This window comes from Myxine glutinosa, chromosome 12 (assembly GCF_964187855.1).
Source record: "Myxine glutinosa chromosome 12, kmMyxGlut1.1, whole genome shotgun sequence".
NCBI classification, from domain to species: Eukaryota; Metazoa; Chordata; class Myxini; order Myxiniformes; family Myxinidae; genus Myxine; species Myxine glutinosa.
Window position 1 is genome coordinate 47,707,377 of NC_136272.1, and position 72,089 is coordinate 47,779,465.

The following is a 72,089-nucleotide window of genomic DNA, read 5'->3' on the forward strand; positions in this document are numbered from 1 at the left end:
AGGTTCAATGGCATGACAGGGGTTCGAACTCAGGACGCTAGGATTTCAAGCCAGCCACCTTACCTGTTAAGCCAACACCTGGCTCTAGGTCCTGTTTAATGGTGTATTTTTTAATATTATTTTTAAATTAAAATTTGATGATGATCAAGCTTCATGATCTCCTGGCATTCCATAATGGGAGTTTAAAATTCATCATTCCAAGAAACAGGAGAAAACTTCCCTGGAGAGGAAGCAAGGGATAATAGCTCCGCAGAGGTACACAGACCTGCCAGAGATAAAGAGGATAAACACCCAGTACCAGTAAATAGGGATAAAGTCAATCCACAGGAACATAGAGGATAATCGTTCAGCATGAGAAACAAAAGATAACCTCTTTGCATAAGTACACAAAGATTATAATCGTTCATACTGGTGATTAGAGATTATCATCTCATGCAAGTAAACAGAGTTAATACCATTGCAGTTAACCGAAAATAACCAAGGTGCCCATCAGATAGGAGTTTTGTTTGTCTGTCCGTGTTTGGGATTTTTTTTTTTTTTGTTCAGATAAACTGCCCAGGTGCAGCTCAAGGTGATACAAATCTAGAGATCCCTCAACCAGGAATGTCTCTGAAGTTTTGCCCAGGGCAAGGAATCCCTTCGGAGTTTATTTGGCTTATGCCTGGTTTTTCTGTTTGGGCTCAAACTGTCGATGCTTCAAACTCATGCTGGACTTAGAGAAAGCTCATTTCGATCTTACAGCTCAGCAAGAGATCATAATTGTGGATCACTTATGGGATGCATTCAAATATAATATTATAGTTAGATCTCGGTCTTTAAAGACATGACTAACCGCGGAAGCTACTGTTATTAGAGGCAAAGTGCTGGCTGTACATATGCATGGCGTGACGTTTCACATTATCTCACTTTCTAGTCGGTAGAGCCTCTTTTGGTATACGTATATATATATATTTACAGTGCCTTCAGAAAGTATTCACACCCCTTGACATTTTCACATTTTGTTGCGTTGCAGCCTGAATTAAAAATGGATTAAATTCAGGTGTTTTTCTCACTGTTCTACACATAATACCCCATATTGTCAAAGTGGAATTTTAAAAATAAGTTTCTTTTACAAAATAATTAGAAATGAAAAGCTGAAATGTCTTGAAACAGTTGACAGTGCATGCCAGAGCAGAAACTCCACCATGAAGTCCAAGGAGCTGTCCGTAGAATTGTGAGGAGGCATATATCTGGGGAATGGTATAAAACAATTTATAGTGTTGAAAATTCTCAAAAGCACAGTGAGCTCCATCGTTAGGAAATGGAAAGAATATGCAACTACCCAGACTCTTCCTAGAGCTGGCCGTCCGACCAAACTGAGCAATCGGGCAAGAAGGACCTTGGTCAGGGAGGTGACCAGGAACCCAGTGACCACTTTGACAGAACTACAGAGTTCCTTAGCTGAGATGGGAGAACCTGCAAGAACGACAACAGTCTTCGTTGTTATGGGAGAGTGGCCAGATGGAAGCCACTCCTGAGAAAAAGGCACATGACAACACGCCTCGGGTTTGCAAAAAGCACGAGAAAGCCTCTGAGAGCACGAGGGAAAATATTATGTGGTTTGTTGAGACGAACATTGAACTCTGGCCTGAATGTAAAGCGTTACGTCTGGCGGAAACCGAGCACAGCTCATCACCCATCTAACACCATCCCTACGGTGAAGCATGGTGGTGGCAGCATCATGCTATGGGGATTCTTTTCAGCGGCAGGGACTGGGAGACTTGTAAGGATAGAGGGAACAATGAATGGAGCCAAATATAGGCAAATTATTTAGGATAAGCTGCTTCAGAGTGCAAACGACCTTAGACTGCGGCAAAGATTTACGTTCCAACAGGAGAATGACCCCTAGCATACAGCCAAAGCAACACTGGAATGGCTTCAGAACAAGAACATGAAAGTCCTTGAGTGGCCCGGCCAAAGCCCAGACCTGAATCCCCTTGAGAATCTGTGGAAAGACTGGAAGATTGCTGTTCACCGACACTCCCCATCCAACTTGACATAGCTTGAGCAAATCTGCAAGGAATATTGGGAGAAACTCCCCAAATCCAGATGTGTGAAGCTGATACAAGAAGACTCGAAGCTGTAATCGCTGCCAAAGGTGCTTCCTCAACGTATTGACTCAGGGGGTTGAATACTTTTATGTGAATTAGATATTTCTGTATGGTATTTAATATTTAATTATTTTGTAGACGATTCCAAAAAAAATCATTCTACTGACATTATGGGATATTATGTGTCGATCAGTGACAAAAATATCTCAATTTAATTAATTTCAAATTCAAGCTGCAACACAATAAAATGTGAAAAAGTCATGGTGTGTGAATACTTTTTGAAGGCACTGTATATATTCATGTACTTATATACTGTACCTGGATATGTGACAAGAACAAGCCATTTCGATTTTGGTGTGTGACAAGGACGAATGGTCCGGATGCTGATCCGGCCTATTATTGGGATACAAAACATAAACGATTCAACCTGTCGGAGTTGTGCGCTCTACTGAGTGCTTGTTCTAGTTTATACATATATCCCTCCTAATTCAGTGACTCGATATCCAGAATTTCGATTTATGTGCAACATCTCAAGAATATATGTATTTCCATAAATCGACGGATGGGTATACCAAAAATTTAGGTTCACACTAAAAAGTGGGGTTGTGGCGCAACAATAAGCAAAGGGATCAACAAAACGTAGAGAGAGAGACAGAGCGAGACAGAGAGAGACAGAGAGAGACAGAGAGAGACAGAGAGAGACAGAGCGAGAGAGAGAGAGACACAGACACACAGACACAGAGACACAGAGACACAGAGACTTGCAAGAAATAGGGTTGAGTTAGGTTGAGTTAATGGGGGTGAAAAAGATTGTGGATATGGATGGGGAATGATATGAGATCGTGATGGATGTCTTTCTTGAAGCCTCGGAGGGAAGATTGGGATTGAACCATCTCCGCAAGGGAGTTCCACAAATGAGGGAAACGAGGAATAAAATAGTTTAAGTGTGCAGTTAGCCTGGATTTTGGAAGTTTAACCAGGAGGAGATTACTGGATGAATGGAGGAGCTGGGGAGGGTTGGAGGGCTGAGAGAACAGAGAGAGCTGGACCAGAGTCGAGACGCTGAAACAGAGAGACCACCGACCTGTATGGGATGAAGAACCACAGGCCTTGTGCTTGCACCTCATCACAGGAGATTCCTTTGTGGGATTTTCTTTTCCCGTGGGACAAACCTTTCCTTAACGTGAGAATGTTTGTTGTAATGTTTACTTGTACTTTCAGGTATTGTACAAACCCATTTGTTATTCCCATTTCATGGATGAAAGCTGCTAAAAATACAAAGCAATCCTCTCTGTCTGCCATTACTCCCTCCACCCTCCTCCATGCATTCGCACACAACTGAATCCTCCTCCCCACCTCTGCCTCTGACTTACCAACTCCGGTCACGGTTCCACCCAGATACTCAAACCTATTTCCTTGGCTGATCTCCTTCCCCTCTAACTGGATATTCAATTTTCTGTGCTGCCCAACCCACATCACCTCATTTTATTTTTAGCCCATGTTTCCCAAATTCCTCCTTCCACTTCCCCAGTATTTCCTGCATCTCCCGTCCACATATAATATCATCCACAAAGTACCATGACACAAAGTACCAGCTCCATCACCCCGACAACCACGAGTGGGCTGCTTCCCTGCCTCAAATCCTTATTGTGATCCGTTTTCTGCCTGGTCTCAAACCCAAGACCAAATAGGCCGGAGGCATCTGTGTTGTTGCTGTCATTCCACGACATAGCAATTGTGGTAGAAACATTAGGTATTTCGATTTACTTTGGACTTTGGAATTGAACTCACCTGTGGTGAGTTGCAGGTGCCTGCAATATAAAAATCACTCATTCAACCAGTTTGAATAGAGAAAAGGAGTCATTCTGCTGTTTTGTGTCACTGTTTGAACCAGGCTCATTGGACCATGAAAACATGGGTGTAGACACCAGATTTGTGATACTCCCATGTATAGTTGTCCAGATATTGAGGGAAATAGGATTTTCAGCAATGGTTTCCTCTTTGGGTGCTTTGGGGCGGGAAAGACACAACCCTGGCTAAGGAGAAATGCATTTTTATAATGATTGACCATGAAAACATGGGGGTAGACACCAGATTTGTGATACTGCCATGTATAGTTTTCCAGATATTGATGAAAATAGGATTTTTGGTAATGGCGTCCCTATTTTGGGCGATTTGGGCGGGAAGGCACCGGCCCTGACCCGGCAGCAATGCATTTTTGTGATGTGGGGGTTGAACCCTTTCAACCCACGTGGTCAGTTGCTTCGGCGCTTTTCACTTGAATAAACCTTCTGGGCTCCTGGTCTATGTAGCCAACCTCCCAGGACGTGGCGACAAGAGAAAACTTGATCGGAGATTGCAGCGAAGGATTGTTTGAATGGTGGAGAAAGCACCTCGATCGACTGCTAAACAGATTCAAGCTGAAATTCAGACACAAGGTGCGCCAGTTTCATCTCGCACCATCCATCACCAACTCAATGAAAGGGGGTTCTATGGTAGGAGACACAGGAGGACTCCACCACTAAGAAAGCCTGACTGGAGTTTGCCAAAACACACCTGAACAAGCCAAAACCCTTCTGGGAGAATGTCCTGTGGACAGATGAGACCAAATTAGAGCTTTTTGGTAAAGCACATCATCTCTGTGTTTACAGAAAACAAAATGAAGCCTTCAAAGAAAAGAACACCTTCCCTACAGTCAAACATGGAGGAGGTTCAGTGATGTTTTGGGGTTGCTGTGCTGCCTCTGGCACTTGAACGTGTGCATGGCATCATTAAATCAGGAGATTATCAAGACATTTTGGAGCGCAATGTTCAACCCAGTATCAGAAAGCTGGGTCTCCGTCGAAGGTCATGGGTATCGCAGCATGACAATGATCCCAAACACTTCAAAAAGCACCCAGGAATGGTTCAAGACAAAACGCTGGACTGTTCTGAAGTGGCCAGCAATGAGTCCAGATCTAAATCCCATTGAACACCTGCGAGGAGATCTGAAAACAGCAGTTGGGAGAAGGCACCTTTCAAATCTGGGAGAACTGGAGCAGGTTGCACAAGAAGAGTGGGCCAACCTGCCAGTAGAGAGGTGTAGGAAGCTCATTCATGGCTATAGGAAGCTTCGAGTATGGTGTTGACTGTTGGAGTATGGTGTTGACTGTTGGAGTATGGTGTTGACTGTTGGAGTATGGTGTTGACTGTTGGAGTATGGTGTTGACTGTTGGAGTATGGTGTTGACTGTTTGAGTATGGTGTTGACTGTTGGAGTATGGTGTTGACTGTTGGAGTATGGTGTTGACTGTTGGAGTATGGTGTTGACTGTTGGAGTATGGTGTTGACTGTTGGAGTATGGTGTTGACTGTTGGAGTATGGTGTTGACTGTTGGAGTATGGTGTTGACTGTTGGAGTATGGTGTTGACTGTTGGAGTATGGTGTTGACTGTTGGAGTATGGTGTTGACTGTTGGAGTATGGTGTTGACTGTTGGAGTATGGTGTTGACTGTTGGAGTATGGTGTTGACTGTTGGAGTATGGTGTTGACTGTTGGAGTATGGTGTTGACTGTTGGAGTATGGTGTTGACTGTTGGAGTATGGTGTTGACTGTTGGAGTATGGTGTTGACTGTTGGAGTATGGTGTTGACTGTTGGAGTATGGTGTTGACTGTTGGAGTATGGTGTTGACTGTTGGAGTATGGTGTTGACTGTTGGAGTATGGTGTTGACTGTTGGAGTATGGTGTTGACTGTTGGAGTATGGTGTTGACTGTTGGAGTATGGTGTTGACTGTTGGAGTATGGTGTTGACTGTTGGAGTATGGTGTTGACTGTTGGAGTATGGTGTTGACTGTTGGAGTATGGTGTTGACTGTTGGAGTATGGTGTTGACTGTTGGAGTATGGTGTTGACTGTTGGAGTATGGTGTTGACTGTTGGAGTATGGTGTTGACTGTTGGAGTATGGTGTTGACTGTTGGAGTATGGTGTTGACTGTTGGAGTATGGTGTTGACTGTTGGAGTATGGTGTTGACTGTTGGAGTATGGTGTTGACTGTTGGAGTATGGTGTTGACTATTGGAGTATGGTGTTGACTGTTGGAGTATGGTGTTGACTATTGGAGTATGGTGTTGACTTTAGTTATTTTGTCCAAAGGCCGTGTATGCTACCAAATATTAAGTCGAGGGTGTCAATAATTTTGTTAATGCCATTTGTTTATATTTTCTGATTTAAAAGGATATATTAAGTTCTGAATCAAAAACAAAGGTTCTGTAATATCAACAGTGAAATAAAGAATTGTTGGAGACAAAATACTTTTGTTAATTTCAAAAAAAAAATCGATACAATTGTGAGTTATTTGAAAAAAGTGCAAGGGTGACAATAGTTTTGGCCACGACTGTAATTGTTATGATTATGATAAACATCGTGAGTGTAGTTTTAATCGATTATGATGAACAGAATGAGTGTCGTTTTAATCGATTATTGACCCACCAAGGCAAGTGTTGAATTTATAAACATGCATGTCTTTGTCTATCTGAAACATGATGTAACAGAATGGAATTGTGAGATTGTCCCCGCGGTCCAGGTAAAGCGAACGAGCTCATGATCACCTGACTGAGTGTTGAGTGCGAGTATGGTGTTGAGTGTGAGTACGGTGTTGAGTGTGAGTATGGTGTTGAGTGTGAGTATGGTGTTGAGTGTGAGTATGGTGTTGAGTGTGAGTATGGTGTTGAGTGTGAGTATGGTGTTGAGTGTGAGTATGGTGTTGAGTGTGAGTATGGTGTTGAGTGTGAGTATGGTGTTGAGTGTGAGTATGGTGTTGACTGTGAGTATGGTGTTGAGTGTGAGTATGGTGTTGAGTGTGAGTATGGTGTTGAGTGTGAGTATGGTGTTGACTGTGAGTATGGTGTTGACTGTGAGTATGGTGTTGAGTGTGAGTATGGTGTTGAGTGTGAGTATGGTGTTGAGTGTGAGTATGGTGTTGAGTGTGAGTATGGTGTTGAGTGTGAGTATGGTGTTGAGTGTGAGTATGGTGTTGAGTGTGAATATGGTATTTAGTGCGAGTACGGTGTTGAGTGCGAGTATGGTGTTGAGTGTGAGTATGGTGTTGAGTGTGAGTACGGTGTTGAGTGTAAGTACGGTGTTGAGTGTGAGTATGGTGCATATCCGTGCTCACATTGGAATTCTCGCTTCCAAAGCACGTCCACCCCACCCCATTGTGGGCGTGGTGAACCCACCACATGGATCCTCCATGCGGACAGCCTGGTCGAACACGGGGAGGGTCGAACCCCATCGTGGGGATAATACGGTGACGCACCTGTAAGGATGTCGAAAATGTGGTACCGACAGGATGTATTGAAATCTTAGAGGATCTATCGCTAAAAGGTGAGTAGAGATGGAACCGCCCTCTCAGGTTGACCTTCTAGTTCTACCGATATACCGTTCAGAGTATGCGAAGCTGGAAAAGAATCGTGGGTCGTACGTACTATATCGATACTGAGACGAGAGGGTGTGGTACAAGCAAGGCACGTACGGCATCGCGTGCTGTTTTTATCCCCACCTGTCCCTAGGTAAACAACAGGTTATTTTGGAACATCATTGGCTGTAACGTATTGAGCTGCAGGTGCACAGAGCGTACTGTGACGTCCCTTGTCCCTTCCAGGAGATACGAAGGCAGCTTTCTCTCTCTTTTTGTTTTTGGGTTCATGTGTTGAACGTTGTCTGGATGTAGACCAACCCTTGCGCACTTCCACACTGTCTTTAGGGCAATCTGTATCGGAGTCTGTAGTTGGAATGCTGTGAATTTGCAGTTTGTAGAGTGGTGGAGGAGGGAAGGGATGGGGGAGGTGGGGAGGGATGGGAATGATGGGACAATGCGAGATGGGCTAACTGATGGGCTATAAATATCAACGTTATGATATACATTAAAGTGAGACAGTAATCGGACAATTTCAAATGAAATGCGTTGAGCATACTGAAAAAAGGACCAAAAGGTGTATATATATATATATATATATATATATATATATATATATATATATATATATATATATATATATATATATATATATAATTATATATATATGTATATATATATATATATATATATATATATATATATATATATATATATATATATATATATATATATATATAATATATTGTGCTTATACATTGTGTAAGCAATAACAAAACGTGCTTCGTACATAGGTGCATAATAAGTTGAACCTTTATGATTGTATGCAAGCACCAACGACCTGTTGCTAGATATTAATTTAGGTTTTACTGTTTTTTATTTTACGGACTCGTTTACAGTTTTCACGTAAATTTTTATTGAGCTTTTTATTTCACAGTTTGACATTATAGAAATTTAAATTTTTTAATGCTCGATATTGATTGAGTTTTTTTTTTTCGTACATAGGTGCATAATAAGTTGAACCTTTATGATTGTATGCAAGCACCAACGACCTGTTGCTAGATATTAATTTAGGTTTTACTGTTTTTTATTTTACGGACTCGTTTACAGTTTTCACGTAAATTTTTATTGAGCTTTTTATTTCACAGTTTGACATTATAGAAATTTAAATTTTTTAATGCTCGATATTGATTGAGTTTTTTTTTTTTTACATACAGAAGCGTTTATGGTTTTTACTTGAATTTGGATTGATATTTTTATTTCACAGTTTACTATTATGAAAATTACAATTTTCAAATGCTACGGATGCGTTTATGTTTTTTTAATGTAAATTTTCATTTACGGATGCGATTATTTTCATTTACAGACATTATGGACATGTTTATTTCACAGTTTACAATTATAGAAATTACAATTTTCAAATGTTAGATATCAATTGAAAATTTTTTTATAGACGTGTTCACGTTTTTTTAACGTAAATTTTAATTTACGGACGCTTTTTCTTTTGTAATTTACAGACATTATTGCGTGTTTATTTCACAGTTTACAGTTTTCAAAATTACAATTTTCAAATGCTCGATATTGATTGAGTTTTTTTTTTTTTACATTCAAAAGCGTTTATGGTTTTTACTTGAATTTGGATTGATATTTTTATTCCACTGTTTACTATTATGAAAATTACAATTTTCAAATGCTATGGATGCGTTTATGGATTTTTAATGTAAATTTTCATTTACGGACACTCTTATTTTCCATTACAGACATTATGGAAATGTTTATTTCACAGTTTACGGTTATAGAAATTACAATTTTCAAATGTTAGATATCAATTGAATTTTTTTTATATAGACGTGTTTACGTTTTTTAAATCTAAATTTTAATTTACGGACGCTTTTTCTTTTTTAATTTACAGACATTATTGCGTGTTTATTTCAGTTTACAGTTTTTGAAATTACAATTTTCAAATGCTCGATATTGATTGAGTTTTTTTTTTTTTACATTCAGAAGCGTTTATGGTTTTTACTTGAATTTGAATTGATATTCTTATTTCACAGTTTACTATTATGAAAATTACAATTTTCAAATGCTGCAGATGTGTCTATGGTTTTAAATGTAAATTTTCATTTACGGACGCTTTTTCTTTTTTCATTTACAGACATTATTGCGTGTTTATTTCACAGTTTACAGTTATAGAAATTACAATTTTCAAATGTTAGATATCAATTGAATTTTTTTTTTATAGACGTGTTTACGTTTTTTAAATCTAAATTTTAATTTACGGACGCTTTTTCTTTTTTAATTTACAGACATTATTGCGTGTTTATTTCAGTTTACAGTTTTTGAAATTACAATTTTCAAATGCTCGATATTGATTGAGTTTTTTTTTTTTTACATTCAGAAGCGTTTATGGTTTTTACTTGAATTTGAATTGATATTCTTATTTCACAGTTTACTATTATGAAAATTACAATTTTCCAATGCTGCAGATGTGTCTATGGTTTTAAATGTAAATTTTCATTTACAGACGCTTTTTTTTTTTTCATTTACAGACATTATTGCGTGTTTATTTCACAGTTTACAGTTATAGAAATTACAATTTTCAAATGCTACATATTGATTGAGGTTTTTTTAACGTACACGTTTACAGTTTTTTTTTATGTTGACTTTAATTTACGGACACTTTCTGACGGTTCTGTTCTTTTTTCCTGGTGTACCAGTTTCGATGTCCATCCGCAAATCAAATTTCAGTTTTCTACAACACCCGGAATGTACCGAACATTAATATCAGTCAAGCCAGTGAGTCAGTCATTCAGTGATTAGAAAGAACTTTATTTATTAGATGTAGGGTGGGGGCATCTTGCCCCACATTACTCTACCCATTCTCTCTTTCACAATATCACGAGGTTCCTCCTGGTCCAAACTCCTAACCCCATTAACTTTTACCCCCTTTCATGTCAATCAGAAAATTGCTGCTCGATGATATTTCTTGGTGGAATTATAAGAAATGATAAAATCCATCAGACTTTCCGAAAACAATCAAGTGTGATAATGAATGAATATATTATCAAAGTGTAAACATGGAATCGTGTAGAGGAGGACATGGGAAACCTAAACAGCCAATCATGGACCTGATGTGGCAGCACCCACCACAAATAAAGATGTATGTGACAAAAATCGATAATGATCACATATATTATTTCTTTCTAATAATTTTATACATTAAAAAGGAGGCAATTACGAGGATATATGATCGCAATGTGAAAATGAAGAGTAGAGATAGAATAAGTGCAGAAGAGTTTTTCAGCAGAATAGACAATGCTAGGACCAGGGGTCATAACCCGAGTACAAAGAAGAGGAGAGATAAGACAGTAGCAAGATCGGGGTCTTTCACTCAGAGAGTAGTTTATGCATGCAATGTTTCCCTGGAAAGGTAGTGGTAGCAGAAACAGTAGGTAAGTTTAAATTGGAATCAGATAGAGACGTATCGGGATATTGGCAGGATTTGCAGGTAACTTCAATATGAATGGGTAATTGTGTAGCTACCTCTCTGTTGAGTGATTTTTTTTTTTTTTTTTTGTATACAGAGTCGAGGCTCGTGAAAGAGCTAACATTTATCAAACAAACAAATCAAACAAACAAGTAAACAAAGTATATAAAAATGGGAGCGGTCCACAAGATGGGGAGAGAAGGGGAGGAAGCACACAAACACAACATTTGAGGGCAGGGACATCGGGAGATGTGTGGGAGGCAGAGGGCCTGGGGGGAGGCAGGATAGGTATAAAACGCAAGGACACCAAGGACTTCCAGGAAAGAAGTCGGCACCTCAAAAAAGTGGATTTGGGGTGAAATTAGCGGGGGTAGAAAAGATCAAGGTTTTGGATGGGGGAAGATAAGAGATGGTGGTGAACAGCTGTTTTAAAGACCTGGAGGGTGGAGTGGGATTGAAGAGAGTGAGGGAGTTTGTTCCAGAGGCGGGAGAAAAGAGGAATGAAGGAGTTGAAGGTGAGCAGAGAGTCTTGATTTTGGCAGTTTAACCATAAGAGGGTTGCAGGCAGATCTTGTGCGACCTGCAGGAATATTTGGGGGACAGAGCCCAGAGAGAGCTGGGGGAGCAAGGCCGGAGAGGAGTCGGTAGAAGACGGAAAGACCACCTACCTGCCTGCGGTGATTAAGTGAAAGGCCCTCGGAGATAGCGTCATCGCGGGAGATTCCAATGATTCTGAACGCTTTGGTTTCAACAGCGTGAAGACGAGGCAATATGGTGATGTCTGTGATATGCGACAGGGTCTTCAAGGAATTGTGTCAGTGTGATGGGTGTTGTACAATCCTCACCCGAAAACGGTCTCCGCCCCTCCCTCAATTTTCTTTTTTTTACATAAAAAACATTTAAAAAAACATTTTTTTTAAACACTCAGGGGTGTGTTCATTTACCAAGTTTCTTGAAGAGTGCTCACCAAGTGGCTTAAGCACTCAAGCAAGCACTTCATTCAAAACTGTTGATGAGGAATTGCTGGCTTGGCAAGCGCTAGCTAGCTGCTTTGTAACTGAACACACCCTGATATCTCTGAGCTTGCCACATTTTTATAATCTCTACTCCTTCTATCCCCCAATGAAATAAAGTTCTTAGCTTAACGGATTTATTTAATCTGGTGTAGGTGTAGAGCAGGCATGATGGGATTTCCTTGTTATTTCTTGTTAACTTGATCTCTGTTTCTCTTAAACATCAAATGACTTCTGCAATCTACAATATCAGCTTGTTTGTTGAGTTACATCCTGTGATTTACCATATCTGCAATATGTCCATATCACTTTATTTATATCCCCTCCATACAACAACACACAACAATATGCATTTTAAGGCCATTTTCCCTGCTAGAGCGGGGGGTTAGCCTTGCGGTCCCCATGACAATCTTCTCCATATTGCCCTATTTTCTGCATCTCTCCTTGTTAACCCCCTTGCCCGCATTTCTTCTTCCACCATCTTTAGCCAAGTCTTTCTCGGTCTTCCCTGAGGTCCTTCTACATTCATTTCCATCACTCTTCTCAACCAGCCACTTTCATCCATCCTGATGAAAGTTGCTCGATGCCAGAGACATGACCAAACCATCTCAACCTGTTCCTCTTCACAACATCAATCACAGGCTCTATTCCCATCATCTTTCGCAATTCATCATTTGTCTTCCTCTCTCTCAACGATACTCCGCACATCCACCGAACCATTCGCATTTCCACCCTTTCCAGCCTTCATTGCTGCTCTACATTCATGACCCATGTCTCGCTCCCATAAATCACAACACTTCTCACACATGTAGCATACACCTTTCCCTTCAGCTTCAACGACACTCTCCTCCTCATCAGCACGCCACTCAGTTCCCGAAACTTCTTCCATGCACATCTCACTTAAGCAACCGTTGCCGTGTCTGATCCTCCTTCTTCATTCAGCACGTCTCCGAGGTAGCAAAATGTTTTCACACTTTCCAGCTTCACGCCATCTCCAAGATCCAACTCAACATTTCCTCCATCTGCAGCTCCCTCTGTGCACACCTTACATTTGAATGTAGCTGCCACACTGGTTAATGACCCTCTCAGACCACTACATTTATGATGAACCCACTCGGCGCACATTGTACATTGAATGGAGTTCACTCCGACACCCTTCCTGCACACAGCACACGGCCACTTCCCAGTTCTTTCCACCTCACCACATGCTTTACCACTTGCCATCACCTTCGTCTTTCTGATATTCACCTTCAGACCTTTTGTCTCCATACATTCCTTCTACTTGTTCATCTTTTCCTTCAGTCCATCCATACTTCTCCGCAATTAACACCAGATCATCTGCATACAACAACTCCCACGATAAACCCTTCTTTACGTTCTGAGCCAGCACCTCCATCACAGCTACAAATAGTAGTGGACTTAGTACCGACCCCTGATGCACTCCCACCTTCACCTCAAACTCACCACTGTTCCCGTCCTTCGTCCTTACAGCTGTGCGCGCTCTTTTGTACATTGCCATCACTACTCTGATCAACCATTCCTCCACTCCTAACTTCTTCAATGCCCATGTCAATACTTCGCGTGGAACCCTATCGAATGCTGAACCCTATCGAATAATATTATATCCCCTCCATGTTGTTGATATAATCCTTTACAAACCTACATGATCATTGAACCTTTTTGAGTGGTAGATGGTTCATGGTGATGGTCTTTGGTGACCTTTCTCCATTATGAACCCACAATAAGGAAGGCTTCTTTAAAACATTGCACTTTGAAGGACTTTTGGCTGTCCCACTGATAAGATTCTAATTGGCTACAAATGAAAAGATTTGAACGTTATTTAAATTTGGAATGTAATTTTATTTTACATCTCCCTGGTGTTGGGCTAGTGGCTAGGGTGCCGGCTTAGGATTACCTAGGATCCTGGGTTCGAATCCCGGTCGATTGCTGAATTAACGCCAGGGGGGTTGACTCAGCCTGTCATTCCTTCCGAGGTCGGCTAATTGAATACCAGTTCACTGGTAAATCCCTGTTTGTCGTTAAAGGCGGCAAAAAGGGTTGGCGTCAGGAAGGGCATCCGGCCGTAAAACATTGCTTCAAAAAGGGGACCGAAAAACAACAACAACCACGGTTCCCGAAAAAGGCCAACCCCCGCTTTGCGGGGAAAAATGGCCTCTAAAGGTGGTTATTTTTTAAAATATTTATCTCCGATCGTTGTCTGGATTATTTTTTTCTTTTGTATGCAGAATAGGCCTGTGCGTAGCATCATTTATTGGGGGCACAGCTGGGTGGCTCGTGCAGTGGCTCCTGTAGGTTAGAGCAGGAATTTGTAAATCCGGTCAAGGTTCCCACGATAGCTCGCCTCCCTCCCTGTCTGGATTGATGCGTGCACACGCTCCACTGAATTCAATTCATACCGAATGGCGGGTCCACATTTTGAATGTTTTCCAGATTCTTTTCTTTCCTATGGCCACGTGACAAGTTCCCTGTTTGAGAAATGGACCTTTTGCCTCTCCATGTCAGGAAGTCTCGATCTGCCCACTGCACCCTGTGCATCGTGACGCCGCTTGGTGGAATGCTGCATATCTTTAGCAGTGTAAGTCATGATCTGCTTATCTCCATGGCTTTGCTGAAGTGCTACCTCCTTCAGGACGATCGAATCGTGACCCTTAAAACGTCAGATTTTATGTGATAGCAACTCATGTTTTGCTCCCCAACATCCAGAGCGTAGAAGCTTGACTTGCATTGCTATGAATAATGTTGCTTTTTTAAATAGTAGTTGCCAATTTTGACTCGGTGAGCTTTGAATAAGTGAACATGTCTGGACCTAATATATATTGCATTGTTATAACCGGAGACAACTTGAGAAAGCTGTGGAAGGTAAACTAGTGGACATGAACAAGGAGGTTGGCCTGGTTGACATTGCTATCGCATTTAGCTCCTAATGCTGTGACTCCTGGTTAAAATGCTGTCTGCTGTGTTGATTTGGACATTGGTGTCGCTCTGTTTTTTTGTTTGTTTTTTTTTGTATAAGAGATCGAGGCTCGTGAAAGAGCTAACATTAATCACACAAAAAGTCAAACCGACACATAAAACACAAAAAATAAGGGGAGCGGAAGACAAGATGGGGAGAGAGGGGGAGGACACAAACACAACATTTCAGAGCAGGGACATCGGGAGAAATGTGGGAGGGGGAGGGCTTGGGGGGGGGAGGTGGGAGAGGTATAAAACATATGGACACTGCAAGGACTTCCAGGAAAGAAGTTGGAATTAAAAAAAAAAGAAGTGTATCTGGGGTGAATTAGCGGGGGTTGTTTTTTTTTTTTTTGTATACTGAATCGAGGCTTGTGAAAGAGCTAACATTTACTTCACAAACAAATCAACCAGACAAACAAAATATATTAAAAGAGGGAGCGGACGACAAGATGGGGAGAGAAGGGGAAGCACACAAACACAACATTTGAGAGCAGGGAGAGGGGTAGAAAAGATCAAGGTTTTTGATGGGGGAAGATAAGAGATGGTGGTGAACAGCTGTTTTAAAGACCTGGAGGGAGGAGTGGGATTGAAGGGAGTGGGGGAGTTTGTTCCAGAGGCGGGAGAAAAGAGGAAAAATACTAATATAACTAATATAACTGATAAAACTGAGAACGTTCGTTGCAATGGCAACACCATGATTACCCATATGGCACATGTACATGAGGATTAGTCCTGTATGTGGTACCAACAGACATCATGCATGCTATTCACTAAGTTGCATCAGCAGATGAGATGTGGAAACGAGTTAAAGGTGACCGTCTTCAGATTTTCTCTTTGTGAACAATTTCAGAAGAGGTTACTTATCAACACCTGAGTGAGTCTGAATGAAGTAATGTTGTCAGTGAGGAAATGTTGCAGCCACAGCCGGAACAGATTTATGAAGGCCTTGTCGAAGTTGAAACACCAGTGGGTTCACGAAGGCACCAACATGGAGATGCACGTTAATCATGGAGTATGGCCTTACGGTATTACTCCATATGCAGGGATGGCACGGGAAAAAATGGCCGCCAGATAAAAAGTGTACAAAATGATACGCTGAAAATCAACTAATAACCATACTTCGTGCAAGTACAGCGCTGACACGTTGCTTTTGAAGCTCTCATTCTCGATGTTCAGGGCATCACATGGTCAGTCGGAGATACAAACAGGCACGGAACAATGTGCAGGCCACATCGTCACACGAGCCTTGCGACGGACCATGGGGTTTTGAGGAGAACAACTAATTTGAAAATCAAACGCTTTGTCGCCATCTGTCCTCAATGAATCTGACATCAACAACAACAACAACAACAACATGCATTTTAAGGCCATGTTCCCTGCTAGAGCAGGGGTTAGCCTTGCGGTCCCCATGACAATCTTCTCCATTTTGCCCTATTTTCTGCATCTCTCCTTGTTAACCCCCTTGCCCGCATTTCTTCTTCCACCATCTTTAGCCAAGTCTTTCTCGGTCTTCCCCGTCCTCTACTTCCTTCTACATTAACTTCCATCACTCTTCTCAACCAGTCACTTTCATCCTTCCTCAATACATGACCAAACCATCTCAACCTGTTCCTCTTCACAGCATCAATCACAGACAATATTCCCATCATCTTTCGCAATTCATCATTTGTCTTCCTCTCTCTCAACAATACTCCGCACATCCATCGAACCATTCGCATTTCCACCCTTTCCAGCCTTCGTTGCTGCTCTACATTCATTACCCATGTCTCGCTCCCATAAATCATAACACTTCTCACACATGCAGCATACACCTTTCCCTTCAGCTTCAGCGACACTCTCCTCCTCATCAGCACGCCACTCAGTTCCCGAAACTTCTTCCATGCACATCTCACTCGAGCAACCGTTGCCGAGTCTGATCCACCTTCTCCATTCAGCATGTCTCCGAGGTAGCAAAATGTTTTCACACCTTCCAGCTTCACGCCGTCTCCAAGATCCAACTCAACATTTCCTCCATCTGCAGCTCCCTCTGTGCACACCTTACATTTGAATGTAGCTGCCACACTGGTTAATGACCCTCTCAGACCACTACATTTTTGATGAACCCACTCAGCACACATTGTACATTGAATGGAGTTCACTCCGACACCCTTCCTGCACACAGCACACGGCCACTTCCCAGTTCTTTCCACTTCACCACATGCTTTACCACTTGCCATCACCTTTGTCTTTCCGATATTCACCTTCAGACCTTTTGTCTCCATACATTCCTTCCACTTGTTCATCTTTTCCTTCAGTCCATCCATACTTTCCGCAATCAACACCAGATCATCTGCATACAACAACTCCCACGGTAAACCCTCCTTTACGGTCTGAGCCAGCACCTCCATCACAGCTACAAATAGTAGTGGACTTAGTACCGACCCCTGATGCACTCCCACCTTCACCTCAAACTCACCACTGTTCCCGTCCTTCGTCCTTACAGCTGTGTGTGCTCTTTTGTACATTGCCATCACTACTCTGATCAACCATTCCTCCACTCCTAACTTCCTCAATGCCCATGTCAATACTTTGCGTGGAACCCTATCGAATGCTTTCTCCAGATCAACAAACCCAAAAAACAACTTCTTCCTCTTATCCATGTACTTCTCCTGCAACTGCCTCACAATGAAAAGCGCATCTGTCGTTCCTCTTCCTGGCATAAATCCAAACTGCATTTCGTCGATCTTCACTTTCTTCCTTATCCTCCTCTCCAACACCCTTTCCAATACCTTCATTCCATGCTCCAATAACTTTATCGCTCGGTACGAGCCACACTCCAGAGGGTCACCTTTCCCCTTGTATAGAGGGACGAGGGTACTCAGTTCCCAATCCACTGGAATGCGGCCTTCTTTCACCACCAGATTACAGATCTCTGTCATTCTCTTCACACCCCAACTTCCTGCTGCCTTCAACATATCTCCCACAACTCCCGTCGGCCCTCCCGCTTTTCCACTCTTCATTGCTTTTATCGCTTCGTCAACTTCCTTCTCAGTTATCTTCTCTGCCGGTCCTAAAACTGGGTTACTCTCTATGTTGCCATCCCATTCATTCTCTGTATTCAACAGCATTTCCATATATCTTTTCCATCTTCCTTTAATTCCATCTGGGTCGACAACGATTTGTCCCACTTCATCCTTCAAGCAACTCACCCCCATCACATCACACCTCTCTTTCGCTATGTGCTTTGCAATCCTGAATACTGCTTTCTGACCCTCTTCTGAATCCAAGCGTTCTCCGAACATTTTCCTACATGCCTCCTGCGCCTTTGCTACCTCTTTCTTTGCAGCCTTCCTGGCTGCCTTATAACTTTCATGCTCTGCTGTTTCTGCTCCCGTACCCTTCGCCTTCTGCCACACTTTGAACTTCTTCCTCTTCTCGTCAATCCTCTTTCCAACCTCAACATCCCACCACCATGTTTCCGATTGCCTCGGTGGTCCTTTTGTCCATCCACATACCTCACCAACGGCTCCCAACAGACTAGCTTTCATTGACATCCAACCACTTTCAAGCTCAACCACATCATCCTCTACCCCACTCAGCCTCTCTGTTAATGCCTCCCTTACTGTCACCTCTTTCAACCTCCACACCTTCATTCTCGGTTGGTACTTCACCCGCCGAGCTCTCCTCGCACCTTTCACCCTTATGTCGCAGACAACCAAGTGGTGCTGTGAAACAGCCTCCTCCCCCGGGATCACCTTTGTGTCCCGGAGGTGCCCCCTATCTCGCCGACGCACCATCAGGTAGTCAACGGTTGTCGTCGACCCACCTGACGTGTATGTAACAAGCTTATTGTCCTCTTTCTGGAACTGAGTATTACAAATCAACAAATCAGCTCCATCAGCAAACTCCAAAATCCTTTCACCTTCTCCATTTCTCACACCATATCCGTAACCCCCATGAACTCCCTCAAAACCATCCATACTCCTTCCCACATGTCCATTCAGGTCTCCTCCCACCACAACAACTTCCTCATCTTTCACGTTTTCCATCAGCTTCTCTATCGCACACCAGAACTTGTCCTTCTCTTCATCGCTTCGACCAACCTGCGGAGCATATCCCGAGATGACGTTCACCAAGAGCTTTCCAATCATCATTTTCACCATCATCAACCTATCACTCACTCTAGTCACACTCACCACACTGTCTACAAACTCCTCAGAAAACAGGACACCAACACCATTCACGCCCTCCGGGCACCCTTGCCACACAAACTTGTATTTCTGTCCCTGCCTACCCTTCACCATTCTCACACCACTTCCCTTCCATCTCGTCTCTTGCACACAACATATGTCCACTCTTCTTCTGACCAATACTTCCACCACTTCTCCTGATCTCCCTGTCATTGTCCCCACATTCCATGTCCCAAACCTCAGAAACCGATCTCCACTTCGGGCTGCACCCTGCCCATATGTACTTGTGATTGTCATGGTTCTCTTTTTGAGGCAATGTTTTTTTATGGCCGGATGCCCTTCCTGACGCCAACCCTTGGCCTGACGCCAAAAAAAATGAATCTGACATCAATGAATACAATTGAATTGTTGAAGATGAAATTGATCCCACAGTTGTCAGTTGTCACAGTTGTAAAGTAGAATAAGTATCTGGTGTATTTATGCTGTCTTGAGAGTAGTCCTCTAATGAAAGACCAACTTGGCTTGGGCTTCGAGCAAGGGTCTCTCAAGGCAGGATCCATTGTATTTGCCTCACTTTATCATGTCTTTGAAATGTCATTCTACTTGTAGATATTTTGGTCTCTCTCACCCTCTCTCACACACTCTCCCTCTCTCACCCTCTCACACACTCTCTCACACACTCTTCCCTCTCTCACACACTTTCCCTCTCTCACACACTCTCCCCTCTCACATTCCCCCTCTCTCTCACATTCTCCCCTCTCACACACTCTCCCCTCTCACATTCCCCCTCTCTCTCACATTCTCACTCTTCCCTCTCTCACATTCCCCCTCTCTCACACACTCTCCCCTCTCACATTCCCCCTCTCTCTCACATTCTCACTCTCCCTCTCTCACCCTCTCTCAGCCTCACTTTATCATGTCTTTGAAATGTCATTCTACCTGTAGATATTTTGGTCTCTCTCACCCTCTCTTATCCTCTCTCTCTCACCCTCTCTCACACACTCTCCCTCTCTCACCCTCTCTCATCCTCTCTCACACACTCTCCCCTCTCACACACTTTCCCTCTCTCACATACTCTCCCCTCTCTCACACACTCTTCCCTCTCTCACACACTTTCCCTCTCTCACACACTCTCCCCTCTCACATTCCCCCTCTCTCTCACATTCTCACTCTCCCTCTCTCACCCTCTCTCAGCCTCACTTCATCATGTCTTTGAAATGTCATTCTACCTGTAGATATTTTGGTCTCTCTCACCCTCTCTCATCCTCTCTCACACACTCTCCCCTCTCACACACTTTCCCTCTCTCACATACTCTCCCCTCTCTCACACACTTTCCCTCTCTCACACACTCTCCCCTCTCACATTCCCCCTCTCTCTCACATTCTCCCCTCTCACACACTCTCCCCTCTCACATTCCCCCTCTCTCTCACATTCTCACTCTTCCCTCTCTCACATTCCCCCTCTCTCACACACTCTCCCCTCTCACATTCCCCCTCTCTCTCACATTCTCACTCTCCCTCTCTCACCCTCTCTCAGCCTCACTTTATCATGTCTTTGAAATGTCATTCTACCTGTAGATATTTTGGTCTCTCTCACCCTCTCTCATCCTCTCTCTCTCACCCTCTCTCACACACTCTCCCTCTCTCACCCTCTCTCATCCTCTCTCACACACTCTCCCCTCTCACACACTTTCCCTCTCTCACATACTCTCCCCTCTCTCACACACTCTTCCCTCTCTCAAACACTTTCCCTCTCTCACACACTCTCCCCTCTCACATTCCCCCTCTCTCTCACATTCTCACTCTCCCTCTCTCACCCTCTCTCAGCCTCACTTCATCATGTCTTTGAAATGTCATTCTACCTGTAGATATTTTGGTCTCTCTCACCCTCTCTCATCCTCTCTCTCCCACCCTCTCTCACACACTCTCCCCTCTCACACACTTTCCCTCTCTCACATACTCTCCCCTCTCTCACACACTCTTCCCTCTCTCACACACTTTCCCTCTCTCACACACTCTACCCTCTCACATTCCCCCTCTCTCTCACATTCTCACTCTCCCTCTCTCACCCTCCCTCAGCCTCACGTTATCATGTCTTTGAAATGTCATTCTACCTGTAGATATTGTTGCGGATATGGGATTTGCATCCATCCATATCCGCTTGTAAATATTCCCCTATTTCCTCAATACTTCCCAACTATCCCCAATCCCCCATTCCCTAGTCCCATTTTCTGTAAACAACACTCTGTAGACCCGACCTCCCCCTATTTCCCCCATTAAATGTCGTGCCCAGGTTCACCGCATCTCATGTAAGACAACTATAGGACATCTTGCTAGTTATTCTTAGTCTATGTCAGTTAAGGACTCGTTTCCATTAATTCTGACCCTTCGTTGCACCAGAATGTGATTGTATGGCACCGTTAGGAAGTTTAGGACCTCCCGATACCTCCCCGCAGCTCTTCCTCACGGTTCAGCAACAACAACAACAACAACAGCAACGGCAGCAGCGGGCGCGGGAAGTGCGCGTCCTCACTCCGGCTTGGTTGGTAGGGGGTGTTGGGAGGGCACCAGGCCTTCCCAACGAGCCGCCATCGAACATGTGCTCGACGGGGTTACCAAAAAGGGGCTCCCTGTCAGCTCCTCGTCAAGGGCGGAGCCCGGTAACACCCGCACCCAATGGAAGCGGCGGACCGGGCCAGTGGGGCGGAGCCAACCAGCCGAGGGCGTGTCACTCCCCGCTGAGCATGCGCAAGTAGAGGGAGTGGTGACGTGAGATGCGCGCAGAGCTGAAGGAGAAAGGACGCACCCTCCGAGTGCCGAGAGACCTCTGCCATTAAGAAAGACCTCCCAAAGACTGAGCTGTATCCTGTCCCCGGGCCAAGGTGCACCTTGTGCCATCGGTCTACCTGCCATCAATCCCTGTGTGAGTCATCCTTGTCCGTTTGTCCGTGGTCTGTCTGGGACTAAGTAAGCCAGTTAGATAAGCTAATCTTTGCACTGTGTCACCTGCTGTAAATAACCTTGACTGCTCCTTTTCGTTTGTGTGGTATAAATAATAAATCCTGTTCCTCTTCTGTACGTCTTCGTCCTCTTCTTCCTCTTTCCATTCGATCGCTTTAGAGTTTTCCCCAATTGAATATCTGTGACGCGATTTGGCCAACGTTCGGGGTAATCGGGTTAAACTGTACGAACACGGCGGCCATTCCGCTCGGTCAAGCAACATCTTTAGCCGTGTCCATAACATTTGGTGTCAGGAAGTGGGATTGGACCCGAAGCGCGCTTCACGCGCTCGAAATTATTAACTGTGAAATTTGTTTTGTTTTAAAATAAAAACCCGAATTTTGAAATCGCGCCATGGCTGGTCAAGGCGATCGGATGCCGGTGGGTGAGCTAGAGGAGGGGTTAGGAGTAACCCAGGATCAAATGGAGGGGAGCAATGAGGAGGCGGTTGAGGGGTATCAGATGCACAAAATGGCGGCTTCGCGCACGAGGTTACGGCGCGCAAAATGGCGCCTCGCACATGGCCACGGCGCCCGCAACCGTAGCAGCGCCGCTGGTGGATTTGAACCTTTTTTTTATACAAATGAAGGCCCTTATGGCCCAGAATAGCGAGAAATTGAGGGAGGACATGGGGGCCAATAGCCAACGGTTAGAACAAAGGATGGGGTCCAATAGCGAGAAATTGAGGGAGGACATGGGGGCCAATAGCCAACGGTTAGAACAAAGGATGGGGTCCAACAGCGAGAAATTGAGGGAGGACATGGGGGCCCAGATCGGAGGGTTAGGGAGTAGAATAGAGGGATTAGGAAACAAATTTGAGGGATTAGACAATAATTTTAAGGGATTAGAAAAAAAAAATTGAGGGGTTAGACAATGGGATAAAAGAGGTAAAGAATGGGTTAACGGGGGTGGAAAATAGAATGGCTGCCCAGGAGAATCAGTTAGAGGGGGTGAAAAATGGGTTAATGGGGTTAGAAAATAGGATGGAAGACAAATTACGGGAAATAGGGGAGCAATCCGCCCGGGAAATCGAACAGATGGGGAACCAGATGGAGGAGATGAAGGAGGAGATACGACGAGGTGTAGGTGAGGAGGTCTCGGGGCTACGCGAGGAGGTAAAGCGAGGTGAGAAGCGTATGGAGAAAGAGGTGAGAATGGGACGGCAAAGTTACAAGGGGGAATAGAAGATCTGACGGAGGAGGTGGAACAGCTGACGGAGGGACAGATGGAGTTAGTGGAGCAGGTTCAAAGGAACACTGCAGTACTAGGAGGGTTAAAGGCGACACAAAAAGAAATTAAAAATGTCTTAATAGCGACACAGAGGCAATGTCAGATGGTACGTGAGGGACTGACAATGAGGTTGGATGAGGTGACAGAAGTAATGGAGACAAAGGACCGGCAGGTGAGGATGCACATAGAGACGGTCACGATAGCCTTAGAGGCACGAACTTGAGGGGACGCACCGGGGAATAAAAGAGGTGAAGCAAAAGTTAAAGGAAGTGGAAGAAGAGGTGAGTGAAATTAAGAAGGGACGGACAGAAACTAAGAGGGAGATAAAGGAGGAAGTAATGGAATATGTACAAGGTCGGTGCTCAACTCATGATGTGCTGCTCACTAACCAAATAAAGAGTTTGTAGGTGGCAGAAGAGGTGCGACGACGAGGTGCCAAGGTGAGTGGCGATATAATCGGAAATGTACATGATGTGAGGAAAGCTTCAGTCGGCTTGGGGGTTGATGTGGACCCGGGTGTTCGTGAGAGGCCGTTGGTGAAGTGTGCGACAGGTCTGGTGTGCGAAAAACGAGGTGTGCGAGAATGTCCGACCATGGGGTGTGTGAGGAAAAAGTGCACCCCAAGGAGTGAGTGTGCTGTCGAGAGTGAGTCGGTCGTAGCGCATGTGCGAGGGAGCACATGGAAGCGCGTAGTGAGGAGTGTTACAGAGGATGTAACGGGAGAGTGTGCCGTCAAGAGTGAGTTGGTCGAAGCGCGTGTGCGAGGGGGTACATGGAAGCGCGGTGTGGTAAGTGTTACGGAGGAAGTAACGAAAGAGTGTGCGCAAGAGGATGCGCGAGAAAGGTGTGTAACGGACAGGTGCATGAGGAAAGAGTGCGCCGTCAAGAGTAAGGGGGAATGCACGCCTGTGGTGAGTGTTACAGAGGGTGTAACGGAAGAGTGTGCGCGAGAAAGGTGTGTAACGGACAGGTGCATGAGGAAAGAGTGCGCTGTCGAGAGTAAGGGTGAGTGCGCGACCGAGAGTGGAGGTGAGAGTAGTGAGAGTGGCACGGAGCGTGAGTTAGTTGTGACAGGTGAGCGAGCATGTACACCTGGAATGGAAGGATGCACACCTGGAATGGTAGAGCGTGTGTGGGAATGCACACTTGAGTTGGTCGTGAGGCATGTGGTTGGGTGTGCGAGTGAGAGCACACCTGTGATAGTCACAGAGGAGGTGACCGAGAAGGGGGCGCGAAGAGGTGTGTTGGTGAGGTGTGCGAGCGACGAATGTGTGCCAAGGTGTTCGGTGGTCAGGTGTGTGACCAAGTCTGTGAGCGGAATGAGTGTACCGAGGTGTGTAAGGAAAGGTACGAGGAGCATGGGAACAGCTGGAGGTATGAGCAAGAAAGGGGTAGCGTATGCGTGTAAGCATGCAGGTGAGGCATCGACGGTAACCGGGTTAGCGGGTGGAGCGACTTTTAGCCGAATCGGGCCCTCGGTGCGTGCCGGGCTACGCGTGCCACGAGAACCAGCGGGGATCCGAGCCACGGCGGGTTCGAAAGGACCGCCATACGCGATCCACGCTGGGCCTCGCTTGGAACGGCCGCGTCCGTGCTCAACTAGGCGGAGCGGGCAGCTTGATAGGAAGGGTCGTCATGGCGACCACTTTTTGTTGAGACGTGCCGGCAGGTCGAGATCGGGACATTGGATGGCTCCACGCCGAGGTGGTGCGTGGGATCTCGGCCCGGGTAAGCCCCCGTCCCTGCCCCGAATGCGGGACGTATCCAGCCGCTGGCACAAAACAACCCGCATTCATTGCTTGGCTGTACGAAGCCGAGCTTTAGAAGGGAATTGGCGCACCGAGAGGATCTAATAAGTAGACGGGTGATGAGGTTAGTGTTTTGGACCCAAAATTAGAAAAAGGCAAAATTTGATGATTGGTACGGTGATTAGCAGTAAATGGCAAATTTTTGATTTGTTGGATTTGGACGAGCGAAATTGATAGTAGGGCCTCCCCGATGTGGTGGGATGGCAAATCCACCATCCCTCACAGGGGGGGGCAAAGGAGCACTAGCTTATGGGGTGTATGGCAGTGAAAACTAGCCCGGGTGGGTTAGGATATCGTGTGTAGGGATCTAGCGAAGATGACATTAGGTGACGTTAAGATTAGTTAGTGACAATGGTACCTGTAGTGGGGTCGTAGTAGCTTAGTGTTTGATAATGACGTGGGAGCGCTGAGTGTAAGGGAAGACGAAGGAGCGCGAGTTTTAGAAGGGAGTAGACAGAGCAGATGATGCAGTGTGAATGGAAGTGCTGGTGAGCAGCTTCAAATGAGGCATCGGTGAGGCAATGCTCCGAGGTGAGTAGTGAGTGTTGTGGATCAGCGCGAATGTGCTTGGGGGAGAGAAGGGTGCAGGCGGCACCAAGTATGAGAGCACAGGTGTGCAAGAACAGGTGTATGGAATAAATGGTATGGAGTATTGGAATGGATGGTCGTGGAGTGAGTGTGGTGGAAATTGTGGAGTGGAGTGGATGGTGCGAAGGTGTGAATGGGGGAAGAGTGGACCCCCATCACGGATACCCGGGGCGGGTAGTGTAAGTGTTAGGTAGAGGGTATAGGTAAATTGTGGTTGGATATTGGCATCTGTGGTGCGGGTGAAAGAATGGTCTTTGGATGGGTGCATTAGTGTTGTGGAAATGGCTGGGCGTGTAGCCTGTTAGTGTGTGTAGTTGGTTGGGCACTCCACCACTGTGAGGATGTCGGCCAGGTGAGGCCGCAGGTGGGCTCTGGGAGCCGGTAGTTGTGGATGGGGCCCGAGGATCCGGAGGACGGACCCGGGTAGCCCAGTGCCAGAGGGCACTAAGGGGTGACAAAGCCAGGAGGGGCCTTCCCCAGTTAGTTAGGTTAGGGTGAGGAGCTAGGTAAGCTCGGGTGGCAACTGCAGTGGTGGAGGTGTGCAGGTGGGTAGACCTGCTGGGAGAGCTACACGACCCAGTCCTGAAATTGTGCAAGGGCACAGGGAGTTGCATCGGGGGGGGGGGGGGGGGGGTGAGACCCCAAATTGAGGAAGCACCACAGTTTGGTCAATGGGAATTTGGTTTTTAAAACCGCATAGAGTGTAAGATGGCCAATGGTTTGGCAGGGCAAGACCCCGGGTAGTGTAAAGCGTGTTAAAGTCATTTAGAGGATAGTTAGGATGAAGAATCTCCTCGCACCATCTACATCCACTCACCTGAGGTGACAGGTACTCCACACCATGCCATGTTTTGATTATTTTTATTGTGCAGATGTTTTGGATTGTGAGACGCATCATGACGTGGGTGTGACATTGTGCTTTGTTGTTCCATCTCTCCCTCCTTATGAGGATTGATGATGAATTGGATGATGGCAAATTTTGGTTAGAGGGATTGTGGTGACGAATTTGGTATTGGAGAAATATGGGGAGACGAGACATTAGTGACGAATTTGTAAAGGTGTAAATTTTGTACATATGGGGTAAGGGCAAGGGTAGTGTAGGTGACAAGGGGGTGACGTACGGTAGGGACGAGCTTTCTCATTTCGCTCTCCGTACGCATTTCGCCTTGCATTGCCTTATTGACGTGCACCCTTGTGACCTTACCCCTCGCTCATTTCTCTTGTCCCCCTTTTGTCTCCCACATGACCTGTGCGCCATTGGGCGCCGAGGGGAGCATGCGTGAGTCGGCCATTGTGCGCCCGGAACTCTCAGAACCAGCTGTCTGCATCGATGCACCACATTATGGACCACATGTCTGTGGCCGAGCACCACTTATGGACCCCATGGGTTGGGGCATGGCCCCTCTGCTGGAACCGGCCATGAGGGCCCGAAATCTTGCTGGCGGACCTTGGCCACAGGGCACCGATGCCCCACAGGTGAACCACACGTAGTCGGCCCTGTGGGCCATAAATAAAATAAATAAAATGGACACGTTTGGGCAAGCTTTATTGCAAATAGGCCGCCAGTAAGAAAATGAGAGAATGACAACAACTGGAAGACATAATAATAGCCAGCAGAGGGAGCCGAAGAGCAAGAGATCACCTGCAGGGTTAGGGGTTGTTTGGTTATTTTTTATTGTTGAACATTGATGAACAGTGGTGACTGCACTGATTGGTGCTTGAGAATGTATTGGTGCGTTTTGGGTGTTTTCATGGTGCGTCGATGCAGAGCAGACTGTCTCCCCCCAGAAAGAACAATCGCAGGTCCTGGGTTAGTTTTGTAAATAAAGTAAATAATGCTCCCCACCGTCAATGTATAGTTTGAAGACCATTCCGCGATTCGGTTATCCTGTGGGTGTGTTTCTGTTAGGAGAAGGGTGCAACGTCACAGGGGGACATATTTACTCATTTGTGAATATCTGTAAAACTGTCGCACTCAGGGTTGAGTTAATAGTAGAGGGAACTACATCTGAGTGCCACACTAAAGTAGGTAAAAATTTATCGGGTCGGGCCGCCCCGAGGTAGAGAAGGGTGCAATGTTGCGGATATGGGATTTGCATCCATCCATATCCGCTTGTAAATATTCCCCTATTTCCTCAATACTTCCCAACTATCCCCAATCCCCCATTCCCTAGTCCCATTTTCTGTAAACAACACTCTGTAGACCCGACCTCCCCCTATTTCCCCCATTAAATGTCGTGCCCAGGTTCACCGCATCTCATGTAAGACAACTATAGGACATCTTGCTAGTTATTCTTAGTCTATGTCAGTTAAGGACTCGTTTCCATTAATTCTGACCCTTCGTTGCACCAGAATGTGATTGTATGGCACCGTTAGGAAGTTTAGGACCTCCCGATACCTCCCCGCAGCTCTTCCTCATGGTTCAGCAACAACAACAACAACAACAGCAACGGCAGCAGCGGGCGCAGGAAGTGCGCGTCCTCACTCCGGCTTGGTTGGTAGGGGGTGTTGGGAGGGCACCAGGCCTTCCCAACGAGCCGCCATCGAACATGTGCTCGACGGGGTTACCAAAATGGGGCTCCCTGTCAGCTCCTCGTCAAGGGCGGAGCCCGGTAACCCCCGCACCCAATGGAAGCGGCGGACCGGGCCCAGTGGGGCGGAGCCAACCAGCCGAGGGCGTGTCACTCCCCGCTGAGCATGCGCAAGTAGAGGGAGTGGTGACGTGAGATGCGCGCAGAGCTGAAGGAAAAAGGACGCACCCTCCGAGCGCCGAGAGACCTCTGCCATTAAGAAAGACCTCCCAAAGACTGAGCTGTATCCTGTCCCCGGGCCAAGGTGCACCTTGTGCCATCGGTCTACCTGCCATCAATCCCTGTGTGAGTCAGCCTTGTCCGTTTGTCCGTGGTCTGTCTGGGACTAAGTAAGCCAGTTAGATAAGCTAATCTTTGCACTGTGTCACCTGCTGTAAATAACCTTGACTGCTCCTTTTCGTTTGTGTGGTATAAATAATAAATCCTGTACCTCTTCTGTACGTCTTCGTCCTCTTCTTCCTCTTTCCATTCGATCGCTTTAGAGTTTTCCCCAATTGAATATCTGTGACGCGATTTGGCCAACGTTCGGGGTAATCGGGTTAAACTGTACGAACACGGCGGCCATTCCGCTCGGTCAAGCAACATCTTTAGCCGTGTCCGTAACAATATTTTGGTCTCTCTCACCCTCTCTCATCCTCTCTCTCTCACCCTCTCTCACACACTCTCCCCTCTCTCACACACTTTCCCTCTCTCCCACACTCTCACACACTCTCTCACACACTCTCCACACACTTTCCCTCTCTCACACACTCTCCCTCTCTCAGATTCCCCCTCTCTCTCACATTCTCACTCTCCCTCTCTCACCCTCTCTCATCCTCTCTCTCTCACCCTCTCACACACTCTCCCCTCTCTCACACACTTTCCCTCTCTCACACACTCTCCCCTCTCTCACACACTTTCCCTCTCTCACACACTCTCCCCTCTCACACACTCTCGCCTCTCTCACACACTCTCCCCTCTCTCACACACTTTCCCTTCTCTCACACACTCTCCCCTCTCTCACACACTTTCCCTCTCTCACACACCCTCCCCTCTCACACACTTTCCCTCTCTCACACACTCTCCCCTCTCACACATTCTCCCCTCTCTCACACACTCCCCCCTCTCTCACACACTCTCACCTCTCTCTCACACACTTTCCCTCTCTCACACACTCTCCCCTCTCACACACTCTCCCCTCTCTCACACACTCTCCTCTCTCTCACACACTTTCCCTCTCTCACACACTTTCCCTCTCTCACACACTCTCCCTCTCTCACATTCCCCCTCTCTCTCACATTCTCACTCTCCCTCTCTCACTCTCTCTCATTCTCTCTCTCTCTCCCTCTCTCACACACTCTCCCCTCTCACACTCTCTCCCTCTCTCACACACCCTCCCTCTCTCACATTCACCCTCTCTCTCACATTCTCTCTCTCCCTCTCTCACTCTCTCTCATCCTCTCTCTCTCTCCCTCTCTACACACTCTCCCCTCTCTCACATTCCCCCTCTCTCACACACTCTCCCTCTCTCACATTCCCCCTCTCTCTCACATTCTCACTCTCCCTCTCTCACTCTCTCTCATCCTCTGTCTCTCTCCCTCTCTCACACACTCTCCCCTCTCACACTCACTCCCTCTCTCACACACTCTCCCCTCTCTCACACACTTTCCCTCTCTCACATTCACCCTCTCTCTCACATTCTCACTCTCCCTCTCTCACCCTCTCTCATCCTCTCTCTCTCACCCTCTCTCATCCTCTCTCTCTCCCTCTCTCACCCTCCCTCTCTCCCTCTCTCCATCACTGCTCCTCTATCGTTAATGTACGGCATCAATTTGCTAGTGCAAGCAAAAGGTAAGGAGCTCCTTGCGCAGGTGTGTGAGCAGCTTGGATTGCGGGATTCACGTGTTTTTGGCCTCACCATGGTATTGCGTAAGTGACATTTCCCTTTTCTTTTGTGTACAGAGTCAAGGCTTGTGGAAAGGCTAGAATACACACAGGATCCAGACAAACGGTACAGCAGAAAGAGAAGGGCGAAATGTTAACAGCAGGGCAGAGGGAAAAAATATGTGGAGACGGACAACAAGAGATGCACATGAGGATTATGGGTAGGGGAGGATGCAGGGGTTGGATTCTATGGATAGAACAACTGAAAATCTGGTGGTTGGGGGGGGGGGGGAGGGGGAGGGGAGTAGGTGATTTAACTGAAGTAGAAAATATGGTTTTAGATGATGAATGGTATAGTGAACAGCTGTCTTGAAGACCTGGAGGGAAGAGTGAGATTGAAGAGAGTGTGGAAGTTGGTTCCACAGGTGTGAAAAAGAGGAACGAATGAGTGGGGATGGGCATGTGATGCTGGATTTTGGAAGTTTCTACCAGAGGGAGGTTGGTGTTAGACTGCCTGTACCCTGCAGAAACCTGGGGGGATGGGGAGGGTAGACAAAATACGGAGAGGTCAGAGGATGCAATACCAGAAAGTAGGCGGAAGAAGACAGAGAGACCACGGACATGTCTGCAATGGCAGCGTGATAGGCCCATAGACTCAGCTTCATCGTGGGCGAATCTAATGATTTTGAAGGCCTTGATTTCCAAACAGTAAATCAGGCGTGCCAGCCCAGAGAGGAGAGCAGGACTCCATCAAGCTGCTGAGGAAGGCCTTGTGGATGGATGTAACAAGGAAGGACTTTGCACAATAGAGTGAGACAATAGATGTCTTTGCACAATAGATTACACAAGATTTTAGCTCTTACATGAGCCTCGATTCTGTACACAAAATAAAATAAAATAATAAAGATGTCTTGATGTGAGAGATATAGGAGACCAGTCTAAGTCGTTGACTGGCTTTGGAGGCCAACTTTGAATGTCCAAGGGAAAGTGACCTGGTCTGAATCCGAGTCGATGAGATGAGGCTGTTGCAGAAAAGGAATGACTTTACGTCAACTATGATGATGAATTCCGTGACCTCGCTGATGATTGGAAGTAAGGTCATATGTCTGGAGTTAAGGTCATACACTTTTGCATCTTTTCCTGTAATGCTGGGATGTTGCCTGACTTCAAAGCTGATGGAATATGACCTATGGAAAATTATAAGGTGAAAAGGGCAGAGAGAGGAAGTGCAAGAGCAGCAGAATAGGCTTTCAGGACACGTGAGCTGATGCCATCTGGTCAAGTTGCAGAATCATCGTCCACGTTTTGCCAGAAACGCCTCCACTCTCAGTTGTAAAAGACATAGAGTCCAGGAGCAGTTGGGTTTGACTGGGCAGGTTGGGTACAGCAAGCGAGGGATTGGGGACATTGATGCGCATGCGCAAGATTGGAGGTCTCGTCTCTTCAAAGCTGTCCATGCACGCTCGCTTTCGAAGTTAAGTAACTTTTCTCAATTGTGTTTTTGTCGAAACTGGTCTTGTATGTACCTATTGGGGTGTCTTGAATAGTATTCTTGGTGTTGGTTTTTCATACCTGTGTACAGAATCGTCGGTCTCTCTTATCGCGTATTCTGAGGCCCCTCAGTATTCTGTAGTACTAGGCTACTGTGTCCAACCTTGGCTTGAGGCTTCGTTTTTGTCTCAGCGGTTCTCTGATCGCGCTGCAATTATTTTCCGGTCTCTGTTTTTCACGGTCTTTTCATCCCATACTTCCTTGTTTTAAAATCTCAAAAAAAAAAAAAAAACCCAAAAACATTTCCTTCTGTTCTTATTCGTTTATTCGTTCTTATTTGTTCGTTCGTTCGTTTTTCGACCACGTTGTTTCGTTTGTGATCACGTTGTTAAAAAATGTCTCATCTGACCCCTGAAGACCTGTATTCTGTCATATTCTATAACACCTTTTTCTTCTTCTTCTATAAAAGGATGCTTTCGACTTGCTCACCAAATCCATTCATTCCAAAAAAAAATTCCATCTCTTATAGTGCATCTTTCATTCATTCCCTAAACTCTCCAGCACTCCATCCTCCCTCCAGCATCCTCAAATGTATTTTTGACTCGAATGTCTCAAGAAACTCATTTTGCAATAAATGTTCATTTCCCATTAATCGTACATTTTTCAAAATCCCATCACCCCAAAATCCCATTTCCCATCACCCCTCCCCTCTAAATCTACCCCCTTGCCCATCCCCTCCAAATCATCCCCATCACCCATCTCTTTCAAATCTTCCCCCTTGCCCCTCCCCTCCAAATCTTCCCAATCACCCATTCCTTTCAAATCTCCCCCCACACCCCTCCGCTCCGAGACTCTCCCTCGCTCCTCCCCTCCTAGACTCCCCTCTCACCCCTCCCCCTCAAAGCGTCCTCCCCGCTTCTTCCCCCTTCCAACTTTCACCTTCATCTCCCTCAACCTTCTGCCTCGCTCTTCCCCCTCATCAAATAACACCTCACTGCGCCTCTCCCAATCACCATCAAACCTTTTGTCTGCCCCATTCTTCCCTTTCTCCAAGCTATTCTGTAATCTCCGACACACCTTCAACAGCTCTCCCTACCTCTTCCTCCTCTTCCACATCTTACCCTACCACCCCCCCCCCCCCCTGTTCTGTATCCGATGCTCCCCCTTCCTCTTCCTTAACAGTATGGACCTCAAACATCCGGGGCCTTCGCTCAAACTTGTCTGATCTCTCCATACAGGTTGCTTCTGACAAACCAGACGTGATCTGCTTAACAGAAACTTTCCTCCTTCATGATGTCTCTGATTCCTTGGTATCTCTCCCAGGTTACTCCCTCCTCCGGTATGATAGACCTGAGCCTCGTCCTGGAGGTGGGGTTGCTATCTTTATAAAAAACTCTCTTCCTCACTCGCCCTGCACTGCCCTCTCTCCACCTCACCCCCAGGAATACCTTTGGCTACGGCTTCCCCTTCGCTCCCACCTTTTGTTCAGATGTGTGTTGTACCGTCCACCAAACAGTGATGACTCCATCTACATCTCGCTGTCTGAGAATATGGACCAACTTCTATCTACCCATCCCAACTCTCTCTTCCTCATATGTGGTGATTTCAACTGTCACCATGCCAGTTGGCTGGGTGTGGGTACCGCTCTCACCAGCCATGGCTCTTCAGCAAAGGACTTCTGTGACTCACTGGGACTGACACAATCTGTCAATTTCCCGACCCGGATTTCAGTCAACGGAGCATCTTCTCTTCTGGACTTGGTTATGACTAACTTCCCTGAAAATGTCTGCTGCTCTTCTTCTGCTCCAATCGGCTCTTCTGATCATGTGCTTGTTAAAGTGGACATCTCTCTGACCATTCTCAGAGAGCCTCCTCAGCGTCGACGAGTCTGGCATTTCACTCAGGCCAACAGGCACGGTCTTCAAGCAGCCATCAATCATCTGGACTGGTCTCCCATCTCTACTGCCTCTGACATAAATTCTTCCTGGGAATTCTTCCAAAGCAAACTGCTCTCTCTCATGCACAGATTTATCCCATCTCGTCTTCTGTTGTCTTACCCTTCCTCCCGTCCATGGTACACGGAATCTTGTGGTGAGGCTATTGCCCAGAAACAACTTGCTTTCATCTCCTGGAAAGCAAATCCAACGGAAGGAAATGTCATTTCCTTTCACAAAGCCCGAAACAAGTGTGTGTCCACCCTCAGGAGAGCCAGGAAACAATATCTCTCCGTTCTCAGGACCGAACTCTCTTATCTGTCTCCCTCTTCCAAATCCTGGTGGTGTCTGGTCAAATCTGTTTCTGGTGTTTTTTCCCCCTCCATCCCCTCCCTCACCTCAAATGGCTTAACGGCTGACTCCGCACGTGAAAAAGCTGAATGCCTCAACTCTGTGTTTGCCTCTAAATCTTGTGTCCCAAACCCATCCCTCTCTGTACCCACCGTACCCAGTCGTACCCAGCTGCTCCTGGACTCTGTGTCCTTTCCTCCTGACAAGGTGGAAAAGTTTCTGTCAACCCTCGGCTCTGATTCTGCAACTGGTCCTGACGGCATCAGCCCACAGGTCCTAAAATCATGTGCTTCCGCTCTTTCACTCCCTCTTTCTGTTCTCTTCACCCTCTCTTTTGCTCAAGGTCATCTGCCATCTGCTTGGAAATCAGCCAACATCACCGCTTTGCACAAAAAAGGTGCAAAAACAGATCCCAGCAACTACAGACCAATCAGCCTCCTCCCAATTATCAGCAAAGTCATGGAATCCATCATTGCTTCAGATATGAAATCTTTCCTCTTCTCCAATGGCTTGATCTCTGATCATCAATTTGGTTTCAGACCTGGTCACTCTACTCTGGACATGCTGCTTCTGCTTTCTCAACAATGGATGGAGGTCCTCAACGCCAAACAGGAAATTAGAGCCGTCTCCCTTGACATTTCACGTGCCTTCGATACGGTCTGGCACCCTGCTCTGCTCACCAAACTCTCCTCCTTTGGTATCCATGGAAATCTCCACGCATGGCTGGCGGACTTCCTCTCTGGTCGTAGTCAATGTGTGGCCCTGAATGGGTTTCTCTCATCTCCTCTACCTGTTCAGGCTGGAGTTCCCCAAGGTAGTGTTCTGGGCCCTGTGCTTTTTCTGGTCTTCATCAATGATCTCTCTGACTCTCTTGAAAATCCTCTCTATCTCTTTGCTGACGACTCTACTCTCTGTCGCTCCATTCCTCATCCCTCAGATCGGCAGTCTGCAGCCTCCTCACTCTCTGCAGACCTGGACAAAATCACAGACTGGTCAAACAAGTGCAACATGTCTTTCAATCCTGACAAATCTCACACTCTTACAATGTCTCTCCGAAAAGACCGACTGGAAAACCCTCCCATCCACTTTTTGAATAATCCTCTCCAAGACGTTCTGTCACTCAAGCTTTTGGGTCTCACTATTTGCCATGATCTTTCCTGGGAAAACCACATTTCAAATCTGGCCTCCAAAGCCAGTCGCCGACTGGGCATCCTCCGTCGTGCGAAGTCCTTCCTTGGCACACCTGAGCTCCTCACCACATACAAGGCTTTCATCCGCAGCTCTATGGAATACTGCTCTCCCCTCTGGTCTGGTGCTCCTGCCTCACACCTAGCCCGTCTTCACGCTGTTGAAACCAAAGCGTTCAGAATCATTGGAATCTCCCGCGATGAAGCTAACTCCAAGGGCCTTTCACTCACTCACCGCAGGCAGGTTGGTGGTCTTTCCGTCTTCTACCGACTCCAATCTGGCCTTGCCCCCCCAGCCCCCTCTGGGCTCTGTCCCCCAAATATTCCTACAGGTCGCACAAGATCTGCCTGCAACCCTCTTATGGTTAAACTGCCAAAATCAAGACTTTCTGCTCACCTTCACTCCTTCATTCCTCTTTTCTCCCTCCTCTGGAACAAACTCCCTCACTCTCTTCAATCCCACTCCACCCTCCAGGTCTTTAAAACAGCTGTTCACCACCATCTCTTATCCTTCCCCATCCAAAACCTTGATCTTTTCTACCCCCGCTAATTTCGGTCCCCTTGTGTTTTATACTTCTCCCACCCCCCACCCCCTTCCCACGCCTCCTGCCCCCAAGCCCTCTCCCTCCCACACTTCTCCCTGCTCTCAAATGTTGTGGTTGTGTGCTTCCCCTTCTCTCCCCATCTTGTCTTCCGCTACCTCTTTTTGTATATTTTGTTTGTCTTGTTGATTTGTTTGTGAAATAAATGTTAGCTCTTTCACGAGCCTCGATTCAGTATACAAAAAACAAAACAAAAAACAAAACAAAAAAAACATTAATTACAAAAAGACAAACTGACATAAAACATAAGATAAATGGAGCGGGAGACAAGATGGGGAGAGAGAGGAAAGCACACAAGCACAACAGTAGAGAACAGAGACATCGGGAGATCTGTGGGAGGGAGGGGGCTTGGGGAGAGGAGACATGGGAAGGGTTAGAGACATGGACATTGCTAGGACTTCCAGAAAAGAAGTTGGAATTTCAAAAAAGTGGATCTGAGGTGAATTAACGGTGGTATAAAGGATCAAGGTTTTGGATGGACGATTATAAAATCAATATATGGAGAGTGTCTCACTATTCTGGTTGCCAAATGGCATATTTGGGTGGTACATTGCAAGTCGGTTTATACAAACTTTTTTTTGCAGATTATTGCTCTATGACTCTATGGGATGATGAGAACGATATAAGAAATGGTGCCACACTGGCACTCTTGAGCATTTAAAAATATTTTTGAAACTCCAAAGATGGCCACCACCGAATCGTACAAATCTACTTATTCTCATATTGCACAAGTCGATACGATAAAAACTTGAATTTAATTTATTTTTATATGTTTTCAGACACGAGGAATCCAATGCTGTCATTATTTACTAAAATAAATACAAATAACCTAAGATGGCGGCCATGTGAGAAACTACTTTTTCTTTGGCCTTATTAGATTATGGTATCAGTAAGTATAATGATTGTGTTTGTTATTTTACATAGGCGATGGATGAAGACTGAGGTCTCGGCACTTCGATGATACTTCTTCAAAACATACAACAAAGGTGATCAGGAATCAGATACAATAGTCTAGAGTCTAGACTCTAGAGCAAACGGATTCAGCCAATCAATGAATTCTCTACACATTGAATTAATGCATTTCGGTTTATTGAAATCATTAAACACTGGACAAGGCAGTCCGAAGAATGAAATTTGTCAAGTTTACAATAATAAAGCTGTTTCATAAAACTTACAAATGTATATAAAAATATTAATATATCAGAACATAATGAATTAGATCAACAACAACAACATAAATAATAATGAATTAGAACAAGTACCGTAGAGCAGAATGATAAACGGACAATAAAATGTCACATGTCATGTGTATCCACATGCACATCCTGTCAACATGTCGAAAATCACTGAAAATACGTTGCATCATTGATCAACTCCATCAGTCTCACACGGAACCTTGCATTACATGGAGGAGATTGGACTTGAGTGGGACATTTGACTTCAAGAGGAAGTGTTTGATTTGTGGTGATGTATGTCTGGAGAAGAATCCAAATAATCCTTCACTTTGGAAAAGAGTTGTTCTGTGCAGGACAGCAGATCGACCTGGACAGAAAACTTTCAAATAATCAATACTCGATGTGTGCACCGAGCATGGTGATCAACAACAACAACAACAACAACATGCATTTTAAGGCCATTTTCCCTGCTAGAGCGGGGGTTAGCCATCGATTAGCAAATGAGGTGGGAATAAGAGTTTGTGCCGCACAGTCAGATCGATATGCTGCAGGTGGCAGGTATCACCAGCACTGTTACACTTCTATACTATAAGAGAGCCGTTTGTCTTTGTGTGTGTGTGTGTGTGTGTGTGTGTGTGTGTGTGTGTGTGTGTGTGTGTGTGTGTGTGTGTGTGTCTGAGTGTGTGTGTTTGTCTGTGTCTGTGTGTCTGTGTTTGTGTAACAATTTTTCTCAGAGATGGCTGAACGGATCTATGTCAAACTTTCAGGGGTTAATCAGTGAGTGCCGGGGAATTATTTTAGGCAAAAATTATTTTTAATTAAAAAAAAGAAGTTTGTGTGTGTTTATTTTCCTGAAAAATTATTCCTGATTAGTTTGTGTGTGTGTGTGTGTGTGTGTGTTATTACAATATTGAACATAAGCTTTCCTTAGTAGGTGTAGAGTAGTGTTTGAGTCACCCACAAAATAATAGGAAAAAAACAACCTCAAATTGACGCCGGGTACTCCTGCTAGTAATTCATAAGCAAATGAAACAACCAAACTGCCAAGTCAAGTAAAGCCACTGTAACTAATAACCAGGATGAATCATTTCTGCATGTTGATCCAAAATGATTGATAACCCAATTCGTATGTTGACATCCGTTGTAATCCACAATCTGTACTTAAACACTACCAGAAATGAAACACGTCGAATTATCAAGACGTGTGCTCATAGCAAAACTTACTAGACATTTCGAAGACTCCAATGTTGTAACACACATTGATGGTTGTGCAAGTCTGCTTTGCTTCCGCAAACTTTTACCTGAAAACTTGCAACTTGTAAAGGTGGATGAGAAATAAGCTAAAGATGTGCTTATGGACAAACGAGCAAAGAAAATACCAAAATAAGCTAAATCCATGCCAGAAAGACTTTTGTGATCTGAGCACTTTCACCAGGTGGTTGCCAGTGGTTCAGCAAGCGGAGTGGTTGACAGCACAAGTGGAACTTTGTTGAATTTTTTTCAAAGCTGAATTCAAATGGTGATATCAGTAAACAGTCACTGAGCTTGGCACAGGTCATAGAATCGCATATCAAAAAAAGTGCAAATCAAGTCACACTTGGCCTTGGTGTTGAGCTTCCTCATCACTTTTGGGTCAAAGGAAATAAAGTTCTTCATCAGTTTGGCTATGTCAAAACATATGATGAAGTTCTGCGATTCCGTCCGTCTATCGCCAAGTATGAGGGGCAGTCAATAAGTAACCTTAAAATATTTTTCACAACTTGCTTATTGCATGTACGTGTGTAACTGTTTTTTTTTTCAACATAATTTCAACATTGCATTCAATGCATTTTTTCCAACGCTTTACTAAAGCCTGGATTCCTCTAGAAAAAAATATTTTGGCTGCTTGTTTAGCCATTCGTGCACCGCCTCTTGAACCTCTTCGTCGGATCGGAAAGTGGTTCCACCAAGCGCCTCTTCAAGTGGCCCAAAGGTGTGGTAATGCGAAGGGGCGAGGTCTGGCGAGTAGGGTGGATGAGGAAGACACTCAAAATGCAGGTCCTCGATTGTTGCAGCTGCAGTGTAGGAAGTATGGGGCCGAGCATTGTCATGCTGCAGCAGACAAACAGACAAACAGGGGTGAAAACATAACCTCCATCCACCTTCGGTGGTGGAGGTAATAATCCGCAAAATAAGTTTGTATATACCCGCTTGCAAGGTTCCACCCTCGGCCTGACTGACTGACTACACTCGATCTATGGAGACTGTCTCATGATCACCGTTAATATCGAGTATGAAGTCTCCTCGGAACATTGTAGAACTTTGCAGAGCCACCATATGATTGCTGCAAGGGTTTCCGGACAGACACATAGACATGCTGTACGTCGTATACGTGGGTGCATGTAGAAAATTTCTGGAGAATAAAATCCAGGCATGACAAAGGTGTACATACGTGTTGGTGTCGCCCAGAGGCCCTGCATGGCTGCACAAAGTTAGTTGGCAAAGTTGGTGACATCGGATGCCGAGAAGAATTCTCCTGGGGAATGAAGCAGTGTATCATACAATAGCTCTGCAGTGGAGCATTAAGTATGCCGTCCGTCCTGTGCGTTGAGTTGTCATGTACTTTCAGGGAAGACTTGAGTTGGCAGTGGAAAGGGTCCACCATACCATTCGCTGCTGGATGGTAAGCGGTGGTTCATACAGGGTCGGTACCCAGGAGTCGAGTCAGCTCGCAAAATAGAGCCTATTCAAACTGGCTCCCATGATCTGTAGTGATGGTTGATGGAACCCCAAAACGTGTAATCCAGGTGTGAACAAAGGCCCTGGCGATGGTGGTTGAGGTGATGTCAGATATCGATGTAGCCTCCAACTAACGGGTGATGGGATCAACGCAAGTCAGTAAATAGTGGTGCCCATTTGAAGGTGGTACGGGTACGACAAGATCCACATGGACCCTTTCAAAGTGCCAATCTGGTGTTGAAAAGCTCCCGAGTGGTGCAACAGTTTGACGATGGATATTGGTGCGTTGACATTGAAGACATTGTCTGGCCCAACGGCGCACATCTACGTTGATGCGTGTCCAGACGTAGCACAAGGTGATGAGTTGATGGGTTACTCGAATACCTGGGTACGTGAGTGAATGAAGTGTCGAAGACTATGACGGAATGCTGCGGTAACGAGAGGGCAGGACTGTCCTGTCAATGAATCACACACATGTGTAGTGTTTGTCCCTGTTACTGCTACCTTGTGAAATGCGAGTGGACCAACTGCATACTGTAGTCAGTGGATGGAGCAACATGCAAGTGCCTTTGTTCTGCTGCAAGTGCATTAAAATCTATGGCGAGTGTGCTGGTAGAAGACAACACCAATACCTCGATGTGTGAGAGAGTGTCACCCACCCAGTTTGCGATTCCTTTGGTGTGCCGGATGTCAGTGGTGAACTGCGAGATATAACTGAGTTGACAAAGTGTGTGAGGAGAGTCCAAATGGGTAAATAGAGCGAAAGTTAAAATGACACAATCATGAATGTTTTTGACGATATATGTTTTAGCGGATGATATCCCTGTCCCATTATCACAAAATCATATTTTGGGAGAATAATAAGCCGCATAATCATGTTTTAAAATCGGACCATTTTCACTTCCGTTATGCAAGTAGCCACTTCCGTATATTCACGTGACGTCACGGGTGCACAGCTCAAAAGTGTGAACCTTGTGTCAATTTACCAGCCAAATTAGCGCATGCACATTTCTATTTCCAATACTTTGCTTCCAAATTAGCACATTGTCGTAAAATATCTCTCATCTCCATTGCATACTCTGGTGACAAGAAGCCAACGATCTAATATAAAAAATCTATTTGTTACAGTGCTCGTCTGGCCTCAAAGCCTAAACTCTGAGCTATCTGTATATTTTCAGGCAGCTTGACACATTAGCACAAGTCTGTCTCACTGCCATGTGTCTGTATTCCCACATTTCCCATGAAACTGCCTTTTCCTATGCCTGGACAGCTCATCGAGGGCCTGGGCCGCATGTACGTGGTTCAGAATATTTTGTACCTGCACGCAGAGCATCGTGGCCTCTCGACACTTGCTGCACGTCGTGCTTTCACACGACTCACACCATGCCTTCTCCCAGACGTCACTGCACATGTGCACCGTGTCATAAGGGTGCTCTCTCCTTCTCACACTCACCTTTGTACATTTATTACAGTACATACACACTAGGCCTTGCTGAATCAAATGGTTACAAGATTGGGTTGTGATTGAAAATCAAACTTTCAAAATGCGTTTTTCCCTTCTTTCTTTTATTGCAATTCACAGAGGAAGAAAGCTGGATACGAGTCAGTGTTGCTAGCAATATGCATGCAAGGTCTTTTGCTACTCCAGGTGAGGTCTCATGCACCATTTTGCTTTGGTCTAGGACTTCGATCTATAGGAGATCGGGACAGCGCTCGTCACGCTGTATGTCGTTGATTGTTATCTCCACCAGATCGCACCTAACCCCCTAGTTTTGGTTTGCATTGGCGGGAACGATAGTCTGGGTGGCAGACAGGCTGTTCGCTCCTTGCGGATAATGCCGTTTCTACCATGTGAGACGTAATCCATGGCTGGTGCTCACCATTAAAGTCAGGAGGTGCCTTGTTTCATATATATATATATATATATATATATATATATATATATATATATATATATATATATATATATATATATATATAGGAATGCATTGATATTTGTAAAACATTTTGTGCCTGGTTAGGAGTTTCCTTGTTTTGATATTCAGTTTATTGATTTATGGTTGTGGCCAGTTTATTATTCTGCAGCTGCACTGGAATACTGGTATTGCGAGTTGGTTTATGGCTTTGATTTTGTTCCTTGGAGAAAGGTATGTTTTCAGGATCAGCCTCGTTCTACACAGGTATTCTTTGGTAATTATTTTGCAAATTTGTTTGCGATATATTTGGTGGCTGTCTTCTAATCTGAGGTGTGTGTGTGTGTGTGTGTGTGTGTGTGTGTGTGTGTGTGTGTGTGTGTGTGTGTGTGTGTGTGTGTGTGTGTGTGTGTGTGTGTGTGTGTGAGAGCTCCACGACGAGTCTTAGATCCTGTGAATAAAAAAAAGTACATATCGATGTTCAAGAAACGAGAGAGTTCATAGAACACCTTATCCCGCACTTTCTTGAGAAAGAAAGACATGGCGGTGTCTATGAGCTGAAAATTTGATTGGTCTTGATTTGTATTCTACATTGTTCAAGTATATGATTACATTGAAATAACAAAGATCTTAGAAGTTTTAGAAAAACAATTCTGGACGTTTACTGCTGTTGATGCAGCATGTTTTACACCATCTCATCGAACACGTTACATTAGTTCTTCATTGCTGTTGTTTGTGTCCTTAATTATGTAAGTTTCCTGTTTTTAATGATTTTAAAATTTCTGTGATTGCAAGACAGGCAGACAGAGTAAAAAAATATTATCTCATTCTCCATGCACACATGCCATCGGGACGAAGTCTGAGCTAAAGTATTGCAAAACTACATGTTTGTTTTCTGATTCAGGTTCCGATTCATGTTCAAAATATAACATTTAATTGAAATCACGGTTTCAAAAATCAAAACAAACTTATGTCTGTAGAGAGGCAGAGAGACAAAAGAGAGACATTTGCTTAACCCCGCTTTTTTGCAATTAATTATTTTGAGTCGATCCCAAAGGGTTCTTCATCACTTTTCGATGACGAATTTAGGCCCAGGAAAACAACTCGATGGTATTCACAGAATACTTACCCAGCGCAGTCAACTTGTTGCGAGCCAACTCTTCTGTTTTTGAACTTTTTTTGTCTTTGATCCAATATGGCTACCAGACCACATGAGTGATGACATCATAAATTTATAATCTCTAATACAACTGTTGCATAGATCATGCTCAATACATTTCAAACTTATCAGACCAAGCGTTGTCCCTGTCAAATTATGACGTCATAATTATGGCACCAATGACGTCATCGTTAACAACACCTATTCCCCATATGGAGTTCTTTACAATGAGCCATGTTTAAATTTTTTCCATGCAGCGGTTTTGGAGATAGAGGTGCAACATTTTTCGTTTTTTCCAAGATGGCGCCTGTACCACATGACCTATGACATGATTAATCATTAAAATATTCTACATGAGGAGGCATTGCGATGATGAAAATTTCGTGCCCATCAAACCAACAGTTGCTGAAAAAGAATATTCACAATGATCGGATAAGTGTTGTTGTGAAAATCAAGATACAACAGCAACCCCAAAGTAGGTTTAATCGTAATTCGTTCTCAACATCATCTAGAGAGAAACCAATAAACATGGTATTAATAATACATACAGGTGAATACAGGTGCAGACAGGCTGTATGACTATAAAAGCTTTGATACATATTGCAGACACGTTACCTTTCTAAGGGAAGCCCAGAGAAGCTCTAGAGGTACATCGCTAGGGTTACATCGTGGTGACGGATCTACATCGCCTGTCCGCGCTGATATATATATATAGGAACCGAGAAAGGGTCGCGTAGCGGCCATGAGGCGAATAACATCAGTGTCGTAATTTGGATGACGATTTCATTACAAGTGTTGAACTTGTCAAATTATGACGTCATAACGAAGGCACCGATGATATCATCATTAACATATCTTATTCCCCAAGGGGAGTACTTGACAATGAGCCATGTTTCAATTTTTTCCATGGAGCGCTTTCGGAGATATAGAGGTGCAACTTTTTAGATTTTTTTTTCCAAAATTGCGTCTGTACCATGTGACCTATGACGTTATAATTATCATAAAAAAATTATACAGAAGGAGCCACAAATTCTGAAAAATTTGTGTTCATCGGTCTAACAGTTGCAGAGGAATTTTTGTTTTATTCATAGTGATCAGATCAAGCGTTGTACTTGTCGAATTATGATGTCATAATTAAGGCACCGATGACATCACAATCAACATATCTTATTTCCCATGGTGAGTACTTGACAATGAGCCATGTTTATTTTTTTTCCATTAAGCGGTTTGGGAGATATAGAGGTGTAACGTTTTTCCAAGATGGCGTCCATACCACGTGACCGATGACGTCATAATTATAAATAAAAAAATTATACAGGTGGAGGTGCTGCTATGTAAACTTTAGTGTCAATCGGACCAACGGTTCCCGAGAAAATGAATTTTTAAAATGCAGACACGTATGGCACACGTACACATGTGAATGTTTAACCCCGCTTTTCGCTTCGCGAGTGCAGGGTAATAAGAGGAGGGGGAGACAAGATGGGGAGAGAGATGGAAGCACACAAGCACAACAGCAGAGAACAGGACATCGGGAGATCTGTTCAAAGGGAGAGGGCAGGGGGAGTTTGGGAGGCGGGAAGGGGAGGGAAGGGGTACACGGTACAAAACAAATTGACACAAGGAATTTCAGGAATGAAGTCGGGGATTGAAAGATGTGGATTTGGGGTGTATTAACAGGGGTAGGAAAGATCAAGGTTTTGGATGGGGGAAGATAAGAGATGCAGGTTAACAGCTTTTTTAAAGACCTGGAGGGAGGAGTGGGATTGAAGAGAGTGTGGGAGTTTGTTCCAGAGGCGGGAAAAAAGAGGAATGAAAGAGTGAAGGTGAGCAGAGAGTCTTGATTTTGGCAGTTTCACCAGAAGAGGGTTGCTAGAAGTTATTGTGCATCCTGCAGGAATATTTCGGGGACACAGCGTAGACAGAGCTGGGGGAGCTAGGCCAGAGAGGAGTCGGTAGAAGACAGAAGGACCACCATCCTGCCTGTGGTGAGAGAGTGAAAGGCCCTCAGAATCAGTTTCATCGTGGGAGATACCAATGATCCTGAAAGCTTTGGTTTCTACAGCAAGAAGCCAAGCTCGGTGTGAGGCAGGAGCACCAGCCCAGAGTGGAGAGCAGTATTCCATTGAGCTACGAATGAAAGCATTGTATGTGGTGAGGAGCTCAGGTGTGCCAAAGAAGGACTTCACATGAAGAAGGATGCCCAGTCGGCGACTGGCTTTGGAGGCCAGCTTGGAAATGTGGTTTTCCCAGGAAGGATCATGGCAGATAGTGAGACCCAAAAGGTTGATTGACAGAACGTCTGAGAGAGGATTGTTGAGAAAGTAGTTGGGAGGGTTTTCCAGACGGTCTTTTCAGAGAGTTATAGTGAGGGTGTTAGATTTGTCAGGATTGAAAGACATGTTCCACTTGTTTGACCAGTTTGTGATTTTGTCCAGGTCCGTAGAGAGTGAAGAGGCTGCTGCCTGCCAATCTGAGGGTTGAGATATGGAGCGGCAGACAGTGGAGTCATCAGCAAAGAGATAGAGAGGATTTTCCAGAGAGTCGGAAAGATCATTGATGAATACCAAAAAAAAAAGCACAGGGCCCAGAACACTGCCTTGAGGAACTCCAGCCTGAACAGGAAGGGGAGAGGAGAGAAATCCATTCAGGGCCACATGTTGACTGCGACCGGAAAGGACGTCCGCAAGCCATGCGTGGAGCTTTCCATGGATACCATAGGAGGAGAGTTTGGTGAGCAGAGCGGGGTGCCAGACCATAATCGAAGGCTCGTGATATGTCAAGGGAGACAGCTCTAATTTCCTGTTTGGCATTGAGGACCTCCATCCATAGTTGAGACAGCAGAAGCAGACAACAGAAGTTAAGGAACTTAGTCATAACCAAGTCTTGAAGAGATGATGTACCGTTGCCTGAGACCCGGGTCGGGAAATTGACAGATTGTGTCAGTCCCAATGAGCATGTCCAGAGTAGAGTGACCTGGTCTAAATCCAATTTGATGATCCGAGATCAAGCCATTGGAGAAGAAGAAAGATTTTATATCAGAAGCGATGATGGATTCCATGATCTTGCTGATGTTTGGGAGCAGGCTGATTGGTCTGTAGTTGCAAGAGTCTGTTTTTGCAACTTTTTTGTGTAAAGCGGTAATGTTGGCTGATTTCCAAGATGATGGCAGATGACCTTGAGCAAAAGGGGGTGACAAGAACAGAGAGGGTGTGAAAGAGCTACAGAGCAGGATTTTAGATCCCGTGGGCTGATGCCATCTGGTCCAATTGCAGAATCAGAGTCGAGGTTTGACAAAAACTTCTCCACCTTGTCAGGAGAGAAGGACACAGATTCCAGGAGCAGCTTGGTTTCACCCCAGGTGGGTACAGAGAGAGATGGGGTTGGGACAATATTTTGAGGCAAACACAGAGTTAAGGCATTCAGCTTTTTCATGTACAGTGTCAGCTTTGTAGCCGTTTTCGCTAAGGGAGGGAATGGAGGAGGAACAAACACCAGAAACAGATTTGAACAGACGCCACCAGGTTTTGGAAGAGGGAGGCAGGTTTGAGAGTTCAGTCTTGAGAGTAGAGAGATATTGTTTCCTGGCTCTCCTGAGGGTCGACACACACTTGTTCCTGGCTTTGTCAAAGGAACTGAGATTGCCTTCAGTTGGATTAGCCTTCCAAGAGGCAAAGGCAAGTTGTTTCATGGTAACTACCTCACCACAAGATTCTGTGTACCATGGATGGGAGGAAGGGTATGACAACTGAAGACAAGATGGGATAAATATTTGCATGAGAGAGAGCAGTTTACTTTGGAAGAATTCCCAGGATGAGTTGATGTCAGAGGCGGTAGAGATGGGAGACCAGTCCATGTGATTGATGGCTGCTGGAAGACCGTGCCAGTCGGCCTGAGTGAAATACCAGACTCGTCGACGCTGAGGAGGTTCTCTGAGAATGGCCAGAGAGATGTCCGCTTTAACAAGCACATCATCAGATGAACCGATTGGAGCAGAAGAAGAGCAGCAGACGTTTTGAGGGAACTTAGTCATAACCAAGTCTTGAAGAGATGATGTACCGTTGCCTGAGACCCGGGTCGGGAAATTGACAGATTGTGTCAGTCCCAATGAGTCGCAGAAGTCCCTTGCTGAGGTGCCATGGCTGGTGAGAGAGGTACCCACACACAGCCAGCTGGCATGATGACAGTTGAAGTCGCCACATATGAGGAAGAGAGAGTTGGGATGAGTGGATAGAAGTTGGTCCATGTTCTTAGACAGCGAGATGTAAATGGAGTCATTACTGTTTGGTGGATGGTGCAGAACACATATGAATAAAAGGTGGGAGCGGAGGGCAAGCTGTAGCCAGAGGTACTCCTGGGGGTGTGGTGGAGAGAGGGCAGTGCAGGGAGAGTGAGGAAGAGAGTTTTTGATAAAATAAAATATCAACCCCGCCACCAGGACGAGGCTCAGGTCTATCATACCGGAGGAGGGAGTTACCAGTAAGAGAAATTAAGGAATCAGAGACATCTTGGAGGAGGAAAGTTTGTTAAGCAGATCAAGTCTGGCTTGTCTGAAGCAACCTGTATGGAGAGATCAATCAGGTTTGAGTGAAGGCCCCGGATGTTTGAGGTCCATACCGCTAAGGAAGCGAGAGGAGGAGGAGCATTGGATACAGGACAGGGGAGTGGAGGGGTATGGAAATATGAGGGAGGAGAGATGGAGGTAGGGAGAGCTGTTGACAGTGTGTCGGAGATTGCAGGAAAGCTAGGGAAAGGATGAGGAGGACAAAAGGTTTGATGGTGATGGGATGAGGCACAGTGAGGTGGTGTTTGAGGCATGGCAGAGTGAAGTTGAAGGTTGGAGGATGTGGAGGTATGATTTGGTGCGGAGAAGTAGTGGGGAGGGGGCATCTTTGTTGTTGGAGTTAAGAGGCAACTTTGAGTAGTAGGGGTGAGGGGAGAATGGAAGAAAAATGGTGAGGCGGAAGTTTTGAAGGGGTGCGATGAGGGGGGAAAATTGAGGGGGAGTGGTGAGCATGGAGATTTGAGGGGGGAAATTTGAGGGTGAAGGGTGGGGAGGTGGGGGGGGGGGGGGAGAGAAATTTGAAATTTTGAATGATTAAAGAAAATAAAGTTTAAACTCAGTTTAAAGCCAAGTTTAAACATCGCAGTGCATATTAAATAAATGGGGTTTAATTAAGTCGGATTAATTCAGATTAATAATTAATTAACCATGAGTTCTCAACGACGATCATACACCGCGGCCCAAAAACGAAACATTGTTCGATACGCTGAAGATCACGGCAACAGAGGTGCTGGGTGGGAATTCGATGGAATATCTGAGGTGAACATCAGACTATGGAGATGACAGAACGAGCGTCTGCAGTCGCTCCCACGAAGCAAAATGGCTGAACGGGTCATGGGGCCACCCATCCCGAGCTGGAGGCCAAACTGCTCGATTGGGACACAGATCGTCGGCAGCAAGGCGGTGATGTCAGCATTTTGGAGGTGTGTGTGAAAGCCGTCATGCTTGCGAAGACGCTGCCAAACATGGTCACCTTCAATGCGTCACATGGATGGGGAGATCGTTTTATGAAGCGGCACAGTCTCTACCTGGACAATGACATAGAAGGTGCAAATCTGGAGGAGTTTCTTCATCTCTTCAATGAGACGGACGAGTCGGATACTGAATACTTTACTTCATAATTGTGAACTTCCAGATTTTATATTCTATATATTAAACATTTAGCTATTCTTTGTCGTTCTTGTTTGAGTATTGCCACTTCCGTTTTCGAAGATGTCCCCAACGATCGTTTCAATCTGAAAAACACTTCCAAAAAAATTAGACCTATGTATAATATGCACCTCGAACTTTAAAAAGACTTTTGGGCAAATAAAGTGTGCGTTATATCAAAGTTTTACAGTATATAGTACGTGCCTGTAAATTGTGCATACGGTATTGCCTGCAGCGCCTATTCCAGTGTTTTCCCACTAAATCCTTGTTTGAATCCTATCCTCCATTTATCCTTCCAATTTATGCCCTGTTAGTAATAAACTTATCAAAGATTGTGTCTTGACCTATCCTGTCCGGGTTTTGGTCTGAAATAGCGCTCCTGGGGATAATTAGGCCAAGCGGTTAGTTGTTTTCTGATAGACAATAGGGTATGGCGCGAAACGTTGGTTCGCTCAGGCCATTAACATCTTTTGCACGACTGCTGGCACGGTTCCCAGTCTCCTTCAATCATCTTGCCAGTACGGTAAACCAACATTGGGCGCGAAGATCTGACCAAAAGTGAATGTTTTAGATGACATCCGTGGTTTTCTTATAGATGTGTCCGCCTTTCGGCGTTATCCCGATGGCTGCATCCACGCCAAAATTGTTGAAGTTTAAGTATGGGTCCCCTTACAAGGAGCTTCAACAAAGGAAGTGGCCATTCATCCCATCAATATTGCAGAATGGCTGCCAATTTATGGTTGTTTGTCCATGCTCTATCTTTTTAACACGCATCAAGCAAGGAAGTAGCACATACCATTATTAAAGTTTTTGGTGTGACTCGGCCAGGGTTCAAACGAATGACGTCTGAGACTCATAGCGGAGGCCTTGAATCTTACACCACCGAGTCTGGTTTGATTTTCCACACTACAGATTAAGGAGTATATCTGAGCGTTTTACACTCGTAAACATTTCACTGAAGCTGCCCTCCCGTGTCAGGTTGAAGACGGTGTGCAGAAACTTCTTTGCGAGTATCCTTGGGCGAATGTTGGGAAACTTTCCATGCAGGTGAGGAAAGGTCAGAGCTTGTTACCTTGTTGGTTAATGTCGAAAAACTTGGTATACGCAATCACATAAGAAAGAAAATGAAGCAAAGCACAACATTTACAGGGATTTCACGATCTTTTGTGTGTGTGGGTCTATGTTTAAATCTGCTAAAAGCAGGGTGTGTGCATGTTCGCATAGAGAGAAGAGCTGGTTATCTGCCTGGAGGGCCGACCATCTGCCGGGCGGCTTGTGCTGACCTTACTAGGTACACATAATGCTGCGCATCTGCTGCACCAAGTGGAACGCAGCCGGCGGTGGTATTCTCAAGTCGTGCCGCTCCTGAAGCAACTGCAGACACAAGAGGAAAGCGAAGGTGCGTCACATTGGCACTGTCTTGAGAAATTATGAGGGAGAGTAGTAAGGAGAGGGGAAAGAAGCAGCATAAAGGGGGGCACAACGGGGAGGAGAGAGAGTCAATATTCCACCATTTTTCATAGGCAATAAATAAATCTTGTAAAAATCCTTTAAAGTGAGGTTTTGGTGGGAAAAGGTGGCTTGAGTCAGTATAAACACACACACACACACACACACACACACACACACACACACACACACACACACACACACACGTATAGTGTTGGGAATCCAGTCATGAGTGTAACACTATGACTGGCATAGGAGTAGTAAGTCTAACCTTTCCCTTCTCCAACAGATAAACCATCGTATCGGGAGTTCTATGTGAGTAAAGACTCAAAAACGACCGCCGAGCAGACCTCTGGGGGTCAGAGAAATGGCGTGCGAGGTGATTGCCCTAGAGGGGTGATGGAGAGTAATGAGAGGGCAAAAAGGCCACCGGCTCACCAGATCGACACAGCAGCTGAATGTCCGGGGTTCACTTCAACGACCTTTCAAGGAGACCACGGCAGAATGGTGATGCCACAAAGCCATAACGGTAAACAACAAATGTGATTGGTGCAATTTATGACATTTGGTATCGACATAGTATGTGCCTACACAGTGTCCCACATAAGGCTGAACCATATATTTATGAAATTACTCGTACAAATGTGAAAGGATTTAAACTATAAAAATAGACATTAAGAATACAGTTTAGCATTTACTTATTTGTGATTTGGAAGTTTGTGAGTTCTTTCAATGTGTTCACCATATTTTTCTTGGATACCATTTCTCATGCGTCGTGAAAAGTCAGAAAACACATTTTGTTGCCGTTCCTCAGAATCAGCAATGCAGTCCTTAAGTTATTAAAGGTCTGGAGACAGAACTGATGACGGAATCGGTCCAACAAGACCAATCTAGCTTTTCTCGCACTTCTTATGTAGCTGCGCACGCACAACTCAACCCCAGCGTGGAGGTGCACTATCTTCTTGAAGTCGAAGCATTCACTCATTGAATTCCACAGTTTGTTGCAACTGGAGGATAATCTATTTTTTTTTTGTACACTTGGTCGAGGCTCATGGAAGAGCGAGAACAGAATGGAAAGGGTGAAACACCAACAGCAGAGTAGAAGTGAGGGTGAGATCAAGGGGAGGGGGGAGACTCACGGGATGAACAAGCTGCACACAAACTGAATGAAATGCAGAAAGAAGAGGAAGGGGAAAGCAGAGATGAAACAGAGAAGGAACAAACCAACCAGCAAACTGGCAAATGAAAAGAGGAGAGGTGAAAATCACAACCTGGAAAAGCTTGATGGAATACTCCATGGAATATTCCATTTACAGCTTGATGGAATACTGCTTTCCCCTCTGGGCTCGGGGCCCTGCCTCACGCCGTGGAAACCAAGTCCTTCAAGATCATTGGAATCTCTCGCATTGGACCTGAGTCTATGCGCCTATCACTTTGCCATTCACTTTGTATCATTTATCATTATAATTTAATAATTTATATAATCAATCACTTTTATAATTTGTATCATGATAATTTATCATTATCATATCACTTTGCCTATCACTTTGCCATTTGCCTATCACTTGGTCATTTGAAAAAGTAAGTACACCCCATGTAAAGTTTTGTCTTTTTCAACATATTTCAACATACAGCTTTTGATCTTCATTTCAACAATATTGATGGATAAAGGTGATATAATATAACAAATATCATGAAACATTTACATTTTGTAGTCCATTGTATAATTTAAATAAACATAAATGCAAATTTCGCATGTGGAAAAAGTAAGTACACCCCGACATTTATCACTACTTCAAATACCTAAAATTAGAATCAGGTGCACCAGCTCAGGTGCAAATGATGAGAACATCTTTAGAGAGGATCTTGGAGGAACCTGTCTTATTTAAACCTCAGACATTTAGTTTGGTTTGTTCTGTGTTGTTGAAGAGTGCGGCGTCACCATGCCTAGATCAAAAGAGCTCTCTGAGGCCTTCACAAAGAAGATTATAGATGCCTATGAGTCTGGGAAGGGATTCAAAAAGATCTCCAAACTATTTGAAATCAATCATTCGACTGTCCGGAAGATCGTCTACAAGTGGAGAAGATTTTAAACAACTGTCAACTTGTGCAGGCCAGGCCACCCCAGCAGGTTCAGCCTGCGAGCAGACCGCAAGATGTTGAAAGAAGTCTCCAAGAACCCCAGAATGTCATCACAGGACCTACAGGTAGCTCTTGCCACAGTTGATGTCAAAGTGCACGAGTCTACCATTAGAAAGAGGCTGCACAAATTTGATCTATATGGGAGGTGTGCCAGGAGGAAACCTTTGCTGTCCAGAAAGAACATCAGGGCAAGACTAAAGTTTGCCAATGAACACCGAGGCAAAGACCAGCACTTCTGGAACAATGTGCTCTGGACAGATGAGTCAAAGGTAGAGCTATTTGGCCACAGTACCAGAAGACATGTTTGGCGAAAACCAAAGACAGCATTTGACCACAAGCACCTGATACCAACTGTAAAGCATGGTGGTGGAAATATTATGGTTTGGGGCAGCTTTGTTGCATCAGGGCCTGGGCAGCTCACAATCATAGAATCCACTATGAATTCTTCATTGTACCAGAGGGTGCTTGAGGATAATGTGAGGCAATCTGTCGGAAAGTTGAAGCTCAACCGAAGGTGGACCTTGCAACATGACAATGACCCTAAACATACCAGTAAATCTACGAAGGAATGGCTGAAAAGAAAGAAATGGAGAGTTTGGGAATGGCCAAGTCAAAGCCCGGATCTAAATCCCATCGAGATGTTGTGGGGAGATTTGAAACGAGCTGTGCATGCAAGAAACCCCTCAAACATCGCACAGCTGAAAGAATTCTGCATGGAGGAGTGGGCAAAAATTTCTCCCAGTCGATGTCAGAGACAGGTAGACAGTTATAAGAAACGCCTACTTGAGGTTGTTTCTGCCAAAGGGGGCAATACCACCTATTAGAGCCAAGGGTGTACTTACTTTTTCCACATGCGAAATTTGCATTTATGTTTATTTAAATTATACAATGGACTACAAAATGTAAATGTTTCATGATATTTGTTGTATTATATCACCTTTATCTCTCAATATTGTTGAAATGAAGATCAAATAGCTGTATGATGAAATATGTTGAAAAAGTCAAAACTTTACACGGGGTGTACTTACTTTTTCACGTGACTGTATCACAATCACCATGCTCTACCTTGACGTTTTTCATTCAGTGTGAAACACAAACACACCGATTGTTAAAATGGTCATCAAATATCGAAAGCATCGGCGTTACATCTTCCAACAAAATGGTACATATAGGCCTTAGGCTTCATGCCTCACCTTCGGACAAATTAAGCCCAGGTTTATTAATACAGTAATAATAATAATAGTAAATATGACCATAACACTTTAATCCCAATGTTGTGAATATATATTAGTTAATCGATTGAAGCGGTGTACGGTTCATGAATCAATGATAAGCGGTGTACGGTACTAACAATCGTGGAAGTAAGGAATTCACCTCGGTTTTTTGATCGCATATTATTAACCCAATCCTTGTGGGGTATATAGATTACAGTAGATCTTCCCTCAGTTCTGTAAGTAAAACTTACCTCACGGATGTCGGGATTCCTCCAAATTTTTGTTTAATGTTATAAACAGCATTAGCGACAGTTTAAAAAGCTAATCATGTGTGTTTGTGGTTTATAATATTTTACAAGCCCAGCCCATTACAAGCCCATTAGCGACAATATTTTACAAGCCCAGCTACGCTGCTGTTAGACTTTCGGTCTTCGTTTCGATGTTCATTTATATTTTCGTATTTTTTTTATCAGTAATGTTTTGTAAACCAAATATCCTTACTCTTAAGGCTTTTGTTTGATAATAAAACCGAAATTATCCTATCTATACTATAAGAGAGCCATTTGTTTGTGTGTCTGTGTGTCGCCATTTTTCTCAGAGACGTCCAACCAGATATTCATCAAACTTTCAGAGGTTCACCAATGGGTGTCGGGGAGTGTTTTTAAGCAACAAAAACTTTTGAAAAAAAAAAAGTTGGATTTCTTTCCCCCTAATTGCTCTTTAGTGCCGAAGCCTTTGTATCTATATGAAAGGTAATACTAAATAATGCCCGACCCCTTTTGTTAGTGTGTGGAGGGAAAAGTTTAAGGCCCCCACAAAAAATAGAAGAAAAAACAATATATATATATATTCAAAATGCCAAAAGGAGTAGAACAGGACCAGGCAATGCCGGGTACCCCTGCTAGTTACTGATAAATCCTTAAGGCCCAATACCATGCCTTCTCAAGGAGTAAACGGTCCTGTAGAATCGTAGATCACAGTACTGATTAGCCAATCATCCATGTCACACCAAAGCGATGCTTCATTTTCAAATTGAATATTTCATGGTGGGTTTATAATTTAACGATAATGTACAGCTTGCTTTTCTCGAAGCGTTACTTTGCGGTAGTTTTTTTTTTTTTGCCCTTTATCCAATTTAGGAACCCTCCAGGAATCAATTCCAGGAATGATTGAAATCTCTCTCGACGATTCACCAATACGTGAAGATGTGAAAAATGTCAGCTTTGCTGCTCCTGCCTTGTAGAACATGTTGAATAACACATGATTTGATTTGTTTGATTCTCTTGTTTAAATATCCCTTCCACGATCTCCGCAAGGAGCTCCCTGATGTTTGTCTTCCTCGATTATGTGCCTTTGATCAAGATTCTATCCTCCCCGGTGCTTGTTGATTTGAACTTTTGTGGATAAAGTTCAATCACAAATGTCCCTTAAGTCGTCAATCATCAGGGAAATAACAGTTTTAATTTCTCTCATTGTTTGTCTGCAGTCAAATCCAATTCCTCTGTTATCACACTTCTCTTACAGCTCTCTCGTGTCGTCTTCTAACTCTCGTTCACCAACTTTCTGCATTACGAGTCGATGTTGCTCAATCTAATATGACGTAAGTGATGCCACTGATGACGTATTGGGTTACACATGTAATAAAATCATTATTGTGCAAATAAGTATCCTGCTTTATTTTGCTTACTGGCGCCAGACATTTAATTTGGTCCTTGTACGTGTTACCTCGAAGCTCTTCGTTTTCAGATGATTTTGTCTTTCTGGGTGAAACCCGAAAGCAGGAGCTTGTGTCCAGGGCTGGTGCTTAAAATGCTGAGTTTGCATACACCTGAGGTGTTGTTCTCTTTTCTTGTTCACGTAGAAATCCATCTATCCCTTATGACTGTGCACAAAGGTAGAGGACATGTAGCTAAATCACAAGGGTTGATGAAAGCAGAGAACAACTCCTGACAATCCTAAATGACCATCAATTAATTTTCTTATACAGGTATTGAGGCTCATGGAAGAGCAGTTAATGGCAGGGGTCATTGGATTAATGGCTAAAATGGAGTGAAAGGAGAACAGTGGGACCACAACTAATGGAATCATCACAACACGAGGAGGATTTTTTTTTTTTTAATCCAAAGACTAGGCTCGCGGAAGAGACAGAACACAGAACAGACCAGAACGAAGAAAGTGGAAAAGGGAGAAACACACAAATAACAGGACAGAGGGACATAGTGTGGATGGACAGTTTGAGGAAGAATGGGGAAGTGGAGAGGGAGGACATAGGGGTTGAACAAGTTGTATACAAGCTCAAACACAGCAAGAAATGGGCTGAAAGAAGGAATTGAAAACCGGGGATGAAACGGCAATGGACCAAAAAACCCCAGAAGGTGGATGGAGGGAGAGGGAGGAAATCACAATAGAAGGGATGGGGTTTGGGGATGGTTAATGAGGGTGGATAAGATCATGGGTATTAATGGGGATGACTGGAGAGGGTGGTAAACAGATATCTTGAAGACCTGGAGGGAAGCATTAGTTTGAACAGACTGATATGAGGTTGGTTCCACTGGCTAGACAAAAGAGGTACAAAGGAGTGGAGGTGAGAGATGAGCCCAGATGGGGAGAATCTCAGTGGATATACTGAAGCTAAAATAAGCATTTGGCTGAGAAATGATGCCACCAACACGGCAAATTGGTATACACGGGTGGTATGCTAACCCAGTAAGGTGGTATAGGTGTTGGGGGTGAAGAGGGAGAGGGGGGCGTGGGGGGTGGGGGGGGGGGTTGCTCAAGAAAAGTCTTACTTCAGTTTCTTAATGATAGAGTCATGAGAGGGGCCATGTTTCTATGAAACAATTGGTTTACAATGGAGTTAACAAGGAATAAGAAGGAAAGTTGATGGAGGAGGAAGACACTCGTCCCATCATACATAAAAGACAGATATCTTACAGGAGGTAAAACATTTAAAAGAGGAACGAAGAGAGGCAGTTTTAGCAACAAAGATTGGGAGTTGAGATGATAGGCCTTCCATACGATAATCGACACATATTGCTATCACAGTTAATTTGACCTCACTCTTACTCTAAAAAATGCATTAAAGGGAATAACTATTCTAACCTATACATATTAAACCTCAAGAAGTCATTTCTGCAACAATATATATATATATATATATATATATAATTATAATAATAATCCTTTATTTCAGACACAAGGTCCATACATCAATCCTTGCTGTATTAATATCACACAAAAAGGAGGTTACTCCACCTCTGCACAAATGATGAATCGCTAGAGCCTGAATCACTAATCACTGAATTGCTAACAACAATGAATGATTTCACGATGTTGTCAATACGAATGACACGGTTTCAAAAGCTATACACGAAATTCCTGAGCAATTCTTGAAAACACATCATCTTATTGTTTACAAAAGTTTGGGAAGTGCTACGCCGGCTAGTAAGGCCCGACATCCATGAAAAGGCATTATTATATCAGACAGTGATTTGACGCAAGGATGACCGAACAAAATTGCAAAACAAAGTTGAACAATACAGGTTGTAACAGCAGGATGGAAACAAACAACACTTGTTTTCATCAGAACAGATGAAAAACCTACGAAGCAGCATACTTGCTCGAACACAGAGGGAGCGATATTGTCACTTAATGTGATCATCACACGTCATTACTGATGTGACATAGGTATGTATACCTGTCAACATACTTCAATAGGCCACCACACAAGTAAAAATCAGGTACAGTGCATTCAGAAAGTATTCAGACCCCTGGCCACTCTGCCATAAAGCCCTGATCGGTGGAGTGTTGCAGTGATGGTTGTCCTTCTGGAAGGTTCTCCCATCTCCACACAGGATCTCTGGAGCTCAGCCAGAGTTACCATCGGGTTCTTGGTCACCTCTCTTACCAAGGCCCTTCTCCCCCGATTGCTCAGTTTGGCCGGGCGGCCAGCTCGAGGAAGAGTCCTGGTTGTTCCAAACTTCTTCCATTTAGGAATTATGGAGGCCATTGTGCTCCTGGGAACCTTCAATGCAGCAGAAAATTTTTTGTAGGCTTCTCCAGATCTGTGCCTCGACACAATCCTGCCTCTGAGCTCTGCAGGCAATTCCTTCGACCTCATGGCTTGGTTTTTGCTCTGATATGCATTGTCAGGTGTGAGACCTTTTATAGACAGGTGTGTGCCTGTCCAAATCATGTCCAATCAATTGAATTTACCACAGGTGAACTCCAATCAATGTGTAGAAACATCTCAAAGATGATCAAGAGAAATGGGAGGCACCTTTGCTAAATTTCAAGTGTCATAGCAAAGGGTCTGAATACTTATGTAAATGTGATATTTCAGTTTTTTATTTTAAATAAATTTGCAAAACTTTCTAAAATGCTGTTTTCTCTTTGTCATTATGGGGTATTGAGTGTAGATTGATGAGGGAAAAAATGAATTTAAACGATTTCAGCATAAGGCTGCAACATAACAAAATGTGAAAAAGTGAAGGGGTCTGAATACTGTTACAGATCGCGGTTTAGATGTTACTAGGACGTGCCCGTACGTGGGTGCCCGTTCCTTGCCAAAAAAAAAAAAAATAATGTCTTCGCCCATGCATGCATGGGCGTGCCCATGGGCCCATGGGCGTGCCCGTAAGTGCGTGATGTGACCGTACAATGAATGTATCGTCCCGACGCCGCAGCTCGGATGGCGCTGCAGTTAATCGGGCCTATATCGGCAGAGTTATTATAAACGTGTACTACAATCGATCGTACCTTACAGCGTCTGCTTGCCACGTTCAGCATCAGTACGTCATCACTATGACTATCCGTAAGTCCGGAAGTGACGTCCTCATTTGACTGTCCGGAAGGTCGCATATCGCAGTTACGATGAATCGCAAATTAGTTTTAATTAGTTTTAAAACATAGTTTAACGCCAACATAGCGCCAACATAGTTTGCCAACGTGAAATAAATGAATACGCTCTCAAATGTGCCGTCCGAGGCAGAGTCTGTTCGCCACGTTCGGCACACGTGATAGCTCGCTGCTCTCTGATTGGTTGAATCGTTTTTTGGACATAGCTCGGTAACTACTTCTCCGATTAATATGAAACCTTGAAAAGGCACATCCTCAGGTCCCCAGCAATATACCTGGCAAGTTTCAAGTATATCGGACCCGTGGTTGTCGAGAAACAGCGGTCACAGACACACATACACACACACATACACACACACATACACACACACATACACACAGACATACACACAGACACACACACAGAGATTACTGGAATTATAGATAGATGATGACCGAGCGGTGGTGTATTCAACCGCGACCGTTACAGGATCCCTGACTCACCCGATTCACCCAGGACTTTGGCCGGATCGCACCACAGCTAGTCAATAGGGAAAAGACAAAGGCGACACAGACGTGAAGAAGAAAAAGAAGACAAAAAGGTTGGAAATGCTACTGAATTTATTTACTATTTACACACATAAGCAAAAAGGAGCAATCAAGTTTATTTACAAGCACATAAGACGCAGGTGACACAGGGAAAATACTAGCTTACCTACAGACTTAATTAAATACCCAGGGACAGAACAAACAAAACAAACTCACGTATACAAGAAGGGTGGAAAGGCAGGAGGTGGATGGCTGGAGGGAGAGGGAGGTCCAAGGGGGTCCCGCAGCACAACCGGCGCGTTTAGCAGCCGCCGTTCAGGCCAGGCCCCACGCTGCTGTTTTGGCTGCTGTGTACGTCGCGTGCTTTGCCAGGCCTTGTCCGACTCGTCTGGTCCAAACCCTCAACTCTTTCTTGGTTCTCTCACTCCTCACCACCGACTCCTCACCGCAACCAACTGACCACCCACTCCACTGACTGACTCTTCACGACTCTCTCTTGACCACCAACTCCCTCTGGCAACCGACTCAGACCAACTCAGAGTGCATCTCTCTTGGGAACACCCCCCGCCGTGGGTTATATAGGCCCCACCCCTCAACCTTTGCGAACCTCCCTCAAACGTTCTCTCCCCGCCCTCTCAAGCCAAACCCCTTGTTCATGGTTGGTCGAGTGGGGCCGGCTCACTCCTCCCCTCTCTGACGAGGTGGGGACCCGCCTTCCTTCCCCCAACCCTGCCTCGTGGTCAATGGCGGATGAAGGGAAAACCGCCCAACATGCAGTTGGCAATGCGAATTGCAATTGACGGAAAGGGGGGAATGGAAGTGTTGGGAGTGGGAATGAAGGGAATCTATCTCTTTCACTGGTGCAATGGAGTATTTCAATTAATGGAAGACACAGCCTTACACTAATACACATAATAAGGATATAACTGTCAAAAAAGATATATCGTGTCCTGCATGTATGTTTTATGGACTAACTACGGGAACGCCCTTTGACCTTTATACAACCACAAACGGAGGGAGGAGGGGTGATATTTTACAACAACCTTTTACAACAACATTTTACCACAACAATAAAAAAAAAAAACATTCTCATATCCACAACACTGCACCCTCCTCCCCTTAGGCACGTCGCGGGCCTATAACTTTTACCTTAGTGTGGCACGTAGGTGTAGTTCCCTCTACTTTTAACCTGACCCTGAGTGCGACAGTTTTAAAACATAAATAAATGTGTCCCGCTGCTCCATTGCACCCTGCCTAACAGACTTACGCCCACAGTTAACCGAATTGCGGAATGGTCTTCAAACTATACACTGACGGTGGGAAGCATTATTTACAATGACGCTATTTTTATTTACAAAACTAACCCAGGACCTGTGATTGTTCTTTCTGGGGGGGAGACAGTCTGCTCTGCATCGACGCACCATTAACGCACCCAAAAACGCACCAATACACACCCAAGCACCAATCGGTGCAGTCACCATAGTTCATCAGTGTTCCATAAAAATAAAATCAACAACCCCTAACCCTGCAGGTGATCTCTTGCTCTTCGGCTCTCTCTGCTGGTTATTATTATTTTCCTGGTGTTGTCATCTTCCCTTGCTGGCGGCCTATTTACAATAAAAGAATGCACCTAACGTGTCCGTTTTTATTTTATTTATGGCCCACAGGGGCCGACTACGTGTGGTTCACCTGTGGGGCATCGGTGCCCTGTGGCCAAGGTCCGCCAGCAAGATTTCGGGCCCTCATGGCCGGTTCCAGCAGAGGGGCCATGCCCCAACCCATGGGGTCCATAGGTGGTGCTCGGCCACAGACATGTGGTCCATAATGTGGTGCATCGATGCAGGGCGCACAATGGCCGACCCACGCACGCTGCCCTCGGCATCCAATGGCGCACAGGTCATGTGGGAGACAAAAGGGGAAAGACAATTGAGCGAGGGGTAAGGTCACAAAGGTACACATCAATAAGGCAATGCAAGGCGAAATGCGTACGGAGGGCGAAGTGAGAAAGCTCGTCCCTACCGTACGTCACCCCCCTGTCACCTACCCTACCCTTGCCCTTACCCCATATGTACAAAAATCTACACATTTACAAATTCGTCACTACTGTCACGTCTTCCCCATATTTCCCCTATACCAAATTCGTCTCCACAATCCCTCTACTTCAAAATTTGCCATCACCAAATTCATCATCAATCCTCATAAGGAGGCAGAGATGGAACATCAAAGCACAATGTCACACCCACGTCATGATGCGTCTCACAATCCAAACATTTGCACAGTAAAAAAATAATTAAACATGGCATGGTGCGGAGTACCTGTCACCTCAGGTGAGTGGATGCAGATGGTGCGAGGAGACTTCATCCTAACTACTTTCTAACTGACATTAACACACTTTACACTACCCGGGGTCTCTCCCTGCCAATCCATTGGCCAACTTACACTATGGGTTCTAAAAACCAATTCCCATTGACCAAACTGTGGTGCTTCTCAATTTGGGGTCTCACTCCCCCGATTCCTCTCCCGGTGCCTCGCACAATTTCTGGGCTGCGACGTGTAGCTCTCCCAGCAGGTCTACCCACCTGCACACCTCCACCACTGCAGTTGCCACCCGAGCTTACCTGCTCCTCACCCTAACCTATCTAACTGGGGACAGCCCCTCCTGGCTCTGTCACCCCACTCGGTGCCCTCTGGCACTGGGCTACCCGGGTCCGTCCTCCGGATCCTCGGGCCCCATCCACAACTACCGGCTCCCAGAGCCCACCTGCGGCCTCACCTGGCCGACATCCTCACAGTGGTGGAGTGCCCAACCAACTACACACACTAACAGGCTACACGCCCAGCCATTTCCACAACACTAATGCACCCATCCAAATACCATTCTGTCACCCGCACCACAGATGCCAATATCCAACCACAATTTACCTGTACCTTCTACCTAACTCTTACACTACCCGCCCTGGGTATCCGTGATGGGGGTCCATTCTTCCCCCATTCACACCTTCGCACCATCCACCCCACTCCACAATTTCCACCATACTCACTCCACGACCATCCATTCCAATACTCCATACCATTTATTCCATACACCTGTCCTCCATTCACCTGTCGTTGCACACCTGTGCAATCATACCTGGTGCCACCTGCACCCTCCTTTCTTCCTGGACCATTTGGTCATCACAATACACATCATCATCACTCACTCATACACTGCTCCATACACCTGTTCAGTTGCACACCTGTGCAATCACACCTGTTCAATCACCAAACACACGGCATCATCTCAGCTAACTACTCCCCTCTGAAACTTGCGCTTCCCGGTCGTCCCTTTAAACTATTGCGCTCCCTCGTCATTATCATCCATACTAATCTACCTGCGTCCCCACTACAGGTATCAGTCACTAACTAAACCTTAACGTCACCTAAGGTCATCTTCGCTAGATCCCTATCAATATAACCGAACCCACCCAGGCTAGTTTTCACTGCCATACACCCCATAAACTATAGCGCATTTGCCCCCATTGTTTCGTGAGGGATGGTGGATTTGCCATCCCACCACATCGGGGGTCTCTCTATCAATTTTGCTCGTCCAAATCCCAACCAATTCAAAAATTTTCCATTTACTGCCAATTCTACCCACTATTATAAATTTCGTATCAAATCACTACCATCATCATCCGTCTACTTATTACATCCTCTCGGTGCGCCAATTCACGTCTACAGCCCGGCTTCGTACAGCCGAGCAATGAACGCGGATTCTTTTGTGCCGGCGGCTGGATGCGTCCCGCATTCGGGGCAGGGGCGGGGGCTTACCCGGGCCGAGATCCCACGCACCACCTCGGCGTGGAGCCATCCAATGTCCCGATCTCGACCTGCCGGCACGTCTCAATAGAAAGTGGTCGCCATGACGACCCGTCCTATCGGGCTGCCCGCTCCGCCTAGTGGAGCCCGGACGCGGCCGTTCCACGCGAGGCCCAGCATGGATCGCGCACGGCGGTCCTTTCGAACCCGCCGTGGCTCGGATCCCCGCTGGTTCTCGCGGCACGCGAAGCCCGGCACGCACCGAGGGCCCGATTCGGCTATAAGTCGCTCTAACCACTAAACCGGTTACCGTCGATGCTTCACCTGGACGCTTACATGCATACGCTACCCCTTTCTTGCTCATACCTTTCCTTACACACCCAGGTACCCTCATTCCGCTCACCGACTTGGTCACACACCTGACCACCGAACACCTTGGCACACATTCGTCGCTCGCACACCTCACCAACACACCTCTTCGCGCCCCTTCCTCGGTCACCTCCTCTGTGACAATCACAGGTGTGCTTTCACTCGCACACCCAACCACGTGCCTCACTACCAACTCAAGTGTGCCTTCCCACACACGCTCTACCATTCCAGGTGTGCTTCCTTTCTCACCTGTCACAACCAACTCACGCTCCGTGTCACTCTTACTACTCTCACCTCCACTCTTGACAGCGCACTCACCCTTACTCTCGACGGCACACTCTTTCCTCATGCACCCGTCCGTTACACACCTTTCTCGCGCACACTCTCCCGTTACACCCTCTGTAACACTCACCACAGACGTACACTTTCTCATTACATCCTCTGTAACACTCACCACAGGTGTACCCTCTCTCGTTACTTCCTCTGTAACACTTACCACACCGCGCTTCCCTGTGCTCCCTCGCACACGCGCTACGACCGACTCACTCCTGACGGCACACTCACTCCTCGGCGTGCACTTTTTCCTCACACACCCCATGGTCGGACATTCTCGCACACCTCTTTTTTCGCACACCTGACCTGTCGCACACTTCACCAACGGCCTCTCACGAACACCCGGATCCAAACCAATCCCCAAGCCAACTGAAGCTTTCCTCACATCATATACATTGCCACTCACCTCCGTACCTCGTCTCCGCACCTCCTTTGCCACCTGCAAACTCTTTATTTGGTTAGTGAGCATCACATCATGAGTTGAGCACCGACCTTGCACATATTCCATCACCTCCTCCTGGATTTCTCTTTTAGTTTCTGTTCGTCCCTTCTTAATTTCACTCACCTCTTCTTCCACTTCCTCTAATTTTTGTTTAACCTCTTTTATTTATCGGTGCGTCTCCTCAAGTTCGTCCTCTAAGGCTACCGTGACCGTCTCTATGTGCATCCTCACCTGCCGGTCCTTTGTCTCCATTATCTCTGTCACCTCGTCCACCCTCATTGTCAGTTCCTCACGTACCATCTGACATTGCCTCTGTGTCGCTATCAAGTCATTTTTAATTTCTTTTTGTGTCGCCTTTAACCCTCCGAGTACTGCAGTGTTCCTTTGAACCTGCTCCACTAACTTCGTTTGTCCCTCCGTCAGCTGTTCCACCTCCTCCGTCAGATCTTCTATTCCCCCTTGTAACTTTGCCGTATTATTTCTCACTTCTTTCTCCATACGCTTCTCACCTCGCTTTACCTCCTCGCGTAGCCCCGAAACCTCCTCACCCACACCTCGTCGTATCTCCTCCTTCATCTCCTCCCTTTCTTTTGTAGATGCCGCCCTCATCTGTCCCAATTCATCCCTCTGAGCATCCAGTTTGGTTTCTACCCCGATTTGCACCTCCTCTATCTGGTTTCCCATTCGTTTGATTTCCCTGGCAGATTGTTCCCCTATTTCCCGCAATTTGTCCTCCATCCTATTTTCTAACCCCATTAACCCATTTTTCACCTCTTTTATCCCATCGTCTAACCCCTCAAATTTTTTTTATAATCCCTCACCGGTACCCCTCGCTTCGTCCCTCATTACCCCCAATTGCTCACTCTGAGCCCTCGCTTCGTCCCTCATTCGCTCACTATCAGCCCTCAATTCGTCCCTCATTTCCCCCATTTGCCCCATAATGCCCCCCATCATTCTGCTTTCCATTTTCCCACTATCGTTTTTTTCCTGCATTTCCACCATGAATTGGGTCATGAAGGCTTGCATTTGGGCCGCGCTCATTGGTTCCGCGGCCGTGGCCCCCTCAACCACGTGCGTGAGAGCGCCATTTTGTGCGTCTGATACCCCTGCAACCACATTGCCATTTTTCTCCTCCTCCCTTTCCTCCACATACATTTCCCCGAGGTCCTGGGTCGATTCCACCCTGTCTATCTCTCCCACCGACATTCGATCGCCTTGACCAGCCATGGCGCGATTTCAAAATTCGGGTTTTATAAAACAAAACAAATTTCGGCCGCTCCAAATTTTGACCAAATTTTTTCTAGATGTTTTAAAAATTTGGTTCGGGCCCCGAATCTCACTCCCAGACACCAATTGTTACAGATCGCGGTTTAGATGTTATGATGACCGAGCGGTGGTGTATTCAACCGCGACCGTTACAGGATCCCTGACTCACCCGATTCACCCAGGACTTTGGCCGGATCGCACCACAGCTAGTCAATAGGGAAAAGACAAAGGCGACACGGATGTGAAGAAGAAAAAGAAGACAAAAAGGTTGGAAATGCTACTGAATTTATTTACTATTTACACACATAAGCAAAAAGGAGCAATCAAGTTTATTTACAAGCACATTTACAAGCACAAGTTCAAAGGAACACATAAGACGCAGGTGACACAGGGAAAATACTAGCTTACCTACAGACTTAATTAAATACCCAGGGACAGAACAAACAAAACAAACTCACGTATACAAGAAGGGTGGAAAGGCAGGAGGTGGATGGCTGGAGGGAGAGGGAGGTCCAAGGGGGTCCCGCAGCACAACCGGCGCGTTTAGCAGCCGCCGTTCAGGCCAGGCCCCACGCTGCTGTTTTGGCTGCTGTGTACGTCGCGTGCTTTGCCAGGCCTTGTCCGACTCGTCTGGTCCAAACCCTCAACTCTTTCTTGGTTCTCTCACTCCTCACCACCGACTCCTCACCGCAACCAACTGACCACCCACTCCACTGACTGACTCTTCACGACTCTCTCTTGACCACCAACTCCCTCTGGCAACCGACTCAGACCAACTCAGAGTGCATCTCTCTTGGGAACACCCCCCGCCGTGGGTTATATAGGCCCCGCCCCTCAACCTTTGCGAACCTCCCCCAAACGTTCTCTCCCCGCCCTCTCAAGCCAAACCCCTTGTTCATGGTTGGTCGAGTGGGGCCGGCTCACTCCTCCCCTCTCTGACGAGGTGGGGACCCGCCTTCCTTCCCCCAACCCTGCCTCGTGGTCAATGGCGGATGAAGGGAAAACCGCCCAACATGCAGTTGGCAATGCGAATTGCAATTGACGGAAAGGGGGGAATGGAAGTGTTGGGAGTGGGAATGAAGGGAATCTATCTCTTTCACTGGTGCAATGGAGTATTTCAATTAATGGAAGACACAGCCTTACACTAATACACATAATAAGGATATAACTGTCAAAAAAGATATATCGTGTCCTGCATGTATGTTTTATGGACTAACTACGGGAATGCCCTTTGACCTTTATACAACCACAAACGGAGGGAGGAGGGGTGATATTTTACAACCTTTTACAACAACATTTTACCACAACAATAAAAAAAAAAAACATTCTCATATCCACAACAATACTTTCTGAATGCACTGTAAATCCTGTTAAAATTTCAAGTCAATTGGATGAAAAGTGACAATTTTTGAAATGTTGTCTATATCGACCTTTTTGACCATTAGACCTCAGTAATTATGGGTTGAATTGAGTGAATGAATGAAGAATCCTGCTCAAATTTCAAGTAACTAGGATGAAAAGTGACATTCAGAAATTTGGCTTACGTTAACCTTTTGGCCTATGTTGACCTCAAAAATAATTGTTGGTTATATTTTCAGACATGATGTGCAAATCCTCTTCAAATTTCAAGTCAATCGGATAAAAATTTATGATTTTTGAAATCTGGCAAATTTGGTGACCTATGGCCTATGTTGACCGTTCTCTTTTGACCTCAAAATCAATAGACTTGTTGCTTATGACCAACTCCACCATTTCGTGAAATATAGTGAAGATCGGTTTAAAATTGTGACCTGTAGGCGATTGATTTATCAACGGGAGGGCACTCAAGCAAGAGGGCATACCATACCACATACCACCACCCTAGCGGGAGGGCACTCAAGTACCAACCTCCACCTGAAGGCATTCAGATCCACCGAACCACACTCTGGAGTCACGTTACCTCGAAACTTTAAAGCAGAACATCTGTTCCTCCCCCATTACGCACGATACCGATGAGGGTTGGGATTCGTGCTGTGAGCCTCACGCACCATATGCTCCAGATGGTCATGAAACACGTCAAGACCATTTTATCAATGCCGACATACGTGGATACATAGAGATACTTCGCTTGCCATTCTCCAAGGAGGTATATATCATTATGATGATGTAAGTTATGTGTAATTGTGATGTATGGTGCATATGTGGCACCCGGCGGGGGGGGGGGGGGGGGGCTCTGGCTCCTGGTAGTTTGTTCACAGACTACACCACTCCCAAACATGGGGTGGGAGACCCTAGATAAGATAAGTAACAATTCCCCAAAGTTAAGTGTTCAGTTGACTGAACAAAACAGATATTTCAAACAAATGGAATTGATTACAAGGTTTGGTTGGAGAGCACAATACAATGCTTTATTAACATTTGACAATAAAAACTCTAAAAACATCCAATCCTGCAGGTGTATCCTCAAAATAAATGACCACTCGAGGGAGGTACACTGGGAGCTAACGCAAAAGGAATAAAATCACTGCAAATATACACATTCAAGGTGTATATGCCTTACGCACTGGCATTAAAGATCACTGCAAACAAGTGAATTCAAGGGTTATAGGCCAAATACACACAGGATGCGAAAGCACAGCAAATAGGTCTATAGTAAAAAATATTTAGCCCCAGTACACTACCATACAAGTCATAAAAACAAGCCTAGGATTGGTTCAGCAGTGGATGGCCTTGGAAAATAATCAATATCCCAAAAGGCGAAAAGCAGCCAAGTAATAAAGACTATCATAGAACAGCAGCTGACAGCACTGTACAAATATCCTTTTCACAGGAGATCAGGGGTTACCCAGATCACAGTGGAAACAATCCACTCTACCTCTCACTTCGTTTGCAGGTTACATGCACACACCCACTGGACACCCAGGAATTCACCGGAGGACACAAAAACTCGGAAATACGCTTCTTGAGCAGACTCAAAAGACCCCAAATACCTCAAACACCCTGAAATACCAAGAGGACCAAAATGAGTTTGAAGACCCCATAGATCCAAAAGACCCAAAATACCAAAAATAACCCCGAAGACTCAAAACACCCTGCAGATCCAAAAGACCCCAAATATCCTTAAAGACGAAGGCCTAAAAGACAAACATTCAAAAGAACACAAAGATCTAAAATACCCCAAAAACTCTTAAAGACCCCAAACACCCAAAATATCCCGCAGACCCCAAAAAACCCTGCAGACCCTGAAAGACCCAAAATATCCTGAAGATCCTAAAAACCCAAAATACAGCCAAATCTCAGGTCTGCCAAATCTCAGGCCGCCCTTCCGCTCGGGTCGGCCAAATTGTGTGTGTATGTGTGTGAGTACATGTGCGTGTGCTTGAGGCATGTGTATTGCAATGCCTTCAGAGGGTATTGACACCCCTTGACTTTTTTCACATTTTGTTGTGTTGCAGCCTGGGTTTGAAATGCATTGAAGTTGGATTATTTTCCACTGATCTGCACATCGTGCCCCATGGTATCAAAGTGGGGTTTTATTTTTGGAAATTCTTACAAATCAATTAGAAATGAAAATCTACCTTCATTTGCCGGTTACATGCACACACCCACTGGACAGCCAGGAATTCACCGGAGAATACAAAAACTCGGAAATACACTTCTTGAGCAGACGCAACCAACCATACCACCCTCGCTGGCACAACCAGACCGTACCACCACAGAGGACCCGAGCAATAGTCGTCTCACGCTATGCCTGCACAGGTAGCCGATATAAAAATTATAAAGGGGCGGAACCAATATAATTATCTCTGACGGGGACTAATGATTGGTCCCACACCTACACATATATAAGACGTCACGACTACAAAAGCAAGTCTTTCGAGGGACGTTTGTCGCGCATTGATCGCTCTCTTTGATCTTTGATTGATCATGAACAGAGATTGATCGCTCTCTTTGATTGATCATAACCTTTGGCTTTGCACAATTTCACTCGATCAGATGGATAGCTCGGCGGCAAACACAAAAACCGCTCCCATTGGGATACGAGCATGACATTTGACAGGGATGTTCTTATATATATACTCTTTAAATCCACTCGATTAGCCAAGTGGAAAATTCAACATGGCGGCCATTTCTTTCGAAATGGCCGCCAAAATTGCTAAAAAGTGCCCGTGTGGCGGACACAAAAGCCCACTGGCGTGGTGACATCATTCCTCGCACCAAGTGGGCGGTGGCCACGCCCGAGGGGTAGGCGTGGCCTCATGATATACACCGGGCGCGCAGCCCGGAGCGCGCCAGTGTTACAGTGAGCTCCTGAAATAAAGACGCTTATAAGTTACCGCTTGTCCGCTTCCTCCTTGCTCGCAAGCAGCGCGCGTAACGCCGCGCTTTACTGGTGACCCCCTCGACGTTGGATCTGCCGGAGCGATCCTTCCACACGCGACGCCATTGCCATGGCCAACTTCATCAAACTTCCCGAATTTTGGGAGGCTCAGGCCGAAGTCTGGTTCGTCCAGGCCGAAGCCCAATTTCAGCTTCGGCGCCTCACCGGCGATGACACGCGCTATTGCCACGTCGTCGCCTCCCTCGGGCCCGGCACGGCCGCTCGAGTTGTGTCCGTCCTTCGCCACCCACCGGACGGCCACAAGTACGAGGCACTCAAGCGGCTACTCCTAGCCACGTTCGGCCTCACGGACGACGCACGGGCCGACCGCCTCCTGGATCTCCCCGAGCTCGGTGACACGCGCCCGGCGGTCCGAATGGACCATATGCTGTCACTGTTGGGCGACGAAGCCCCCGGTTCTCTATTCCGGGCGCTTTTCCGTCGCCAACTTCCAGCGCAGGTTCGCCTCGCGTTGGCCGGGACCGGGCTAACGGAACCCCGAGCATTGGCAGCCGAGGCGGACAAGTACTTCGCCGCTTCGGACACGTGGGCGAGAGTCGGCGTGGCCGTCACGGCCCTCGTGGCTGATGCTGCTGATGCTGCTGCTGATGCTGCTGATCCACAGCATCAGCTTATACAGCATACGCAGCATGCTGATACGCACCTCGTGACCGCCGCCACGCCCTGCCCACCGCCGCGGCGAAAACCGCCACCGCGGGGAAACCCGCCAACTCCACCGGCCTGGCGGAGCCAGCCACGCTCCTCCAGCTCCACCACCTGGTGCTGGTTCCACGCCAAGTTCGGCCACGAAGCTCGGCAGTGTCATCCGCCATGCTCCTTCAACAGGTCGGGAAACGCCCGGGCCGGCGCTCAATAGTGGCGATGAGCGCCGGCCGTTCGAGCAGCCTTCTGTTCATAATGGGCACCTTCTCCGGGCGCCGTTACCTGTGCGACACGGGAGCGCAGGTGAGTGTCGTTCCCGCCGGCACGTCAGACAAGCACGCCGCGGGTGGGAGCCCCGCGCTGCTTGCCGCGAACGGGACGCCCATCCGTACGTACGGAAAACGCTGCCTCTCTCTGCGGTTCGGAGGGCAGGTTTTCCGATGGACGTTCGTCACCGCCGACGTGCCCATGGCACTGCTTGGCGCGGACTTCCTGTGCGCTAATGGGCTCCTGGTCGACGTCAAGCGCAGACGTCTTGTCCAGGCCGAGACGTTCAGCTCGCTCGCTTGTGCATTGCCCAGCTCAACGAGCGGCTTGCCAAGCGGCTTGCCGAACGGTTCGGTTCCGGCCACGTTGGTCTGTACGCTTCTGGCAGCGGACGCATTCACCCGCCTCCTCGCCGACTTCCCGGCCCTCACGCAGCCCACCTTCTCGGCGGGGGCCGTCAAGCACGGGGTGGCCCATCACATCCCCACCGTCGGGCCACCGGTCTACGCCCGGGCACGCCGCCTCGAGCCGACGAAGCTGGCGGTGGCAAAAGCGGCGTTCGCTACCCTGGAGCGACTCGGCATCGTTCGGCGCTCAGAGAGCGCTTGGGCGTCACCGCTGCACATCGTGCCGAAGCCCGGCGGGGGATGGCGACCGTGCGGGGACTATCGCCGTCTCAATGACGCCACGACTCCCGACCGCTACCCCGTCCCCCACATTCAGGACTTTTCCGCCCGTTTGGCGGGCATGTCCTTCTTCTCGAAGGTGGACCTCATACGCGGCTACCATCAGGTCCCCGTCAGGCCGGAGGACATCCCGAAGACGGTGGTCATCACGCCATTCGGGCTCTTCGAGTTCCTGCGCATGCCCTTCGGTCTAAAGAATGCGGCTCAGGCATTCCAGCGACTGATGGACAGCGTCCTGCGTGACTTGGATTTTGTCTACGTCTACCTGGACGATATCCTCGTCGCCAGCGCGTCCCGCGAAGAGCACCTACGCCACCTCCGCACGCTCTTCGAATGCCTGGGCCAGCATGGCCTGATTGTGAACCCCGCAAAGTGCCGGTTCGGCGCCACCATAATCGATTTTCTGGGGCACCGTGTCACCAGGCACGGAGCCGTCCCCCTGCCGGCCAAGGTGGAGGCGGTGAAGGGGTTTCCGTGCCCCCGCACGATCAGAGGGCTGCAGGAGTTCCTGGGCATGGTGAACTTTTACCATCGGTTCCTGCCCCGTATCGCCCAGCTCCTGCGCCCCCTGCACGAAGCTCTCCGAGGTAAGCCGGGCAAAGGCGACATTACCTGGACCGAGCAGATGGACATGGCGTTCACGGGCGCGAAGCTCGCCTTGGCTAACGCCACCATGCTCGCGCACCCGGCGCCCGATGCACCGATCGCCCTCACCACCGATGCCTTGGACTACGCGGTGGGCGCGGTGCACGAGCAATGGGTGCGTGGAGCTTGGCAACCGCTGGCGTTCTTTAGCCGGCAGCTTCACCCGCCCGAACGCCGTTACAGTACCTTCGACCGCGAGTTGCTCGGGCTTCACTTGGCGGTCAGGCACTTCCGCCATCTGCTCGAGGGCCGTGCGTTCACTGCCTTCGTCGACCACAAGCCGCTGATCTTCGCGATGGGCAAGGTCACCGAGCCGTGGTCGGCCCGGCAGCAGCGTCACCTCTCGGCCGTGTCCGAGTACACGACGGACATCCAGCATGTCGCGGGGAAGGACAACCCGGTGGCGGATTGCCTTTCCCGGGCCGTCACCCACGCAGTCCACCTCGGCATCGACTATGCCCGGATGGCAGCGGACCAGGCCGCTGACCCCGACGTCCAGGCCTTGCGGACCGTCGTCACGGGCCTCCGCGTCACCGAGGTGGCGTTCGACGGCGCGGGCGCGGCCCTCTTGTGCGACGTCTCCCTCGGGCGTCCTCGCCCCATCGTGCCCGCGGGCTGGCAGCGC

At 46.1% G+C, this 72,089-nt stretch overlaps 1 protein-coding gene across 1 annotated transcript; it reads left to right on the forward strand.

The window, feature by feature from the left end:
- Positions 1-14,477: 14,477 nt before the first annotated feature.
- LOC137437849 (FERM domain-containing protein 6-like) lies at positions 14,478-54,908 on the forward strand. Its single transcript, XM_068132521.2, has 5 exons — positions 14,478-14,576; positions 49,424-49,492; positions 49,670-49,844; positions 50,184-50,423; positions 54,390-54,908. Exons 1-5 carry the CDS (start codon positions 14,478-14,480, stop codon positions 54,491-54,493), a joined length of 687 nt encoding a protein of 228 aa, XP_067988622.2. The 3' UTR covers positions 54,494-54,908.
- Positions 54,909-72,089: the final 17,181 nt, after the last annotated feature.

Coding starts and splice junctions, on each gene's coding strand:
- LOC137437849 (XM_068132521.2), top strand. CDS start 14,478: ATGGACCTTTTGCCTCTCCATGTCAGGAAGTCTCGATCTGCCCACTGC. Junction 49,493..49,669: donor TTGGGAAACTTTCCATGCAG/GTGAGGAAAGGT, acceptor ATGTTCGCATAG/AGAGAAGAGCTGGTTATCTG. Junction 49,845..50,183: donor GACACAAGAGGAAAGCGAAG/GTGCGTCACATT, acceptor CTTCTCCAACAG/ATAAACCATCGTATCGGGAG.